Below are 72,089 nucleotides of genomic sequence, written 5' to 3' on the forward strand. Positions count from 1 at the left end.
TGGTGAAGTTGAAAGCATCCCTTCGTAAATTTTACGGACGCCATCACGAGTTGGTTGGAATAACCGTTTCACAAATGATATCGGATATGTTCTTTTCGTCGTTACTACAATCCCCTTCCCTTTCATGAATGTTACCTACCGAATTATAATATTTTCCGGATTTTTCATCAAATGAGCAACAGTACGAGTGCCACAAGTGGAGCAGGATCTGCTTACCCTTCCGGAGCACCTGAGATCACTCCTAGTTTTTGATTGGGTTCGTGTTGATTATTCTGTAGTTTTCTATGTTGTGTCATATGTACTATAATAATTGTTTGTCTTTTTTTATTTTTAGCCATGGCGTTGTCAGTTTATTTTCGATTTATGAGTTTGACTGTCCTTCTGGTATCTTTAGTCCCTCTTTCGTGGTTCTGACATCATTGACTTAGCGGGCTCGCTTTATATTCTTGCTGATGCATAAATGACATTAAAATGAACTGTCATCCAAAAGAAAATATTAACATAACCATTTGCTTAATATGAAAGCAAAACAATAAAATACTTTATCCAGGGTATTAAAATCAAGTGAAAGCTACCCAAATGGGTCTATTAGAATCAATTGTAACAAAAAAGAAAGTTTCCATAAACATATGCTAAATGTTTCATTTCAGGGGCAAATATTTCAGAGGAAAATATGCCAGGGGAAAATATTTCAGAGAATCGATTCTTTCAAGAACACTGTTTGGACTTTGATGACAATTTTACTATAGATAGCTGTCCATTTTTGTATCTCGACACAAGCAAACTTAGATTAGTTTTTGAACCAGCTGTCGAAACTTCAAATATGGAATGCCAAGGAATAGAAAACAAGACTAAGGACAATTTGTTCAGTCGGTGTGAGGAAGGTGCATTTTCAGGATGCGATGTCAATCAATACGCCATTATTAGCTTTGGCATGTCTAAGGAACAGGAATGCATTACATATTATAAGGATATTGTTCTAGAATATTCTTGTACAGGTTAGCGAATACTTTATACAACATTTGTACAATGTTTTTTAACAATTCCTTATACACTTAAAAAGTAAAACCTCAATTGTGTTTGTGTGCTCGCGATATCCTTTAGTTTTGAACCTTATCTATTTTGTTTTGCGTAGTTGTTGGTCACTCGTTTGAAAAAATTGAGCTTTTGATTTTGTCATTTAATTAGGGACTTTAAGTTTTGAATTTGCATCGGAGTCTATTATTTTTGTAATTTTACTTGATGATTATGATTAATTTGTGTGTTTTCATTTTTTTTCCCATTAATTCAATCCCTGAATATCATGATAATATTCATATCTAAAAAAAGGGAACAAACCATAAACACTTTCAAGGTACAGAATACTACATGTATTGCATGTTCATCAGTAAAATAGCATTATTCAACATACATGTATAATTCCTTATACACTTGAATTGTTCTATATAATAAGAATGTTCTTATCCCGGGCATAAAAACAATGCCGTATTTGGCGAAACCTTTTCAACTTTTGATCTTCAGTGTTGTACAACTTTGTACTTTTTTTCACTTTCGATCTTTTATATCTGGGCGTCACTTGTAAGTCTTGTGTGGACAAGGCGCGTTTTTGGCGTATTGAATTTTAAACCTGATGCTTTTTGTTATCTATTAAACATGTTTTTCTTTGTCTAATATGTTCTATTAATTTGTATTGTAGTCCTGTAATATTATGTTGTCATTTCAATGTTATATTTAACTTTGCCATTAAAGTGCGAGGTTTGGCATGCCACAAAACCAGGTTCAACCCACCACTTTTATTCCCCTTTAAAAGTGTCCTGTACCAAGTCAGGAAGATGGCCATTGTTATATTATTGTTCGTTTATGTGTGTGTTGCATTTTAACGTTGAGTCGTTTGTGTTTTCTCTTATTTTTGAGAAATTGAGATAAGACGTGGCACGGTACTTGTCTATCCCAAATTCATGTATTTGGTTTTCATGTTATATTTGTTATTCTCGTGGTGTTTTGTCTGATGCTTGGTCCGTTTCTGTGTGTGTTATGTTTCGGTGTTATGTCGTTGTTCTCCTCTTATATTTAATGCGTTTTCCTCGGTTTTAGTTTGTTACCCCGATTTTGTTTTTTGTCCATGGATTTATGAGTTTTGAACAGCGGTATACTACTGTTGCCTTTATTTAAAAGTTACAGGCAAATTATGAGGTTGACTACCCTTGTGTGTTAACTTTTGGAATTATTTAACAATTCGCTAGAATCCCATTTTGGTTATAATATTTGTCTGGTTATATCTAATATTTAGCTTCTTTATTTTCAGCATATACTAGTATCATTCCTCATTCAAGAAAAAAAAACTAATCATATATACCATGATTTTGTAATTGTGCCGGACGTGCGTTTCGTTTATAAAAGACTCGCCAGTGTTGCTCGAATAAAAACGTTGGAAATTCTAAACAGACATTTAACCATATTGAGTTAAAATGAATAATCATCTAAAAAAAAATGAATGCAAATGCCTAATGTCTCTAACGAAAAATATGATAATATTAATTTTTCTTGTTTTATAATAGCCGTTTATGGACAATCTTCATCAAACTTCTACACGTACTTATCACAATATAAAGATAGAAGAAACAAACGGGTTGCAAGTTTGACGTTCCGGATTCAGCATTCTAGCGACACGAGAACTAATCATATATACTAATCATATATACCATGGTCAAAACATGTGCAAGAAATACCGTAACGATGTTAATTCACATTTCGAATAATTCCAAGACTTATACTTAATGAGTCTATGATATGTAACTCCCAGTAATTTAATAAATTATTTAATATGTTGAACGCCAACAAAACGCGATATCAAGTTATATTAAAGTACACTTAGAGAGTTGGTAGTTACTGACATTGCAGTATTTAGTTCTATTTTAATCTTTAATCAATCGTAATTCTATCTTACTTTTGAGATATAGTTTTTCATTTGTTCAAATGTGACGTAATTTTTAATGTCTTTTCACCATCGTATGTGACGTAATTGTTAATGCCTTTTCACCATGGTATGTGACGTCATTTTCATAATTTACTGCGTTGAGGCCTGGACTGAATCGGGTGTGTCTATTCTGTGTTGGTCATTCATTATGTATTCGTGTTTGTTTTATGTAATGAGTTAATACTTCAGTTTCATTATGTATATCTGTTATATTCATTTGATAAAATGTACTGTTTGCCATAGCATTAATTGTTTTAAATAATAAGGATGTTCTTATCCCAAGCATAAAAACTTAGCCGTATTTGACACAACCTTTTTCAACTTTTGATCTTCAGTGCTGTACAACTTTGTACATTTTTTCGCTTTCGCTCTTTTATATCTGGACGTCACTGGTGAGTCTTGTGTGGACGAGGCGCGTTTTTGGCGTATTAAATTTTAAACCTGATGCTTTTTGTTATTCATTAATCATGTGTTTCTTTGTCTAATACGTTTTCCTATTTATTTGTATTATAGTCCTGTAATACTATGTTGTCATTTCTATGTTATATTTAACATTGCCATTAAAGTGCGAGGTTTGGCATGCCACAAAACCAGGTTCAACCCACCATTTTTTCCTTTAAAAATGTCCTGTACCAAGTCAGGAATATGGCCATTGTTATATTATAGTTCGTTTCTGTGTTACAATTTAACGTTGCGTCGTTTGTTTTCTCTTATTTTTGAGACGTGTCACGGTACTTGTCTATCCCAAATTCATGTATTTGGTTTTGATGTTATATTTGTTATTCTCGTGGGATTTTGTCTGATGCTTGGTCCGTTTCTGTGTGTGTTAGTTACATTGTAGTGTTGTGTCGTTGTTCTCCTCTTATATTTATGCGTTTCCCTCAGTTTTAGTTTGTTACCCCGATTTTGTTTTTTGTCCATGGATTTATGAGTTTGAACAGCGGTATACTACTGTTACCTTTATTGCAGTGGCGCTGAAGTATTCGAGTCGTTGCACCTCTCCCGTTAAACAACTTGACGATATAGCAATAACATATATTTCTTAAATGCAATTGAAGAACGTGTGTGTGTGCACGCTCATGTACCTGAAGTCCAAAAATTATCACTTGGCAAACAAAACTTCACCAGGTTCTTAAGGGGTAACTTAACTCCTACTAAAGTAAAAAAAAATATCTTGTGAATTTGCACATCTTCATAATAAAAATTATGTGTTTAAGATGCCAAGCTCTGAGTACATAATTTAAAAATGCCCAAAATATCAGTTGAAACTATTACAAAAAACAGATTAACCATAATTTCCTATCAATATACACATATACATATTATGTCCTTATTGTCTACATACAATTAGTTTAAATTCAGTTGTGTGGTTTCAGATGATTTTCAATTAAAAACAGCTGCAGTATTATACTGATGCCTAAATGATAAATTCAATTTCCAAAGTTCCATGAAATTGTGTTGCGTGTTTCAGAGTTACCTTGACACGAACAGCAATCCCAGACGGACTAATTGAAAGACCGGTTAACTGATACATGGATGAGTGGACCTGAAACATTATTCCATACGCAAGCTTGTTGCGAGATGTAAAAACAAATTGAACAAAGAACACTTATAGATAAAGACAAAAGAGCAATTGCTCTTCATAATATATTATATTGCAGCGTATAATAATCAGTATTGGATTATTCGCCATCTTTCGACCACTACAAGTCGTTTTACAACCTTAACGATAGATTGAAATACTACTGCTACTGCGATAACAAAGATGATATCGATGGAAGACAGGAAAATGACATAATAAAGTATCTCAACCGTTACATGAAATGAATTAAATGAAGTTATTGCTTAACAAAATTAATCTAGGACAGTTAATATATATTCAATCTGTTTATATTTTGTCTGTCGGCATATACATGCATGTATAAAATGCTGACACTACACTATACATTAATGTCAAACCAACAGTTTTCAAACATTTGTGTTGATTAAAGTCTGATATGGTTTCGTGTTTATTGTAGAACTACCATCAATAAATGAATACAGTACCGTCCCATATGACAAGGAGGAAACAATGGGTGAGTATCAAACAGACATAAATGTCAACTCATTGATTTCTTTGATACAAGGGATTAAATTGTGCATGTCAAACGTTCGTTTTGTTTAGAAAAGATCAATCAGTGACGCAGTAATAGTGACATTGGCAACAGATAATTTAATATAATTAGTTTTTTTAATATTGTACTGACATTCGCCTTCATCCAAATACCACAAAAATGTGTACATGATATTTCTTGGTACCAAAAAATTGTAACCAAATATCATTTATGATCACATTGCATTTTCTGTTCTTCTCAATATTGTATATTCATAAATAAATGAAAATTACACCTTTTAAATTTCTTGCGTCGAAGCGGTTCTCCGGATTTTCTTCTAACCGTAACGCTCAAACCCTAAATCTGTAAGCCAAATATGAAAATATCTTGATCGTTCTATTTTAAATTTTAAGATAAACATATAGGAATAAGTAAGGTAACATATGTTGCATACATGATAAGACAGAATTTTATACATTTACGTTTTTTTACAGACATGACAGGTGTGGCCGTGGCGATTGTTGCTTGTGTTGGATTACTTATTGCCTGTCTAATTATTACTGGTATATGCGTTATTAAACGGTAAACACAATATTTGAAAGCAGCCTTTTCTTTTAAAAATCATTTGATATATTTAAACAATGCTTTGAGTATATAACGATGAAAAAGTTATGGGCAATTAACTTCAAAACACGAGGCTTCACTTGAAGGATTTTCTAAAAGGTTATACTTTTATGCACATGCAATTTAATATAGACATTACAAAATTGAATTTCATGCTGTTTAATCATTCACCAATGTAGAACAAAATTTAAGATACAAGAAACTTAAACAGTTAACACCTGAAACGTGAAACACAAAGACATGGTGAATTCACCATCATAATACATAAAATCACGATTCATGATATCTGAAAGTCTGTAGCAGTCATTTACAATTCCAAGTATAACGATTCATGACTTGCAAAGACTTTTATCTTAGTTTTTAACTTGTACTGCGCATGCATTGTTTTTTTATCCGAGCAAATAGTTATATACAAAAGTCCTCAATAAAATACGAAATTAATTGAGTAGTTTCCTGAAATGTAACAGACATGTACCGCATCCCTTTTTCATATACATTTACCTATAGATGTGCTGGATTAAAATAAACAATGTTTTGAAGTACTTAATCGTCATAACTTTTGACGAAATACAACACTTTTGAACAGTTAATCGTTAGTGTTGTAAATTCAATAAATTACAGAGTAAAAGTTATTTCTTCATGAATGCAACCAAACGTTCATTAACGATTCGGCAATGTCTATGATTTTTTAACTAAACTTTGCCAGCTCTTCAAAATATATATATTCACCCACAAAATAATGGACACAACTGAGTCTAGCAGACAAGACGTCTTATTTAGTCTTACACAACTTTTTAAGACGTAAATCTAATGTATTAGCGAATTTGTATATTCAGCGTCAGTCTTCAATTGATCGTTATGAATATTTGTATTACAAATAATTACGGATTTGTTCCAAATTACATTTCCGCAATTCCATGCTCTTTTTCTCGATTGTCTATTCTTGGAATACGATTTATCAATAACATAAGCATTTCTAATGGAGGATGCAACCTGCGTATCCTCCCTGTGCACGTGATCATTGAAGTCCCTGATAATTCCACTAAGTTAGAATTGTTCACTCGTTTGTTTTCTGAGTAATGTTTTATAGAATTTTTCGACTTTATATAATTTTATTTCTTGACCATATGATGTTGATGCTTTTTCTTCATTTCGTTAGGTATGATTTTTCTGTTTTATTTCTTTTGCTGGCTTTTGTGAAGTTATATGGCGTCACCACCAAAATACGTTAAGCCTTGTGAAATTATTTATTGTTTCTCATTTATTTACAGAAAAACAGAGAAACAGAGAACACTCAACATTGATAAAACAAGTATCAAAACAGGCAGTATGAATATCAATAAAACAAAGGAAGTACAGAGTACATCACAAAGAGATGTTTCATTGCTTGTTCATGAATATATAGACATCGATTTGAGTAAAGAAACTGTATGTTCTGATCAAACGAAACATAAGGAAAACATATTTGAATATGAACTAGCAAAGCCTCTAACGTCTGACACTGGTGGTGCCTTTCAATACGATCTGGCAAAACCACTGAGTACAGTTGTCAAAAATGGTCGCTCTACAGACTTTAGTGAATTTAATACGCCGAAAGATTGTTCTGAGTATGATACAACTAAAATGAACGATTCCACAAAATATAACGGTTACAACGAGACAGAAAACATCGTTGTTTATAGTCGAACATTTGACGGAGTATATGATGTTACAAGCAGCGGAAAACGAAATGTTACAAGCGATAATACATATGAGCATTGCGCAATTCAAGACAAACAATGATAAAAATAAGCAAAGATATGTTAAGTTATCTATATGTAAAAACAATCCAAAACAATGGCATTAATACAAACAATGTGTCTAAGTATTGTTTATGGTCATTGAAGCTAACGTTATATAATAACTGAGCAAAGGACAAAAAAACGACAACATTATTATTGTTATATTTTGTAGATAATTTAAAACTTTAACATGTTTAAGATGTTATACCGATTTTTTGTTTAAAAATACATTTTACCCTACACTCACCATGCTCACAGGGAATACAGTTTACTACAGACTCACAGTAGTAAGATAAAGTAAAAATACTTTGATAATTTATACAACAAGGCAATTAGAAAAGAGAAGAGGGGGCTTATAATATTTTGTTAATAGCATTTCCTGATTCCTTTGTTATTACAGTTATTATAATTTTATATGAAAATAAGGGGATATGATATGATTGCCAATGAGACACTGCCCCTCAGAGTTCAAATGACGTAGATATTAGGAATTAAGGATATCGTACGGCTTTCGAAAGGAAAAAACTTTTTAATTGTAGTAAGAATTTAAACATATAGACATATATCTGTGTTTGTTATATATTATAGTAAAAGGCCAGGGAGTCAAGAAAGGCCTCGAGACAGGGACAGCAGCATAAACAAGACAAATGCAATACAATTCAAAACTTTCAACCAAAGACGAATAGCTGAGGGAAACTTTCCTCCAACTTATTCCAGCCCTGTTTCATTTGGTATTTGCCCCCTTCCCTTGATCCGCCGCTGTATTATTTGTTATAAACTGCATCTTTGATGACAATAATTTTTATCACTTTCAACACATGGTCTTAACTCTTAAAAGAAAGGTATGCCTTCTGTTTTTTATGACCTTTTTGAGCATATAGCTCTTCAACTGTTTCGGTTTAAGTACATCATTGGCTTTAAGATATTCGACTTTGGACTGTTCTGATGAAAATAATCCAGAAAAGCGCTTCGGACGCATGGAAGTTAAAACATGTTGTTTTCTTTTTTTCAAAAGATAAAAAAAAAACCAACAAAATGTGCATACAATATACGTTCACTTCTGTATAGTAAGGAAAATATTTATTACGGATTACAAATGTGTCCAGGTTTGTGATTGGATAACAACACAGAGATGTCATTATATATTCAGGTAACTGCCGGGGTATATACGACTTTTGTATCCCCAATTGGAACCTCAAAAACGTCATCATAACACCGGTTACTATGTGACGTAGTCAATAGCTATACAGAACACTAAGGAATGTCAGAGGCTCACAGAGGGAAAATAATGACGTACATCAGTCCATTATACATTTTCAATACAAAAATCACGCAATTTACACTTCAAATACTTAAATTTAATGTTATTCGGTATATCGAGAAAATATATCGTGAAAGAATGGTGGCCAGGCATTGTGATTGGATCGTAAAAGATTTGATATCGGATCGTGAATGCAAATAAGTGTAATTCGACATCAAAACATGTGAAAAATGTGCTGTTTATTCGAAAAGTGGAACAAATCAGAAAGAAAATATGTCTGTCAAAATAATTCAACTTCCTCAGGAATACTGTGCACTACTTCAATGGGAAAATACAGCACTTAAAACAATAAAACAAAAATATGTTAGTACTTGGAAAAACTCATATTGTTTTTGAAATGTTCAATCTAGAAATTTGTATATAAGAATATGCCTATACCAATTCAGGAGTTCTTTGTCAATCTATAAACCACACACGGATCGGGAATGCTACCGTTGGTGAAAAATTTCCGATTTCCCGATCGTTTCTATTTCCTTTAATTGTAATGGTAATGAGACAAATTTGTTTAGTTGCAACTTGACCTCGGGCGAAAGAACATGTATGACTTCGAAAGTAGCTGTGGCTAAATGTTGTAAAGGTAAATAGTAAATACTGTAGTTGGTGTGTTTTGTGGTTTCTATGATAAATGTCTTTATGTTTAGAAATAATAAGACGTCGTTTGCTTCGATTTGAACGAATACAGAAATATCTATAAAAGCAGTTCCCATTTCAGTTGAAATTTAACACGACTCACAAGTAATAAAACAAAGGATAGGATATATTCATTACCAAAGTTTTTCCACTGAAACTTTATGCTTGTACTTTCATACAGGAAAATAATGCGTGTCACAACCCATTGTTATGTAATACACCATTATGTTTTAGTTTTCATTTCTTTTTGTAAGATGTTAAGTTGAAAATGCATTGTTCTCAATATGTGATTGAGAACAAGAAATATTTTGTTTGTATTGGAAATACGCAATTAAACGGAAATCTCTTTGCAATCTTATTTTTTTTAAATACTTTCAAACAATACTTGGAAACCTTATATTAAAAAAAATCCTTTTCCTAAGATTTTTAATGTCCCGAAAAGTTGTAAACTACGGGTTTATAAGCATTAAACAAAAGTGTAGGTCAAAAATGTTATACACAGATTATTCCAATAACGTAAGAACATTTTGACAATATCTACTAGAGCCAAAATGAATTATCGGATGAAACGAGGAGATACAACATTATTATAATTAATTGTATATTAAGTCGTAAACATAGTACATTGACCTATACTGGTTTACTTTTATAAATTGATATTTGGATGGAGAGTTGTCTCTATGGCACTCACACCACATCTTCCTATATCTAGTTTGGAATATTTGGTAACTAACCTGCTGTTAAATCCCTATCGCTCAACTTTGATGCGCACTCTCTATCGTACCCTACTCAGAATTGTCATTTATGACAATAGTGAATCCAACTTAGTTTACAGGAAGTCTGATGCTTGTTAATTATACTTTTAATTTTGATATTTCAAAAGTGCACATCTTACTCAAATGGGTCTCATTTTTGTTACGGTATATATGTCATTGAATTTTTTTGTGTCTTTGTTATTAGTTTTTTAGACAACAGATTCTATTTAGAATATGTTTTCTTTAGTACAACATTATTGAAAGAGGATAAAAAGAACTCAATGAAATACCGCACAAAATACAAAGGAACAACAAAAAATACAATAAACAAAATGATCCTATGGACAGCAGGAACCAAGTTGTAAGGTTTCCCAAGCACTGAAGATGAATAATCTAGCTGTTCCTTTATCAGATTAAGCTTTTAAACATGACAAACATAAATCTGAAAATAACCCAGGTGTTTTGAATCAATAAGCAGTTCCTGTACACTATCCTGTTTAAATATATTTTATAAAGCGTATAAAACTTTACATGTCTACAATTTAAATATTTAACTAGTTAAATAAGCTGCTGTGGATTCAAAACCATTTGTTGTATACCAACTATGGAGGATTTTATAAGTACATGTTAACACCGAAATAAATTTTCAACTAATACAATTGATATAAGCTTTTATGGTGATTTGGGCAAAACCACAATTATATTAATTATCCACGAGCATGCAATTCCATGAAAATGTGTACCAACGTAAAATAGAAACCTACTATTAGAATTGATTATAAAAAGGCCACACTAAATTGATTTCTAGTTCATTGGACAACTGGTTTGTATTCTTTTCTTTCTTGAAAGTGATGTTTGAACAGGTGAGTGCTCTACGAGAGAAGAGAGTGGTATTTTGTTATTTAAATTATGCAATTGAGAAGTTGTATAATTTAAGTACTATCATAATAAGGAAACCATCGGTAACCAAACAGATGTTCTTGAAAGATATTTGATATTAACTGTGTCCAGTTGGAATTATATAGCCATATTTAAAATGAAAATAATGAATGTTTTGCGTTTTATTTTAAAAAAAAAACATGCTAAACAAGATAGTTTATAAAAGTTATATTGCAATATTTGTAGATCCTAAGGTAAAATAAAATATTCCCTAAAAATGGTTATCATTTAAATCTGTTACATTATTCTGACTAAGCAAATTACTCGTTTTTATACGCATAAAAATAGCTACTACTTTAAAACTGTTGAGATTAATTAGAAGTGGTTGAACCAATTACACGCTCGTGATTATTATTTAAAAGGGAATATAAGTTTTCACAATCTTTTGTGGCTCTTTAAAAGTTTGTGGGAACTCATTTCATCAAAGAAAGATAAGTATATGCGGTTGAAGATTGTAAATGTCGATGCTTGTAACAAATATTAAACATGTTAAAGTGTGTGGTCATGAACTGTAACGAATTATTCCATCCTAAAACATGTCTGCAAAGGTATATTGAGAAGCAAATTGGAATACTATGTGTTCGATATCTACATGTCCACGGTAGGATATTTGATTTCAAAGTAAATCTCTTCAGAGCGGGGAAATCCAATGAACTAGGAATACCATAAGTGTGGCCAATGAACTCATGTGTAATGAATAATAAAATTGCTCTTGAAATTAACTAATATAACGATGTTTATTTTACACAAAATTACGGGCGGACTCAATGAATGTGAAATTACTCTGTCAAGCCACGAAACCTCTGCAGATGTTACGGACTATTCAACAATCGGTAATTATACAATTTAATATATTCAAAACATATAAAGTTTTTCTGTTTAATTATACAATGGTTTTTTGTTGTTGTGAGATGTGTAATGCAAACGATCGGATGTAGATATGTAAATATATGTATAACAAGAATGGCTGTATATAAAAAAATGTCTTTTTAGTGATTTTCTCCACCATTTGTTGTATGCTCTTTTGCGTTTTGGGGTGTTTTATGCACCAAAACTGCCACGCTTGTGGACGATCTTTAATAGTCACCACTTGAAAGTTTCTAGAAATAAAACCTTTTACATTAAAAAGGCAATTTTCAATATGAAATGCATCTTGCATAAACAGTTTTCTATTCATTGGAACAAATTGAGAAAGCTTTTAAAGGAACATTTCAAGTAAAATCCCGAATGATCATGATGATAGAAAGATGTAGACACGATTCGTAAAACTAGCTTTAAAGGAAAGTCATGAAAATGATCATCATAGCGAAATTTGACCTCAGCATTGAATATTTTTACATTATAAGATTTAACAAATAATGTAATGGAGTTCTCGAGACAAGCTTCATATTACTGATTTGATAGTTTTACTCTGAAGTTTGACCACGTCTCCGAAATCAAAACTTCTAAATCAAGTTGCATATTTTCCTAACTGTCTAAAACTAAACATTTTAGTATTTGATTTTAAACACATTTTATTCATTAAGATATGAAAAGGATTGAGCAACATACACATCATATAAAAGCTCTCTCCATATTACATGTTCAAGTTATAATTCAATTATTAACAACAGTTATATAGTATTTAAAATAATTTTTCAATCAAAACGTTGAGTTTCATTGATATATTTCTGAACAGATTTTAAAATAGCAATATTCATATCATATGAAAATAATCTGCTTCAAAAAAGTAATAATTTCATATGTATGTCAACACTATCAGCAGGGGAGTACATGGAATCGAATGGAACATCGTTAATAATAAAATTCCTGCCAAAAATTCTACAATATATTAATAAGAAAAACAAATGCAGTTGAAAAACTGTTTTACTGAATATACGTGACTAAATACCTTGTGTTTGATTATTGGTTCTAATAAAGTTTCGCTGTATTTACAGGTTTATCAATTGGTATACCAGTGGCTATTGTTGCAGTTATCTGCATTCTGGTAATCGTTGTGTTTATCCGACGAAGGTAATGTATAATTATGAAAAATAAGATGTGGTATGATTGTCAATACCAAATGACACAGAAATAAACAACTGTAGCGCACCTTTCGGCCTTCAACAATGAACTAAGCTCATACCGCTTAGTCAGCTATAAAAGGCCCCGAAATGACAAATGTATAACAATTCAAACGTGAAAACTAACGGCCTAATTCATGTACAAAAAATGAACAAAAAAAATGATATGTACCACATCAATGAACGACATCCACTGAATTACAGGTTATTTAATTGTTATATGTTTGTTTGTATCCCAAGGACATAATTACAGACAGCAGGATTTCGAAATATCAAACATAAACGAATAAAAAAAAAATACTGACAATAGAAGGTTGTTGTTTACCAAACTTATATTTTGATTCGAGTACAAAAGAAATCTCGAAATGATTCGTAGGAATCTCTGTGGTATCGGTTAAAGCATTTACAATGAAGTTGCAAACTAAATAAAAAAATCGTTTTTCATATCTCGTTTTCGTTGCAGATTTTAATCTTTATTACGCATCAATGCAAAATAGAGGTTCCATAAGACATCTCAAAAATCCCTGATACTCGAAAATTTGGAAGTCCATGTATCATAAACATGTTATTGTGTGTGAAATATCATTTTAGATTATGCAATTGTTCATTATTTTATCCCAAATACTATACGTAAAATGGCATTTTTAGACTATAGTATAAACCTATGTTGACATTAAGCAAACATCAATCAATCAATCAATCAAGCAAATAATGTACGCCGTAATCATATTTCAAGAGGAAGCTAAAAAATGATTTCATGATCATAAAAAAACAAATGGTCTTATATGAAACAACCAGATTGTCTGGTACATGTATTTCTTAGTTAAATGTGTTTAGTTTGAATTCAATACTGATCCTGGAAACTTCATACAAACCATATTCCAGTACATGCACAATGGCATAATATTAAGGACAGCAGAGTTAGTACTATCTAGTTTGGTTAATAAGTGCCCATAAAAGGCCGTATCGTCTAAACGGATATTATCATCCGAGAACAAGTCTTTTTTTCCATTTCTTGATGATTCTAGCAGTAAATAGTATTTGCAAATGCCAATTATCAACAAGATAAAGGCCCTGGATAATGATTGATGACCCACTATCTTCCTCACTCTTCCAAAAACACATAAACGCTGTGAAGAATATTTGGACATTTCATTCAAGATAATATTTAACCTTAAAATGTATTCAGGATCCAACCTATCGAAGAACACCAACAGCTAAATATTTGAAAGCCATACATGATAACATGTATTACAGTATAAGTACATACACAGATGAATAGCTGAATCGACTGCTTGATGCATTACAAAAGTAAAAAAAAACAAAAATACCGAACTCAAAAAGAAATTCAAAACGAAAAGTCCTTTATATAATGGCAAAATTTATCAAATACATTCAACGAATTGAAAACAACTGTCATATTTTTGGTTGATACAAGCATTTCCTCCGTAGAAAATGGTGCATCAAACCCCAGTTTATACCTATCGTCGCATACAATGTTAATATACTTGTTACATTGAAAACAAGATGTACATTTTTATAAAGTAATGATATACGCGGGAATGAGTCCTCCTTTTAAAAGACAGAAATATATCAAAATATAAATGGAATCATTGTAATATCTTCCTTTTATTTCGACAAAACGTCAAACAATGAACAAACTTGATATCTCATTTTTATGGTTGTTGAATATTTACTTAAATGTGCATCAGCAAATATTTTTTTCAAACTTTTTAACAATTTTACAGATATGTTCGTGATAGATCGGATAGGAAATTCCAACATTTCATGGAAAGAGACAAAAATGAAATAGAATCGCCTTATGCCCTATCGGCGGAAGGGATATATGACAAGACAAATGAAAGAAGGCATGTTGTTAAGGACACAGACGTTTATAGCCGTACTGTCGATACCGTGTATGATTCTGCTGAACAACACACCAGGCAAGATAGGAAAGAGGAGACGTACGATCATGTTTTCGGTCAGAAAACAGAAAACGATTACGATCAAACAACAACAATATGAAACTGGATTTATTAGAACATCTTTGACTAGGTCACTGTAAATATTTATTGCATGACAAACCAAATCGTACAACAGTAAATACTACATGTATGTCCATAAATCATTGTTTTTGATTCAGTTAGATAGACAACATACACTGTTTTTAGAATCAAAGATGTCATAGATAAATTGAAAAATACAGTCAGAACCAACATGTAAAAAACCATTATGAATCCGATTGTTAATTTAATTTTGAGTTTTAATTACCAATCATATGGCTATGAACTAAGTATTAGATACTATACAAAGGTAAAAAAAGAAACAGGCTGGAAACAACCGTTGCCGGATAGTTTTTCTGCACGAGTAGTCATGTCAGAACCTTGACCTGACTACTAGTGCAGAAAAACTATACGGCAGGTTGTTTACGGCCTGTTTAGTAATATATTAAAGAAATATTTGAGTGGTAAGTAAGCTTATGTTTGATTTTTATGGATGAAACGGATAGCGGGAGGGGGGCCTAATCTAATTTAAAATAAACAGGCTGTGATCTTTATTTTGATGAAAAAATGCAGGAAGTGCCATTCCATCCTCCAATCCCGCCTTAAAAAAAAATTGTAAAAATCGCACGTTTGTTGCCAAATACATGAATTCAATATTCAGTGGTGGGGTTCCCGGGGGTTGGAACTTCCCTTTTTTGGACGACCATTGCATTTAAATTGGGACATATATGTATAGTTGGAACCCCTCCCCCTGTTTTGTCCTGGATTGGGAACCCCCCTTTGTAAAATGGCTGGATCCGCCACTGATATATATGAATATATAACATGTATAAATTCAATAACAATTTATGTGTATCAAAAAACGAATTTCCTACTTCATTAGTGAATAAAATGGACTTTGACTTAATATTATATATATTCAGGCATATACTTTGATTTTTTTTAAAATTCATGCTCGTCTCTAGATCTGCAAGTGTTGAACGGGATTAAACACGTGTTACTATATGATCCAATCGCAGCTTACCGTCCAAAATCGATGACATAAGTTGAATGATTTTCTTCTAGATTTGCTGCTTATTTGGACGCGTATTACACGAACACTTTTTTTTACAGGATCAATCGTGCATTGGTGAGTTGATAGGGATTTTATCTTTTGATAAGATTTGATTTTTTACTTATTTCCTGTCTTTTTTATTAAAATATAAACGTCGGTATCATCATTTACTTTCAGCATTGTTCAAAATACTATGCATGTCCATATATTGAGGAAAACATTTATTAGAGCTTTCTTACAAATTGACGAAAGGTACGAACGAACGTAAAGGGAGCACGTATTTCATTTCTACAATAACAGTAATAAGAGTCTTTGTTTTATCCAGTAAAACAGCATTCTTTTCTAAATCAAGTTTATTTAAAAAAAAAAATATAGCAAATAATTCACGATTTTAAAAAAATCAAACAGAGAACAATAGTGTCAAATACACTTACGTCCGATACGTTACTTACGTAAACCACAAGTACACACATTTCCGCGGGAATTTTTTAAGCACGAGTTTCACGATTAACATTTCAATGACATTATTGAAGTACGTTAGTCTAAATTTAACGACAAGATTCACATTTATTTTTATTTGTTACAGTACACTTTCAGCAAATTGTCAAAGTGAAATATTGAGATTTGCTTAAAAATGATGCTACAATGTTTTTAAAAAGTAATGTTGAATAAATCTAGAAAAAAAAAACTTTATATATCAAGAAAAATAAATCTACAATTTTGTACCATATAAATTGTGGATTTTATAACGACGATTTAACAGTACACATGTTTGGAAGATAGAAGCGAAGTTGTTACTTATCGTCCAGTGGCTAATATTTCATGAATGTTCTGGAATATAGGCAAAACACAGTTATACGCTTAAATAACCGTTCCATTGCTCCAGTGTATCATATATACTCATTTAGGGGGGGGGGGGAATGAATATTACCAGGGGAGAGGCGATGATTCATAAGTTATGAAACGAGCACCAGCATATAGCATAGTATGAAAATCATCTTTTTTTTTTATTCATTTTCATTTTATTATTTTGAGCGTTGAATCAAGGAAGTATTTGTGTTTTTTGTTAGGGAAGAAGACAATGTATTTGCTTTGACATTTTCTTAGGTTAAACAGTGCAACATTTTAATATTGAAAAGTGGGGGAGGGCCGGTTTTTAGTCTTCTAGGGGCATTTTTTTCGTCTAACTACTCTATATTTAGAATATTTTATTGTTTTCTCCTCCGACCTGGTGATATCAATAATCATATTCTAACCTATCGTAAGTCCCGAAATCCTAAATATATCTCAAGAAAAATCCAATTTAATAAGTGTCGTTGCATGCACGATAATTATCCAAAGTCCACGGCTATTATTTAAATATGTCAAAATAAAGGATCCCTAAAACGAGTCTTACGTATGATTCGTCAATCATACGTACCTATCGTCAATTTGTAAGAAAGCTCTATTGACCGATTATTTTGCTTCATAAAGGGGGCGGTATGTTCTCTACTGTGTATATCAATTAACTACTTACTTTTCAACACCATCACCAACATATTTTTGTTTAAATAAGCACTATTAAATATACGGTGTTCGGAAAATTAGGAAGCATGCAGAGCTTTAATTTGTCATCTGCTTGACCATAGTAATTTTTTTCTCATAAAAATTGGGATCAAAATATCTTTTTTTAAGGAGAAAACCATACCCCCCTTTTTTTAAGTTAAAGGTCTCATCCCTAAGTGTACTGATATGAATAGTATTTTACCGGAAATGTTTACCGGAAAAGATATTGATGCTAACCTGAATATTGTGTTTAATAAAAAGACAGGAAATATGTCGGTGAACCAAAAATTGTTAATCTAATTGAAAGTTAAAGTGCTCATGAACTCACTGATCATGCACGAGTGATTCTATTCATAAAAAGTGTCCGTGTAACAACTAAAAAATGTCCGTGTATCATCTAAAAAAAAGTCCGTGTAATACCCGCTAATGTACTGTTTTTCTATAGATCTGCGGGGGGAAAAGTCGTACAACTTTTAAATAAATAGCTTGAATGTGTTTTTTGTATTGTACATTTTTAAAAAGTTGGTGTATCAGTGATCGGGTTCATTTTGTCGTTCATGCGTTTAAGTTATGTATCCGAAACTGTTCCAGACAACCAGCAAAAAGATTGGACACTTATACAAAATCGTAATTACATCATCTGCTAATGCACCTCATCAACAAGATATTTGGGTTTTACTTTGACAACTTATAGACTTTATCATATCAACCCAACAACCATTTATATCCGCTTTTTAACATATTAATATAAACCTGTCATAAACCTGTTATCACAATTTTACGAAAGACCCTTCACCATTTTAGGCAATTGATCACTTCTTGTATTGTTCTTGGCCCCGATTTCGTTTGAGGTTTCACCTAACAAAACATCGGCTAAATAAATATAGTTGTACGATTTTGTGATCTCTATTAAGGCTTGCAGCACATCTATTTTAATGTCGTTCTTGTGTTTAATATGACCATGCACATCTGGGATCTCAGCCAATACCGTTAATGTTAATTTTTAGAATCTATATTTTACAGAGCTTGTACAGAAAGGAGAAAAGAAATAAGACCAGTCTTTTAATTTCATCTTTCGGTACTACCGACACAGATAAATCTGCTTCATATTTAGACTTTTTCTCGAAATGACTACTGATGGTAGGTTGAATGCCAAAAGTTATGACAAACGCGATGATTTTAATTTTCCTATAGTCAACTTTCCATTTCTGTGTAGCAACATCCCAGCAGCACCAGTATATAGAGTATATGTGTCTCAATTGATAGGTTACTCTAGAGCTAGCTCAAAGTACGTTGATTTTGTTGAACGAGGAATACTGCTCTCTCAAAAATGCTAAGACAGGGCTATGAATCAATAAAACTAAGGTCATCACTCAAGAAATTTTACGGTCGCCATTATGAGCTGATTGGCCATTATGACAAAAGTGTGTCAGAAATCATATCTGATATTCTTCCTCAGTCATAATAACCTTCCATCATTACCGAACTGAACAAAGAAGTAACACGACAGGTGCCGTATACGGTGCAGGAAATGCTTACCCTTCCGAAGCACCTGGTTTCCCTCCCGGTTTTTAGTTGAGTTCGTGTTGTTTCTTAATTATTATTTATAACTGTTGATGTAAATGTCCTTTGGTTTTGTGAGTCTTTGTTTACTCCTTGGTTTTAATTGTTATTGTCTTTAACGGATAATTAAAGAGAACGCTTTTGTTAAATACATTGTGTTTTGCAATGAATATTTGCATGTGTAAAAAGTTGAAAACGTCTTTGTGATTGACAGGATTGACAGACAAAATCTTGGAAAATTATTTACCATTTTTATTTCGCTTGAGACAACAAATCAGGAGCGTTATTAAAAAAAAGACAATGTAAATTTATTGCACGACACCTTTGCAGAATCGTTCTAATCAAGTTGATGTAAGCAATACATTCTATAATAAATCAATACTAATAAAATGTCTAACAGTAATTCGGGGTTCACACATTGCCGATTGTTGCTCCCGTTTGATATCAGACAGCGATACGACAACAAAAGTGAAAAAGTATATATATATTTGTGGATTGAGTCCCTTGTGTTTTTTAAACATTACCGAAACGCATAAAAAACTTTTATGAAACGATCACTGCGAACAAAGTGCGAATCGGACACATGATCTGTTTGTTTGACAGATAAAATGCCAAAATGTCTTCCTTTATTCATCGTCGTTCATAATCAAAGTGTTGCATTATATTCATTTTTATGCAATAATATCAGAAAACAACTTATAAATCAACACCGAAACCAGAAATTTTTTAAAATATTATAGTCTCTTAGTTCATGCAGAAAGTTCTAGATTCGCAATTTGTATACGGGATAAATAATGACTATAGGGCACCCTTCAGACTTGAACATTGAGCTACATTGTAAGCTCGTACCGCATAGTCAGCTATAAAAGGCCCCAAAATGAAAATGTTAAACAATTCAAACAAGAAAACTAACGGCATAATTCATGTACTTTTAATGCATGTATTTAGTAAGACACACTTTACAGGGGCGGATCCAAAACCTCGGTGTCTACGGGGGGAGGGGGGAGGGGGTACATGTAGGAGGTTCAAATTGGGCTGTTCCGTGGTGGTCAGTTTAAATTTATAGATGAATGATGGGGTAGGAAAAAGAGGGCATTCATTTCAATCTGTCGCTAATCATGTCTATTTTCAGTTATTACCAGGCGACTATATTGATATATGAAATCCTTCTGTCCACCACCCGAACAAGTAAATAGATATCAAATGGTTTTCCTCTTATTCAACACAAGTTTAAATTGATTGATTGAGTGTTGCTAGTTTTAACGTCCAGTGACAAATAGGTCATGCTTGTTCAGGAAAACACGAGTTTAAGAGGTTAGGTATATAATATAAAAGCGTAGAAATAGAATAAGATTACTAATAAGGTAACTATATCCACTGGAGTTCAAATGTAAAGTGGATGTAATTAATTATAGACCATCGTAAGACCTTCAACAAAGACAAAATCTTAATACTGTAAAGTCGTCTATAAAAGGACCAACATTAAAAGTGTAAACAATTAATTCAGACGAAAGAACTAACAGCCTAATTATACATAACAAAACAATTAACAAAATATCAAATATGAGTCGAGACAGGAACCAACAGCAACCAATAACCTACAAGCTCCTGACCTGGGACAGGCAAATAACGAATATGGCAGGGTTGATATAAAAACAAAGATGTGGTATGATTGCAAATGAGACAACTCTACACAAAAGACCAAGTGGCATAGAAATCAACAGTTATAAGTCACCCTACGGCCTTTGACAAAGCCTACACCGCGTAGTCAGTTATAAAAGGCCCTGAAATCACAAATCTAAAATAATTCAAACGAGAAAACTAACGGCCGAATAGATGAACAATTAAATGAAAGAAACAAAAATATGCATAACAAAGCAAAAAACGGCAACCACTGAATCACAGGCTCCTGACTTGAGACAAGAACATACATATAGAATGTGGCGGGGTTAAACATGTTAGCGGGATCTCAATCTTCTCCCTAATATGGGACAGCGATGTATCAGGCAAAGGATTTATTAAGCAAAAGAACGCAGTCTGAGAAACGTCTGGTTTACCTTGTATATAGATGTAAGAAGATGTAGTATGAGTGCCGATGAGACATATCTCCATCCAAGTCGTAATTTGTAAATGTAAACCATTATAGGTCAAAGTACGATCTTCAACACGGAGCCTTTGCTCACACCGAACAGCAAGCTATAAAGGGCCCCCCAAAATGACTGGTGTAAAACCATTCAAACGGGAAAACCAACGGTATAATCTACATAAAATTAAAAAAAACCAGAAACCAGAAACACATATAAATTACATAAACATACGACAACTACTGTACATCAGATTCCTGACTTAGGACAGGTGCAAACATTTGCAGCGGGATTAAACGTTTTATTGGATCCAACCGTTTCCCGTTTTCTGAAACAATAGCATAACATCACAACATAGAAAAACACACGGTAAAATATCAATTGGCAGGCTTGTCTATAACAGTATTGATTTGTCTTACGATACAAAATTTAAGTCAGCCTGGAACATTTAAATGTATCATACTATCAATCCGTAATCGCTATATGTTTTGTGATTAAAGTCGCCAGTACAACACAATTTGCTACAAAAAAATCTACTATTTCACGAAGGCCAAGCTTCAGAGTGTTCAGGTGCAATACGCTTACCCACATTGTATTGCAAGATAAACAAATCATTATAATGTAATCTATAATTTTGAAAACAAATAATGTTTTAGAAAGAAGCATCTTAATGAATTACTTAAAAAAAAATAAGAACAAAAAATTAAAATGGCATTACCAGTATCTTTAACGTTGGTCTTCAATAGTGTGCATTGTTACAGAAAATTAAAAAAAAATATTAATCTAACTACAACAATCACTTTTTTTCACTATTAAAACTTGAAATATTAAAACGGATGGACCTAGTCATAGGTTCATACTCAAAAGTGTATTCATTTCCTATTGATGCAAACATATATATATATTTATATGCGCTATAAAAACTTCCTTGTTGGAACTAGGACAATAAGATACGCCTACTGCTAAAATGGTCAAAATACTGATATATATTGTATGTAACATGTTGTTTTTAGCTGAAGCCATAGGTGAGTCCTACACATTTTTTTACTGTAAATGTTAAATTATTGATACATATAATAATATAAATGGGTAATATTATGTCAACGTTTGATTATTTACTAACATTTGTCAGTACTATTGTCAATTGTCAATGACGTCGTGACTAGCGCAACAAGTAACCATGTTTATTGAATTCAAATGTATGAACAACTGTCATCATTCGTACACATAATGTTGTTTTCTTTTTGTAATTTATGTATTGTGTGTACTTTAAAAAAAAAGCTAACAAAAAGACCTAAAAAGATGTCAACTCAGTTTTGTGTGGTAACACGTAAGATAACATAATACGGAGTTCAAAACGGAAAGTCTCTTATCAAGTGGCAAAATCTATAGGTCAAACTCACCAAACGAATTGAAAACAACTGTACTATTCCTTATTCCTGACTTGGTACACGAATTTCCTTGTGAAGCAAAAGAAATAGTGGATTAAAACTTGATTTTTAGCTAGCTAATTTTCTCACGTGTATGATTTTTACAATATATATATATCATTCCTGTATATTGACAACAAGGTATTAGCAAACCTAACAGACATAAAATGCAAAAATGTAAAAACTAGGGTACATCAGTCGTATTTGTGTTTTAAATTTAATCACTATACAGACAAATAACTATTTTAACAAAATAAAAACAAAATGTCTGATAATAGATACTCAATAGACATATTAAGCAAAAATGAAAGACAAGAATACAAAAATGACCACAGCACAAGAATACAAAAATGACCACAGCACAAGAATACAAAAATGACCACAGCACAAGAATACAAAAATGACCACAGCACAAGAACACAACAACGAGATGAATAAATACAGAGCCACACCAACAGTATCTACGTCAAATGAAATAAACCGTAAAGATTAAAGTATACAAACAAGTAAAATATAATTATATGATGTGCACATATCCGTATACGATGTGCAGTTACCCTTATATTAAGAAACATCTTTATCGGATGTTGTTGTGTCATTATATTGCGTGCTTGAAATCATGAATGCGATTATACAACGTTAGATCATGAACATCTCGCATATTTTTTTTTTCCTTCTTTCGGAATCAACTGTACGGCGTTTGTATCCTGTAGTTATTACATTTAGGTGGTATAAATATTACATAGGGATAACCCTATAAAAATCAGCTGAAATGTTTATTCACATCCGATTTTTAAAGAAATATAAAGCTTCGAATTCTAAATTATAAATATTAGTGTTTGTCAAACTGCTATATATCCATTGAAGTGTTTGGTTCAAGTAGTCTTGGAATGGTGTATCATCTTTAGCTTACGTTGTATACTATAATTTATTATAATATGCAAAAAAAACTTAAGTATAGGTTCCCGTGTCTAAATTTTCGAACCTTTTGCTCAGGATGTTGCATAATGATTTCGGTAGTCATATTTATTGTCGTATTTTGGCAATTTTAAAATTTAGTTTGATTATTACAAATAATTTAATTTATGTCCACCAAAGAGCGTTATAATGGAAAACTTAAATTAAAAAAATATAAAATCTGTATTGTTGCAATTTCCAATGTTGCTTATTTTTTCCGCTTTATGAGAAAATAGAGTATTTCAGACGGTGGGCAGACAAAGACAAAATTAATTCATAGTAGAAGAACATGTTGGCTGCTTTTCATGAATACTGAATTGCAGAATGAAATTAAAATGCATTCATTTTATTACCTTATGTTACAGTTTAAATTCACGTTTATTTTACTCACTAAAAGGACTAGGATATATGTGTAAAATGTATGTCAAAATTAGAAACAAAATGAACAAACAAACATCTGTGCAAGATTTTAAGTATACTTTGTATCAACGTCGTTAATTTCTGTGTCATTTTGGTCTTTTGAGTGGAGAGTTGTCCCATACTCAACCATACCACATCTTCTTATTTATAATAAACGCATTGAACAAAATGACTAAAACCACAATACTCCTATCATTTTCCGGATTGCCCAAAGATAGATATGTTTTTATTTTATTTTTTCATGATATATTCATCTTTTGTCTTAGATTAAAAATAAAACCGTAAAAGAACCCAAAGTCATCGCCCCTATCCTCTCGGCCCCAGTTGAAAAATATCAATATGTAGATCAATTTAACAATCACAGTGTACAGTATGCACCAATTTACTCAATGTTCTAAATAATAATATGAATGGTACTACTTTCTACTGCATAAAATTTATTTTACAACTGAAAGGTTTAAAAAAAAAATGGACGTTTATGTAAATTTTGAAAGTCAGCAGGCAAGTTTACACATCAATAATTTCTACTCTTATAATTCTCAACTATTTTTTTTTTTTGTGCTCCACGTATGTAGTAAAAAGCATGCATACGTCCTCTCAGTACCGCGGCGAGCATTAAGTTGTTCCCTTGTCCGTCTATAAATACGTACATACATACATTGTAGGTCCGTCCGTCTGTACGTTCCATAATTGGTTTCCGATCTCTGAGTTTAGTTTGCCTCAACCAAATGTTAAGAAACTTATGCACAATGCTTATCACCACAAAGCACAGGTCAAGTTCGATATCGCTGGCGTCACTTGATACTAGAGTTATGCTCCTTAACTTTAGTTTGTCTCTACCAAATGATATGAAACTTATACACACTGTTCATTATCACAAACACAGATGGAGTTTGAATGTTGATGGCGCCACTTTTCCAGTTCAAGAGTTACGTTTCTGTACTAAAAGCAAAATTGCTAAATTGTTCGTTTCCGTTCTTTAACTTTAGTCAACCAAATGTTATGAAACTTATAAACAATGCTTATTACCACAAAACACAGACCCAGTTCATGTCACAAGGCTGTTGTTAGCAGCAAAGAATATTAGATTATTATACAGTATGCAAAACTAAAAAAAAATATGTATCTGCTGTCTCTCTTTTATATGAAAATACATACTTAGATATGCATGAAAATTATTTTATCTGATTTGCGATGGTAGCTAGGCAAGATATTATATTAGAATAAAATTCAAAACAGTGTGGCTGTGGCCATTGATTGACACATTAAATTCATCCATTGACTGGGACAATTTAGGGGAACGTTTATGGCAAGCCGTTCTCGTCAAAACTATGTTTAAACCCTTTTTTCGAAAAAAATACACACTGAGATTTAAAAACCTAAAATAACACACTGAGAAATCGAAACTACACACTGAGATTTAAAAAAATAAAAAAACACACACTGAGAATTCAAAATTACACACTGAGATTTTAAAAAGACACACTGAGATGAAATAAATTGAAAAACACACACTGAGAAGTGTTAATTACACACTGAGATTTCAAAAATACACACTGAGATTAATATGCAAATTACTAATGAATATTCATGAGATGAATAATTCAACAGATTAATATCTTGATCTCAAGAACTCTTGTCATTATAATGAAATGCGATTCCTTCAACCAACATTCGTAATAAATTTCAAGACTTAACATCGCTTATATTCATAAGTTTGTTGCCTATAATTCAGATCATTACTACCAGTAATTAAACATGTGTCCCTTTTCAAAAGTCTTCCAACTGTTTCCCTGATTTCGCTAGTTAATCTTTTATATGTTTGTTACGTTTATATGCTATAATAGACACTTGAGTAAAAATTTCACTGCATTCTTTTGCAGATTGTTCCAATGTTTTACTTATAATTTTAATAAAGTTTTTCACCATTTGGTTATATTTTGTAATAAGAGTAAGTGGGTATTTTTCTTGTTCTTGTATTTTTAAAGGTTTTTTGGAACCAAATCGAAGGACTAACGAGTTATGTCCCCTTGTTGTTTTAAGCTTGTAATAGATTCAGATTAAGTATGCTAATTAGATATGTGCGCATAAAAAGTGCGCACAAATCTCAGTGTGTAATTTTAAATTCTCATTGTGTAATTTCAAATTCTCAGTGTGTGTTTTCAGTTTATTTATTCTCAGTGTGTCTTTTTGAAATCTCAGTGTGTAATTTTCAATTCTCAGTGTGTAATTTTCAATTCTCAGTGTGCGTTTTTCATTTTTGTAATCTCAGTGCGTCTTTATGAAATCTCAGTGTGTAATTTTTAATTCTCAGTGTGTAATTTTCAATTCTCAGTGTGTAATTTTCAATTCTCAGTGTGCGTTTTGAAGTTTTTAAATCTCAGTGTGCTTTGTTGTAATTCTCAGTGTGTAAATTTTTCGAAAAATGGTTTAAACATAGTTTTGACGAGAACGGCTTGCCATAAACGTTTGTATGTAACAATCACTGCTCACTATGTACTTTTTAAAGACACATAAACTATGGGGTCACCAAAGGTTCTCAACACCTTAATAAAGTAATTTGAAAAATTAATCAGAAATAACACGATGTTTTGATTTATATCAACTATATAAATCAAAACATAAAGGTTATTCCTGATTAATTTTTCGAATTATTTTTTAATTAAAGGCGTTAAGAAACCTTTGGTGACCCCACAGTTTAAATGTCTATCGTAGGTACGTCGTTAACAGTGGTCGTTACAGACAAACGTTCACGTAAATTGTCCCAGTCAATGGATGAATTTAATGAGTCAATCAATGGCCACAGCCACACTGTTTTGAATTTCATTCTATGGATACGTTCCTGTGTAAACTGTTACCATAGAAACACTGAATTAAGAATTATATTAGAATTGCACATCTGCACTAAAGGTACTCATAAATATCTTTTAGTTCCACATTTCAAGCTGAAAGCTTTCACTCAGTGATACTAAACATTTTTTTAAATGTTCTTCAACTGTTAACTTAAAACTAACTATGCGTTGCTAAGGAAAACTCGGGTTGATTTGACGGATTATATAGATACAAAATCAAATTGTTTTGACTTAATATGAGTTGTATGAAAACATTTTAATTTTTCATTTTTTTTATGAATAACTTTGGATAAAAAAGTACTTTTGTGTGGTCACTAGGCAACATTATGGTTGCTAGGTTACTATTAAAAACTTTTTAAAATGATAGACCCAACAATAGTAAATATTCAAGTGTTTAGTAACACATTATCATTCATTTTAATAGATTCAGAAGTCTTTTCCTTGGGCAATGCAATAAAGATGGATATTATAGTTCGTTTTATAAACTCGTTGCTAGGCAACTAAATAATCACATAAACACAAAATGTTCAACATTTTTTTAAGTAACTATGCATAAACTAATGATGGATTGAATATGAAGTCATTTGAAGAGGGGGCCAAAAATGCCCCTTATCATACCTTGTCCTTTGATAAGTAGGGATAAGAAAAATTTCATGCAAAAATTAAATATATTTGCTGTACTTCACGGAAGTGAGAAGGGAGCAACAAATAATTTACATGACAAATGTATACGTGATTATAATAATGAATATACCTACTTATAGAGTTGTACTTTAATTAATATGTTTTATTGTAGATACTTTTAAACTGACTTTATGTGAAGACTCTGGTCAAGAATATAAAAGTGTTGTCTGTCCTCAAAACCAAACTATAAGTTGGAAATCGATTGTGTATGGTGAATCATCATGTCAGGATAACAACAACCAAGATATATGTCTATCAAACGTGAATGCATACTTCAATGACCATTGCCTTGGAAAAAATAATTGTACCCTTCCAATCGACATTTTGTCTAAGAATAGCTGCCAAAGACCACCTAAACGTTTGAAAGTACTCTTTGATTGTAGCAGTGAGTATTATTAAATTTCAAATATGAAAAAGAAGATGTGGTATGATTACCAATGAGACAACTATCTACAAGAGACCAAAATGACACAGACATTAACACCTATAGGTCACCGTACGGCCTTCAACAATGAGGAAAGCTCATACCCCAAACCATACCTTGCCAAAAAATGCTGTATTTTAACAGTCATAATTATATTGTAGAATGTATATATATATATCAACGTAAACAATAAACTTTCAATCTTTCAAACAGTTTAAGTGAGGTCTGGAGCCGGCATCGTACTAACTGCAAGTAGTCCTGTTTGTTGCGAATAGTACGAAATTATAAATACAATAGACTTTTTGTTGACATTGTAAATTTAATTTACATTGTTATTCTAATTATATTGAATGAATTAAACTAGAATATTATAGATGAAAAGTGAAAGCGATTGTGTATATTTATATTTAGGAAAGTGTCAGCAAATTCCGGAATTTACCTTGTTACTTGAAACACATTTTGTCGATTTATGTATAATTGTCATTTTGCTAAGTTTCTTTTGTGACCTATGTAGTCTGACATCGAACTTGGAATTCTTTTAAACTGAGATGATCGCAGGTCCTCCCGAAAGAAGAGCAGATCCAGCTCCACTGCAACGAAACCAAAAGCCCATTAATTGTTCAAAACACGGCTAGCAATTTAAGGCGGCTACTATGTTGTTAATATAAAAAAAAAAAATACAAGGGTCTTGATGAATGCAGTTTCAGATAATGTTTTTATAAGTCAATCTCGAACTATGCGAAATATACATGAACCATTTGAAGCATATGTATGTTCGAAAATCGCATTTTCGGTTGATATCGTAGTTCTTATATACATGCTATAACATGTAGTGTAACTGTGTGATTGCATGTTCTATTCTGAAAATACGAATGAAATAAGATATCACGTAACTACATACATGCCATATGGGTATATATTTCCAGATATGAAAACTAACTTAAATGTTTTAAATCAACACTTTATCATGTTTCTCAATACATCGATCAGTTTTGAAATGTTGAATTCTAAATTATTTTATAACATTTTCATCGTCCGTAAATAAAGAAATATACATGTAACCCAATCGATTCAAATTATGCATACTTATCTTTTGAATACAAATTAACGTTTTCACATTATGCAGAGTATTTTTCAAAATTCCCAAACGTTTTTATTTTAACCTGTTGCAATAAGTTTAATCTATATCACAATTTACGATCGATATATCAGAAATAAGGTAATAACACTGGACACTTTAAATTTGCAAAACACTCATTTGCAAATCCGCCGCCGCCTCAAATAAGAGCTACAATGTCATGAATATAACCAAAATGTGCGGAATTACATGGGATTCAATAATTTCATTGGTTTTCTACTGTTACTATTATATTTATTTTTCTATTTGATTTATAAAAACATGGGATTTTCAATATCCCATGGGACAGGGCAAAATCCCATGGGATTTACCATTATCCCATGGGATTTTGGTTAAATCCCATGGGATTTTTTTTGGTCCCATGGGATAATTGTAGTCCCATGGGATATTTGTTGTCCCATGGGACAAAAAAAATCCCATGGGATTATTATTATCCCATGGGATTTTTAATATCCCATGGGACAAAATAAAATCCTATGGGATTCAAATTATAAATATATAGATATAAATATACAGTAATGTGTATGTTACAATGTATTCTATTTGGTAGTAAATTGTTATAAGATGAATCTTTTTAATTGAATATCTTTTTTCTTTGGAAATGTTAATTCAACATATTGTTCTATAACTGTTCAAAACTAAACTTTTAAACAACAAAGTAGATAATGTAAGTATCAATATATGTTTATTTATGAATTATAGAATACTTTCTTGAAACACTATTATTTACCATTTGAAATCAATGAAAAACTCTAATATAAGGCTGAACATACTAGTACTGTAAATTCAGAAATTATTACGTGCATTTATTATTGGATTTTTGTCATTTAAGACTAATATGAGATTTTAATTTTTTACGATTTTGTGATCAGTTTAATTCATATAAAATATTTCTACATGGGAGTTTAAATTATTGCGTTTACATCTGTGTTGCAATTTTTGCAAATATAAACCCTCACAACAATTCTTGAATTTACAGTAGCTAATTAAGTAAATCTATTTTTTTCACAATATCTCTCCACACAAAACATTAATAGTTTCTTATCATCCAGCATTGTGTGATCTTATAGTTCACTTTTTGGTCATTCAGCGCACAGAACATTGACATTATTGTGGTTTCAATATCTTTGGTATTTAAAAGAACTTCAAATCATTGACTGAGTGAGTGATGAAAATAATAGCTGATCCAACTTTTGTCTTTGAATTTATTCTGGTCTTGTTTCTATGTTTTCTCCATTTATTCTAGATGATGAATTTCAATCCTTCTGAAAAAGAACCAATAAAATCTGAAGTATTATATAAAATTTTTTGCATACATGTAGCAATAATATGATTTTTAATAAAAATAGCTATGCGGTATGGATTTTACTGATTGTTAAAGGTTGTCCAATGTCATCAGTTGCTAACCTCTTACATCCTTTGGTCTCTGATGGAGAGTTGTCAAATTAGCAATATATACCACATCTTCCTATTCTAATACTACCGGTATATAATAATCAATTAATTTATTCTTCTTTATAACGTTTGGGTATTTTCCCAAGTTATTTATATCATATATAAAGATCAATGTTAAAACTTTAGGCAATTATAATAACATATTCCATTATTCACTAGAATTTCAATATATTATACAAAATGCAGACAACAGAAACAATATATCTTTAAGCTTTTGAAGTTCTGACAGAGTTCAATTTGTGTTTTATTTCAATGTAAAAATACCTTGAAATCTTCGGACATATTGGAAATTATCATGACTATAACATTGATACAAAAAAAATATATTGTTTCATACTTATTTTTTGTGTTGTTGGCTTGATGTCTCATTTTACAGTTATACATACATCAATAATCTTCTTCTTTATTAAAAGTAAATATGGGATATTTTTATTTTTATAATCTGAAAAAATTATATTTCTATCGAATAACTTATTACCAAGTTCACAAACACCAATGTGTTTGTCAGATACTAATTTTAAGACATGTATAAATGTTTCAGACCATATAAGTATTTGGACCGTACGTTTATGGTCCGAAACATATAAGTATACTCTTACAGTCCGACCATATGCATACAATCAGACCATTTGAGTATACCTGGTACTTGTACTGTCTAATACCAGAGCTCAACCAAGCATGTATTTTTATTTCTACTGCAATTAAACTTTTTGTATTAATCTATTAAAGATTTCAGTTATGTTGATCTGTAATGTATATTTGTTTCTAATAAACTTGACAAACTTCTTAAAATTGGGCAGACTGTACGCGTAGTCTAAATACTCATATGTCATGTATGTTCTGGAACATAAACATGATTAACAAGCATTCGACAGGATGTCATGCTAAAATCCCTTAATATTAGTACTAAATTTTGAGTATATATATGTAAATCCACAGGCTACTTACTGAAATTAAAGAGGATACAATTTAGAGGAAGGACTGGACAGATGAATGCACAAACACTATCATGACTATTAAAACAGAGCATAAAACTTACCAAAAACAAGATGTTTTACATTTATCCTTCAGAAGCAGGAAAATTGAAAGTTTTTCTTTCTTTCTCTGCTGTCCATTGTATAAACTTTAAATTGATTCATGCAAAATATGAAAATCTGCAAAAGTAGGACCTTGAACCTCAGCTTATCCACATTTTGACTTTAAAGCTGCATATTTTTTTTTCTTTTCATCTTGCTGACAATCTACATGATCTAAACATAAAAAAATGATAAAAACATAATTCTAGATTAACTTTGTGTTTTTATTTTTGTTGATACAAATGTACAAACAATTTTTCCCAGCTTAAAAGGAAAACATCATCACAAAAAAGGAGGTCATACTAACCTCCTAAATATTTAAACAAACCAAAATAATTACTTGATTAAGATCTTGTCATAAATTAATAGCATTGATACTCTTATTTTTGAAGACCATATATATATATATATATATATATATATGTCTTTTGCATACTTATATTCCTTTGTACAACAGTATGCATATTAAGATTGATTCCGAGGACTTAAATGTTAAATTAGCATGATTAATTTTACAGTTTCTCAGCTCCATGTGTACAATATGAGAGTATCTTGCAATACTGTATATTCTGATATTCAGAACATATTGTGAGGTTTTTATTAATGCAAATGAGAGCTGTATATCATTCTCATTTCTGAGACATATTTATGAGCTGAAGACCAGTGCCAAAATTTCCTCACTGCATTGAAGACCCATAGGTGACCTTCGGTCGTTGTCTGCTCTTTGGTTGTCACTTGTGTTGTTGTCTCTTTGACAAATTCCCAGTTTCTACTTCCCATTTTATAACATGTATGCAGATTTTTCGTAAATTACAATAATCAATCACGCAATTCTGTCCATTATTTATTTGTTATTGAAAATAAGCAAAAATAAATGCACACAAAATTTAACATTGTTAATAAAGGCTTTTTTTAAAATTCAAAACAGTTGCCTACACCGTTAATTTCCTTGTTTGATTTATTTCATATTTTTAAAGCCTTAATAGCTAGCTAGATGGTATGCCTGGATGGATCCAGCCATTTTATAAAGGGGGGTTCCCTGTTCCCAACCCAAAATTTAGGAGGGGTGGTTCCAACTATATGTTCCCATTCAAATGCATTGAGTGTCCAAAAAAAAAAGGAGGGGTTCCAAGTTGAACTACCAACCCCTAGAATCCTCCCCCTGTGATCTGGATTTTTTTTCACTTAACCACTGGGGATCTCAACCATTTAAAAGTTTTTCAAACATGTGAGGGTGGGGGTGACCCCCCATGGACTCTCCCTATATTTCATTTGATGTGTTTTATTGTTCCATACAAGAATATGTATGGTTTAGGGGTGGGGATCTTGACCGTTTACAAGATAATAGCACATTCTCAAATTGAACGGGACGGGGTGACCCCCAGGGACTTCCTTTTAATTTTAATTGATTTGTTTTATCGTCCCATTCAAGAATATATATGGTTTAAGGGTGGGGATCTGGACCGTTTACAAGATAATAGCACATTCTCAAATTGAACGGGGATGAATGACCCCCAGGGACTAACCTTTAATTTTAATTGACTTGTTTTATAGTCCCATTCAAGAATATATATTGTTTAGGGGTGGGGATCTAAACCGTTTACAAGATAATAGCACATTCTCAAATTGAATGGGGTGGGGTGACCCCCCAGGGACTTCCCTTTAATTTTAATTGATTCATTTTATTGTCCCATTCAAGAATATATATGGTTTAGGGGTGGGGATCTAAACCGTTTACAAGATAATAGCATATTCTCAAATTGAAGGGGGTGGGGATTACCCCCGAGGGACTCACCCTCCCTTCTTTCTTCCCCAAAAATACCTGATACCCCCCCCTTTTCCTCATTTCAATCACCCTGAAATGAGGGGGAGGACAGGGGGGTACCCTTCTCCCTTCTCCCACCCCTCTTCTCCTTTCTCCTACCCCCGTTCTCCTTTCTCCCTTTAGAATAAAACATCTCCTTTTGAGATATTTTTTCTTGAAATATTCGAAAATTTTTTTAAAAGGAGACATATTTAATTTTTTCTCCTTTCTCCAACTTTTTCTCCTTTCTCCCAGCCTTCCTCTCCTTTCTCCTACCCCCTTTCTCCTTTCTCCCACACCCTTTCTCCTTTCTCCTACCCCCTTTCTCCCTGTCTCCCTTACCCCTGTCCTCCCCCTCTGAGACTGATATGATCTGATAGTTTTATCACTTACAATAGGAATTGGTTTAAATTCCCCAATTAATTCTAGTCGGTCAAATATATGAATAAATTGATTTAAATTTCATTTTTGATAAAGAAGGACAAAAGTTTTCTATGGTTAATAGAACTTGATAGTTACTAATTGGGGAAGCTTTCAAATTCATAGCATGCCGGTGGCTGTGTTCAAAGTGCTGGGTTTTTTATCACCCTCGTTGTTTGCGGACTAACGATTTAGGCCTGTGGTGGATAATAGTGTGCGTGCATTAATTTTCTATACCTTCTTAATTAATATTTTCAAATACTGACGGCAAGTGTTGTAATGTATCAGTGTCTTATTTGAGACCAACGTGCTATTTACATGTGCGATCGAAAATGCAGGGGAAAGAAACTTGTCAATTGTGTTTATTTTTAATCCAAAATAAAATAAGCCGCCGTAAAATTAATCTTGGGTAAATTCCTCAAATTGATGCAAGAGGCTTCTTTTTTTTAAGCTATATTTTTAATGACTTACACTTTTTACCATTTTTCTCTTTCTTTCACTATTCTTTATTCCTTTTTTTCTTTGCCCGTTATTCTCTATACCCTCTTATGATCTCTTATGTGGACTTTCGGTGGTTTATTTTTTTAGTTCTGTGATAAGTCAATATTTCATGCAGGTTCATGAAATAAAGGTTTTATGCATATCAGCCAAGATTGTGCGTGGAATTTTAATAAACAATTCAACACCACATGTTATGTGAATTTGATTAAAATCGATGAACATGAATTTGACAGCTAGTGACCCTTTTACAGGTAAAATTCAATTAACAAATTCTGACCTACTGGCATTCAACACCAAATTACCTACTTGCTGTATATTGATAAATGTGATTGTAGGTCAATACCTCAACATCGTGAATACGCCATGTGAGGTGTTGGTTATGTGTGCTACGGGGTCACTGGTGGCGCCTTCAAAACAGAAAAAAAAATCCCAGTAAAAAAGTGTGGAATTTTGTTGTTGAAAATTTAAGTTGTAAATTCCCGAAAAATGTACTTAATTCCGTTCAACTGCTAACATGTAAGTTCAATAAGAAAATATGATAAAAAGCATCCGAAAAATTTGTGATCAGTAATTGAAGAGCAATGGGTAAAAAAAACTGAAGAAGAAAAGTAAAATGTAAAAGAAAGTCGTTGAATTAATTATTTTACAATTGTTTAAATATATGAGAGAATGTTTTAGGCAAATTGTCTTTATTTACAAATAAATGTATTTAAGTTCAGGAAATGATTTATTCTTCTGGCGGCTTCAAATATTTTTTTATCAATAACTTATACACAAGGAGACATTTTTTACTTTTGACAGCATGAACCGCAGTTAATTAGCAAACACAAATTAAGACACAAAATCGTTTACAAATAAATTTTATAGAAGGAAAAAAAAAGGGGGGGGTAATACGCTCACATACTTCTAAAAAGATTTGCATATGAAAGCTGTCTAAAGATAATTTTAAATTATTTCAGGAGTTTTGAAAAAAGAATATATATATATAGTTTAATTTTCGACGTCTATACTGTTCCAAAAAAAGGTGATTCTTTTTAAAGATTTGGTACTTCAGTTTCGACTCAAAATTTCTTTTTGAATTGTTAGATGGCAAACTATTTAGGATAAGATTGTATCTGTTCTTTAAGTATTTATGGTGATATTGGCGACAAGTTTCATTATATTATAGCAAGGGCTTGTATAATGATGGAAAATTGTATGTTGCAAAAGGAAAATAATATAAAGTAAACTTAGAGAAATAAACTTATAAATAAAATAAAATTGAATTATATTGCATTGCTTAAGCTCTAAGACAAAGTAGGTGACGTAAGATTAAGTTATAAATAGTTTCGTCTTTTTGTAAATAACATATAGTTAATCTCAATTCTAGAGGTCTTTTGATCATAGCTATTAATCTGACGTTGAGAAATAAATTAAATAAACTGTCATCTTTTAAAAGAATAAAAATGTTTGTAATTTGCCGTAGGAAAATAACCCTAAAGTGTTTCTATTGTTCACTTAATAATTCTGTTAAGTAAGTAAAGATTTTGATAATCCTTTAATTGATTTTACATAACTAAATACAATATATGTCAATCAAATAAATCTATAACATAAAAAGAGAATAGTTGACCAATAAAAAGTAACTTTAGAAAATTCAAAATTGACGCTAAAATTTCATAGGTGAATAAAATAATTCCAATCAGCACGTGATGTTGGGGTTAAAAAGGGAAGACCGCAATCTCCCAACATCACATATCACACTTAAATGTAGATAGCTGTTTGGAATAAATAATTGAAACATCATTGTATTTTATTCACCAGGTATGTAAATTGTTAAAGTATAAACTATTTCAAATAAATTTTAAAGTAAGAATTTATCTTCTGATCTAATAACTTAGTTTCGTATTTAAAACTTAACTTAAATTCATAAAAGATTTTCATTAACATAAATAAGTTAAAACAAAGTTTACTATTTAGATCACATATCACACTTAAATGTAGATAGCTGTTTGGAATAAATAATTGAAACATCATTGTATTTTATTCACCAGCGCCAGGCCTCGAAAGGAGAAAGTGTCCGGGATGAGGGACACGCCAGTAGAAGGTATTACATAGACCTGAATATGAGCGAGCTAGTATTCCCCAGATTCTCCGAAAGAAGTTAGAATCCCCGTATAGATAAAAGCGAGCGAGAATAGTCCCCAAGTGAAAGATGCCAGTCCCCCGATATATAACTTTATAATCGTTTTGGAGGGAAAGGGGAGACAACCCGACAGAGAAGCAATTCTTCCCCCTTTTCCTGCATTACACTTGTATAAGTTTTTTTATTAAAGAATTTCAGCAATATAAATAGACGAAAGTAGGCAAACAATTATTAAGATCTCCAAGCGGGCCAAATTGCACATCGAAAAAGATCTATATTTCGAAACGTTTTTAAATGATATAACTTGAATAGAAAATTTCCCAACTATGTGAAGATTCTTTATATTTCTAAACGTCTTCGATTATTACATACCAAAGAAAAATTTATTTAGCATATTCATATAATTTTATATTTTTTTCCAAGTAAACTTTTTTTTGTAAAGTTTACTTCTATGTGTTTTTAACCATCAACAGAGACACATTCTTTGTCATCACCAATCAGCCCTTATCATTAAAGATCAATTGACAAAATTCAAATGATGATTGGTATTGAAAATGATCATCGGTCATCCGTGACGTATTCTAAAATCCTAAATAACGGCGCATGTCGATAGATAGATAGTTTATTAATTATCGTCTCGCCATTTAAATTTCACTAAGGGGTTGAAGCAATGAAGGACTTTATAAAACCAAGGATGTGTATAGTTACTATTCAAATCCTTGATAAAACCAGAGACATATAATACAATTATATTATATGTCTCTGATAAAACTATGTACATGTACTTATTAATATTTCTATAACAAATTATAAAAACGTTTAGTGTAAAAATCATCGATTTATAAATGTCGCTTTTTGCCTAAAATATATTTGCAGGTTTTGGCATTTTTGTAAATAATATTAATGTTTTGGCATCCCAATGCAAAACACAGGTGACAGCCGATTCAAACTTAAATAACTTCTTTAAAGTTGGTTTTATTTTATCAGAGACATATAATACATGTATTATATGTCTCAATACATGTATTTATGTCTCAAATTTTATCAAAACAAAAATTACAAGATTATGAAATAAGTTATGAATCGAATGAATACCCTGAACACTAAAATACATGTCCTAAGTGACTTTTTATGTCTTGCGTGCACCGAGGAGATCCTTAACGGTTTTTAGACGTACCATTATTATTTATGCATATATTTGAAGCATTTTGTACATTATAGGTATTTATATGTGTGTATCAGACAAAATGACTTCCCAATTAGCAGAGGCAGATTTAGGTTTTTTTCCAGCCCCACCCTCGCACACTAATCTTGGAAAATGGGAGATTATATAGGGAATCACTGAAGCATGACTGGCAGGGACCCCCTCTTAGGCAGTTAATGGGTCCCCACTTATGAAAATTTCTGGATCAACCACTGCTTAGTTCTAGTTATCTAAGGTCCTAGTGTGAAATATAACCAATAGGAATTGGTCTTTTTAAACACTTTTACATAGGCCTACATGTATACGTTTTGTCAAGGGTTGGTTCATTACCGACCGTGCAAGGGCTGTATAGCCAGTTAAGGTCGTTAAAAACTTCCATTTGTTGATTCATGCAATATTGAAGTTACTATTTACTGAAGTTGATATTAGCTACTTTTCTTCTTTATTTCATATAATTGATTTTTTGATTTTTTTTCTTCGAAAAATTTGTGGTGTTGAAATAGGGAATAGACACAGATACCTAAGCACATTTAACAAAAGAAATTTTGTGTAATGTCATCAATCTGTATTACACGTAGACAGGATGTTCTCTATAGAAACTTTACGTTATACACACCGGAGAGTACACGCACTGTCGTAATGGAAAATTGCTGTATGTTATAATTACCTGTAATCAGCTTTGCAAAAAATCAGTTGACTGACCATGTCATTACAGTTCAAACAGATTTCCCTCAAATCAAAATGGAATATATATATATATATATATATATATATATTCATTTTTATATCTTTAAATTTAAAACTTTAAAAGGTACACTTTGACAAAATTATGAAATATAACGAATTGAACAATTTAAAATAGTATTTTAACAAAGTTCAAGATATATTTTACAACGATCCTAAAAATATCCAAACAAACGATAAATCTAATGATATGAACCTACGCAGTTTTATATTATAAGACTGACACACACCAGTTTGCTAACTCAGTGTGCTGGGCCAGGGTGCTGGGTGAGGTGTTGGAACTTGATATACATGTATCATTAAGTTACAGTTCTGTTAAGATTTGACTGCCTTTTTACAGGGAATTTCTATTCTTACAGTTTGCATATACTGTTCCTGGCTTAAAATAATTCTCTGCTCAGCAACTGGTGCGTAATTAGCATTTTTTTCACGTGATTTTATTCAAATATCTTGTAGCAGTAAAAAACACAAATTAATGTATTTTTCAAATAGCTTTATTCAGCTTTAAATAATTATAGCGAAAAACAGTGAACATGGGAAAATGAAATGTTTTTAGTAGCCTCATTATTAAATCTCCCGATGAGTGTGATCAAATAAAGAGGTTCTCCGACTCCGTAATACTTGGAAAATCTTATCTGATTCAGGATCAATTCATCGGTTACACTCCCCTATCACCAGTGATTCTTTGTTTTTAGATGACATTCTGAACAAAGGTGTGTAAGTGTTGACTCGCAATTTGCATGATTAATAACAGATATCGACTCGTTACCCGGACTACTGCAAAAACAATTATTCAGTTTACTGATTTAAATGGAAGGTAAACGGACAGAAAGTCGCAGGACAAAAAGTCACAGGACATGAAGTCACAAATTTGATAGGAAAAAAAGTCACAAACAAATTGTTGACAATTGGTTTGAATATATATGAAAAAGATCTTGAAATATTTTCTTTTTATTACATATATTCATTTTTAATTTACGGAAATTGCTCATAGAGCTTGATAAACACGATAAATGGAAATGTATTAGATTTTAATCTTGCAAAGGATATATTTATGGGGCCATATTTATTGGCAAATTGAAGCCATGCATTTAAGAGGGGGGATAGGACCTTTATCGGGACTCCGGGATCGGGTGTTTTTAAGCTCGGGATTTCGGGATTGACCCTTTCGGGATCCGGGAATTTTATTTTTCGAATTTCGGGACCTCGGGATTTCGTGTTTTTTAGCCCGGGATTTCGGGATATCGTGTTTTTAAGCCCGGGATTTCGGGATGAGGACCCCTCCTAACCCCCCTAATTTAAGTACCAAGCCACTTTGAAATTTTGTTTTCATAACAATTATTTGATTATTATTGATATTTATTGAATAAATTTTAATTACTAAGTTGCTTCTTAAATAAAACTTCAAGAAAAATACAAAAAAAGTGTTTTCTTGTTCAAAGAAAAATAATCTCTAAACTGAATTGTGACTTTTTGTCTGTGACTTGTTGACCGTGACTTTTTGTCCTGTGACTTTTTGTCCTGTGACTTTCTGTCCTACATTCAGATTGAATAGGGTTTGGTTGACCCTGTCTCCCTCTATCTGAGACTACTATCTCAGTGATGAACTTAATGTTTTATGTATTGTGCTTGTCATATATATATATGTTGGATAAAAGCTCTAGAGCTTATGTTGTATTTTATGTATAAGGGAGCTACCATTTGATTTTTATGGGGGGGCTAGGATGAAAAATTTTGTCCTGCATTTTTTTTTTAGTCAGTGTTAGTTGTAATCTCTGTCCTGCCTTTTTATTTTTCACTCTATTCGGTCCTGCCTTTTTTTTTATTAGTTTATCCTGACTTTTTTTACCTAAATTGTCATCCTGCCTTTTTTTTTTGGCAAAGTGTCTCATCCTGCCTTTTTTTTTTACTCAAAACTCCTGTCCTGCCTATTTTTTTCAAATTTCATCCTAGCCCCCCCCCCCATAAAAATCAAATGGTAGCTCCCTAACCAACTTTAAATAAATCTTTTTTGTTAGCCCATAACAACTAACAAGTAAGATTTAGGTTTCTTCTTTTTGTAATACAAACAATTATTACACCTTGAAAGGATTTTTTTTTACTATGACGGCGTCCAAGAAAAAAATTGAAATAGCTAGACACTAACTTTATATTGGACCCTAGTAGCTTTATATGTGCTTGTGGTTGCAAATGTAAATGCATGGATGCCTGCTACACTGTAGAATACATAACAAGGAAGCTTTGCTTTGCCTTCATGGAGTACGAACTCGTCTTTCATAATTAAAAACCTTCCGCCAAGCAAGCGTAAGGGTCTTTGACAGTAACCAACACTTATCTCACGAGGCGTACCTAGTATGTCTTTTTAGGTATATATATATATATATATATATATATATATAAACATTTATTCGTCATTGTGCAAAGTGCTCCTTTGAAGGAGGGATTTTCTAAACCAGAACAGAACAGAATAGCCATGCAAGACTTTATTATCATTTGGACTAATATTATGGCACATTTTGTCTTACCACAGGGTTTTTTCTTGGTTTTGTCATTTTATCAGATATTATAAGCATAGGTCTACTTGTTGTACGAAATGAATGTAAGGTGTCATATAAAAAAAGAAGATATCTGTTTGCCAAGGTTAATTTTACTAAGACCTCATTTTCATAAAACAATGATAATATTAAACAGCAAGAATGAGAATCAAGTCAAAGTTATATACAAATGAGGCAAAATTTTCAGTTGCCTACTTTTTGTCGAGCCTGCAACTTTTGTTGCAGAAAGCTCGACATAGGGATAGTGATCCGGCGGCGGCGGCGGCGGTGTTAGCTCGCTTCTTAAAAGCTTTATATTTTAGAAGGTGGAAGACCTGGATGCTTCATACTTTGTATATAGATGCTTCATGTTACGAAGTTTCCGTCAGTCACATGTCCAATGTCCTTGACCTCATTTTCATGGTTCAGTGACCACTTGAAAAAAAAGTTCAAATTTTTTGTAATGTTGAATTCTCTCTTATTATAAGTAATAGGATAACTATATTTGATATGTGCGTACCTTGCAAGGTCCTCATGTCTGTCAGACAGTTTTCACTTGACCTCGACCTCATTTCATGGATCAGTGAACAAGGTTAAGTTTTGGTGGTCAAGTCCATATCTCAGATACTATAAGCAATAGGGCTAGTATATTCAGTGTATGGAAGGACTGTAAGGTGTACATGTCCAACTGGCAGGTGTCATCTGACCTTGACCTCATTTTCATGGTTCAGTGGTTTTAGTTAAATTTTTGTGTTTTGGTCTGTTTTTCTCATACTATATGCAATAGGTCTACTATATTTGTTGTTTGGAATGATTGTAATGTGTACATGTCTAGCGTGCAGATGTCATGTGACCTTGACCTCATATTCATGGTTCAGTGGTCAAAGTTAAGTTTTTGAGTTTTGGTCTTTTTATCTAATACTATATGCCATAGGTCAACTATATTTGGTGTATGGAAATATTTTATGATCTTTATGTCAGTAGCGCAGGTTTTATTTGACCGTGACCTCATTTTCACGGTTCATTGCACAGTGTTAAGTTTTTGTGTTTTGGTCTATTTTTCTTTAACTTTAAGTAATGGGTCAACTATATATGTTTTATAGAAGCATTGTTAGCTGTACATGTCTGCCTGGCATGGTTTATCTGACCTTGACCTAATTTTCAAGGTTCATTGGTATTTGTTTAGTTATCTTGGTTAATGTTAAGTTTATGTGACAGTTGTAATAAAGCTTAGCTTTATACTTTGGACTATCAACATAATATTAATGATTAGTAAAGAAGGCGAGACATTTCAGTGTGTGCACTCTTGTTATGTATTAATAGTTATTTTTGTCATTAAATGATATTGTTTACCCTTTTATGTGTAGGGCAAGAATATTAAAGATATAAAAGGGAAACTATAAACAGAAGAAATTATCAACAAAAATAGATTTACAAAGGTCAACAAAGCCTACATGGTAAGTCCACTGTTGAAAAAAGTTTTAGCCCTTGAGTAATGATTAAATATTTATTAAAATAAGATGTGGTACGATAAATGAGAAAACTATCCATCAGAGTTCAATTAAGTGGATGTAAGCATTGTAATTACTTATTAGAGGCCAATGATGACCTGTTAGTAATGAAAAAACTCATACCCTATACATGATATAGTAATCTATAGAAGACAACGCTAACAAAATTTGAAACAAAGCATCAATTCAAACTTCAAATATACCAGACTAATTTATAAAAAAACAAAATATTATGAAAAACAAAAATGACGGATATGAACCAACATCAACCACTGAACTATGTACAAGCTCCTGATATTGGACAGGCATTATATGGCTGGGTTGATATAAAAATAAGAAGCAGTATGATTTCAAATAAGACTTTTCTCCAATAGAGATAAAATGACATTTAACAATGTTTAAGGAGGCTCGAGGGTATAAAAATTTCAGAAAAATATTAAATATTTTTTTTTCATAACTAATTTTATTTATAACTTTATTAGTTTTTACTTTTTCATATGGTACAGAAATCATTCTAAAAAATCAATTCGTTTTGGCCCCATACAACTTTTAAAATGTATATGTCATTGAAAAAGCTCCAAATTATCTGCCTTTGGTGCAGAAATGCCATTTTTGGGCATGAAAATTGTAATATTTTTTTTAGCTCATCAGTGACCTATATTTTTTATTATCATTTTCAACTAACTTTACTTAAACTAAACTATTGTAAAATTTAAGCGATTTCTGTAATTAAGTTCTTTTTTCATTTCAAAATTACCTCTATTTATCCTATTAGTTAAACAGAAAAAAAAGTACATTTACAAAAATGTATATATATACTTCTTTCAAAGGCGAATTGTGAGTGTGATTGAATGGTGTCCCCATTTTTAGCTCACCTGGCCCAAAGGGCCAAGTGAGCTTTTCTCATCACTTGGCGTCCGGCGTCGTCCGGCGTCGTTAACTTTTACAAAAATCTTCTCCTCTGAAACTACTGGGCCAAATTGAACCAAACTTGACCACAATCATCATTGGGGTATCTAGTTTAAAAAATGTGTGGCGTGACCCGGTCAACCAACCAAGATGGCCGCCTCGGCTAAAAATAGAACATAGGGGTAAAATGCAGTTTTTGGCTTATAACTCAAAAACCAAAGCATTTAGAGCAAATCTGACAGGGGTAAAAATGTTTATCAGGTCAAGATCTATCTGCCCTGAAATTTTCAGATGAATCGGCCAATCGGTTGTTGGGTTGCTGCCCCTGAATTGGTAATTTTGAGGAAATTTTGCTGTTTTTGGTTATTATCTTGAATATTATTATAGATAGAGATAAACTGTAAACAGCAATAATGTTCAGCAAAGTAAGATCTATAAATAAGTCAACATGACAAAAATGGTCAGTTGACCTGTTTAGGAGTTATTGCCCTTTATACTCAATTTTTAACCATTTTTCGTAAATTAAAGTAATCTTTAAAAAAATCTTCTCCTCTGAAACAACTGGGCCAAATTAATCCAAACTTGGCCACAATCATCTTTGGGGTATCTTGTTTAAAAAATGTGTGGCGTGACCTGGTTAACCAACCAAGATGGCCGCCACGGCTAAAAATAGAACATAGGGGTAAAATGCAGTTTTTGGCTTATAACTATGAAACCAAAGCATTTAGAGCAAATCTGACAGGAAGTTAAATTGTTAATCAAGTCAATATCTATCTGCCCTGAATTTTTCAGATGAATTGGACAACTGGTTGTTGGGTTGCTGTCCTCCAATTGGTAATTTTTAAAGAAATTTTGCCGTTTTTGGTTATCTTGAATACTATTATAGATAGCGATAAACTGTAAACAGCAATAATGTTCAGCAAAGTAAGATCTACAAATAAGTCAACATGACCTAAATGGTCAATTGACCCCTTAAGGAGTTATTGCCCTTTATAGTCAATTTTTACCAAATATAGTTCTCTGTTACTAATGGGCAAAGTTCATTATAGATATAATTGTAAGAAGCAAAATTGTTCAGTAAAGTAAGAACTTCAAACACATCACCATCACCAAAATACAATTTTGTCATGAATCCATTTGTGTCCTTTGTTTAATATGCACATAGACCAAGGTGAGCGACACAGGCTCTTTAGAGCCTCTAGTTTTAATTTAATTTTTCTATTTTTCTATAAAGTATAAGATAAAGTTCATTTATAGAAAAATATAGCGTAACCTATATTACATGTATTAAGAAAAAAATTGATTGAAACCTGTGAGCCCCCTTAATTTAACAAAAATAGTTCACTGTACAGCCTTTGACAATGAGCAAACGCTATACCAGACAGTGGTTTTAATAACAGCACAACATTTGAACAAATTGTAAAAATTTGTTGCAATGGGCTTAACTCAAAAGACTGCAACAAGGAACCAAACAATAACCAGTAATATGTAAATCATAGACACAAAGCACTGAAATAAGAGTACTAACAATAGATATTTAAATGAAAGTTTATTAAAATGTTCATAAACATGATAAAATAGTCATTTTATTGCTGTATTTCTCTTCACTGATAATTTTTGAGTTTTGTGTATTTGTAGGTCAGACATCTCGGTTTTCATGGTCATCATTCAACAGATCAATACTGAACAGAAAACTTGGAAGATGATATTTTTCTCAACAGTGCGACTTTTTTTATTAATTTGAAATGGAATGTTTTTTTCTACATTTAATAGAAAAAGGAAATTTCAACATAATGACTATAAACAAAAAGGAGTAATATCATCACGATCATAGATGCTCAAGAACTTGATCTTGTAAATGCATCAATGTAATTATCAATTGAAAGAAGGAACGAATGAAAAAAATATTAGTATGTTGTTGTCCAAATAAACCTGCTTTGTCTTCTCATTTGAATCGCTCCATCCAATAAAGATGTACCGAGGAGGATCTTTGAAGAACAGATTGAAAAATGTTTTGTCTAAGAATTGCAGGAATATTCTAGTGGATGAAATAATTTATTGGCTTGACTCTTATATAGTGGACTGAATAATTGTACATAGCAAGCAGCGAAAAAGAAAACTAAAACTTTAACACAAAAAGTGTTTAAATTATAAATTTGCAAATATAAGCATAATATTATGTACACCACAAAGGTATATAATTCAAATTGTTTGCATATTCAATCATGTATTGCAATGAAACTATAACAAAGAAAACCTTACTTCATGAAAAGAGTAAACTATTCAGTCAGAATATGAAATATTTTTTTCAGTTCTATTTTTCATTATAAAATAAACAAGACAAAGATTTCAAAACAATATTTTTTCATTTATTTAAACATGTCATCATTTTGTTTCAGTGAAAGAACTTTACTCTCTGACCTTAAATTTTATTATACATTCCAAAATCAGAATTATAATCTTTATTGTCATATTAACAAATAAAAAACATGTTTGTGACAAAATGAAAAAAAATTTAATAAAATATAAAAAAACTTGTATACATTTAAAACTTTTTACTACCAAACAGCATTCATTGCAACATACACATACTGTATATTTATATCTATATATTTATAATTTGAATCCCATAGGATTTTATTTTGTCCCATGGGATATTAAAAATCCCATGGGATAATAATAATCCCATGGGATTTTTTTTGTCCCATGGGACAACAAATATCCCATGGGACTACAATTATCCCATGGGACCAAAAAAAATCCCATGGGATTTAACCAAAATCCCATGGGATAATGGTAAATCCCATGGGATTTTGCCCTGTCCCATGGGATATTGAAAATCCCATGTTTTTATAAATCAAATAGCAAAATAAATATAATAGTAACAGTAGAAAACTAATGAAATTATTGAATCCCATGTAATTCCGCACATTTTGGTTATATACATGACACTGTAGCTCTTATTTGAGGCGGCGGCGGATTTGCAAATGAGTGTTTTGCAAATTTAAAGTGTCCAGTGTTTAATCTGTGTTATCAGTTAAAAGCAAATATTACACTTTTTCGGAATTATTTTTCAAATGAGACGAGGTATTTTCGAACGAATGCAGGTATATCTTACACAATGAAATATGAAAATATTTACGTATGTTAATTGTCAGACTTTGATTTCAACAGGATACTAGTACATCATAAATGTTAGTGCAATTTCAATTACATTCATGTCTTTATGATCCTTTTTTTTTGTCTAAGTAGATGTTATGAAATTAGCTGATCACATTTTTGTCTGTCTCTAGGAGGTTTTTGGTGGCGAGAGAAACACCCTGCACCTGTTAATACATGTGCGAATTCGTTACGAGAGGTGATGTGTCCTTCAAGATACCACATTCATATTAGAAATATATGGTCACAAAGTGAGGGGACCCAGAGTGACTGTGATAGCATGGACACTAACTGTTCTACAAATACTCTTAAAAGATTATGCAATGAGAATCGCAGATGCATGCCCGACACAACTAAAACATCATGCCTTTTTCATCAAAGATTCGCCAACATTCAGTTTTCGTGTCGCAGTAAGCATTTTACTATCCTTTTATATTGACTAAGCATGTTAATTCGCCAACCCACTTTTACAATTTAGTCTAGGATAAAACATTTGAAAAAGAAAGAACCGTGTTTTAAACATTGTGTATTAACGAATTACAACCAAGAAATCATACTATTATATCTTCAACACAAAACCATATTCATATTCATATAAATCCATTACACCAATGGTCAGTTTGGAGAACATACCTGTATTTTTGTTTATGTCCTTAAAATCTAATTGATGATACTATTTGATCGTAGTCATACAGTTCTTTGTTCAATTAAACCTTTATAAATTTGATTATGATACGTTGTGTGTTTTTTTAAGCTGCAATGTATATATTGTTTTAGTTGGTGTAACGTCCGATCAATTCATCTGTGTCATTTCTGCTTAATAGTTCTTTGATGAAGAAAAGAAAAAGTTAATTGTTTAACTTTTCCTTTTAGGACAAACAGATCCTCTAGTCACAACAAGCATACCAAGCACGTCATCAGGTTTGTAATGTGTATGATGCAGTTTGCGATTGTTGTTTTTTATTTGATTCTTTAAACTCGAGTTATTATATCCGCAAGTGTTCGGAAAGATGGAGGAAAGATATAAACTTAATTTCGTAATTTTGCTTGAACCACATGTATAGGTTATCTTTCCTAACCTTTTTATTCTAAACATGTGTGGTATAAAATGATTATAGACTTATTTTAGGAATGGATTCCATTCTTAAGTTTAACTGCATAAAGTCCGATGGACCAATGTGTGAAATCAATTATTATATATCAGTGCATTTGCTTTTCAATTAAAAGCTTCACCATACTATTAAACATGATAAACACATTCTGGTATGTCATTTTTGAGTCTCTTTGATACGTAATGAAACAAAATAAAAATGATGAATTTTAAAATTAAGAAAAAACAAACAACAAAAACAATACACTATGCTCATTTATTCAACAATAGAATCGTTTGATACAGCCTTTTATATGAAAGGGCCACTAATAGTTGTCTTAATTTTCTAACGGTATACGGTAAAAGCTAAAGAAAAAGTAAGAACAAAGAAAATACAATATCTCTTTCAGATTTTCACAAACCATATTATTAGAAATGACGAAATACAAACACACACAATTGATAAGCTCACACCTTTCAGAGTATAAGCATGTGCTGAATCCTTTTATATGATAATAACCTAATTTGGACCAGAGGAAGTCAGAAACACACACAGAATATTGTAAATATATGCACAACCTAAAATATTGTTTCGCTAACAATCTCTTTCCTTACTTCCAAAGAGTGCTTATCAGCCCAATAATATGTGATTCAATAATCGTGATAATATCAGTTTAAAAAATAAAACACAAACATCAAGTAACCTTGCTTAAAATATCAACATATTTGAAAATAATAATTGATTTTTTTTTGGAAATGTTTTATTTTTGTAATACGATATACCATATTTTCTGTACATTTGATATACAAACATCTTTTTGGAAAATATGAACTGTGTCAATTAACTGAACTAAATTAGAAGTGATCTTTAGTTTTATAAGCGAGCAAATGTATTTTGAGAATTCACAACCTAACACAAACAATGATAGATCTTAAAAAAACACCTAACAATAACTTAAAAATTGCCAGGATTGGAGCTATCCAAGAGGAGACCTATACTTATATCCTAAAAGATTTGCAAATTATAACATTGTGAGTCAAAGCTTCGTGTTGAAGGCCGTTCTTTGACCAATAGGCTTACTCTAAAAATGTGTGCCTTAGATGGAGAGTTAATTGTCCCATTGGCACTCATACCACATTTTCCTATGTATATTAAAGACAAACTGGAATAAAACAATATCTTTTATTTAATCCATTATTATATATTTCATTTAGTTTCAAAATTTGGATGAAGTAGGGTTAAATATTAAAAATTAAGTGCAATTTTGTTTCTTTTGACATTACAAATGGTGGCCTATCTTTTTTTCAAAATTACCGGTAAAATGCCCAAAATACTGAACTACATGGAGAATTAGAAACGGAAAGCCTTTACCAACTGGTAAATTCAATGGCTGAAACACATTAAATGAATAAAAAAACAACTCATCATATTCTTCATTTGGTACAGATTCTATATAGACAATGTAAGAGTAGATGATCCTATAAAGTAGGTGGCACCAGTACAGCAGGGTCTGCTAACCTTTTCACGGTCACCCATATACTGTTTTTGGGTTCATGTTCCTAAGTCTTTAGTTTAATTTATCTTTACTTCTCCAACCGACTAGCTTGACATGTTGCATTTACAATTACGGCCTATCAAAATGACCGAGGTTTAATTATTAAAAAATAATTGCATGTGTGATACATTGTTTGATGCCCATAATATTTGTCAATATGAGGATCTTTTTGAAAGCCCTATATCCATAGCATGAAATACTACTCATATATGTAATATACAAATTCTACCCTCACATAACCACCTTTTCTAAATAACATAATTTGTGTGTTACGATTGTTAAATCGTATTACGAATGTACTATAAAATTGTGTCGAATATAATTGAAATAAGAAACGGGGAATATGAAAAAGAGACCACAACCCGTCCAATGAGTAAAAAGAAATTGACAGCCGATGGCCACCGATGGGTCTTCTTTATTATACTTGAACCTTTAAAAGAATCAGAAAACAATCATACCATCTGCATAAAGACTTCATACATCGAATAACCATTTCTTATAAATTCCGTTTCAAACAGATTCATATACAATGAAACATGTATTGGAGAAAATACGTCCTTGTGCATTTAGCAAACTGTAGTGAACTGCTCTGGGAAACACAAATGATAGTCTTATTTTGTATTTTGTCTCTCGTGACTAAATAATTTGATGTGATCGAGAATTCCTATAGTTTCAAAAATCACAAAACAGCTATTTTCCGGTTTCTAAACACAAAGTGTACAAAAGAGAATGCAAGTTAAAAGGACCTTTGAAATCTTAACACTCAAGTCAGACCTTTACTTTCAACTCCTTTAGGCAAAGGTAGCCTTAGAAGGTTTTGCTATTCTATTTAGTTCCTTTTTGTTTACAGCTCTTCAACATTTTGGTCCTTATACATCCTTGGCTTCATTTCGGCATTGAGCGTTCCTAATGAAAGTTAACCCATGAAAGTTCTTCGAACGTATAACATTTATAACGTTTTTGATTTTTTATAAGGGTGCTTGAATTATGTCCAAAAATCAAAACCGAAATATCAAGTTAGCAAAAAGCTGTTTAAATTACAAGAAAAATCACTAATTATCTGTATTCACTGAAACAATCAGTTAATACGTATTATAACTAAATTAACTAGTAATTACAGGTATTTCCGGAATTAATAGGAATTACATTTAATTCCTAATTTTATATATTTACTGTAACAGATATATTACATGTATATATCCATATAGGAGACTAAGGGGTACCGTAGATAACATGGTAAGGGACCGGTGATTTCTCATTCAATGAAGAGGTTTTTTTTCTCATCAGGAAATGAGGAATCACTCGTCTAGATACCAGTATGTCTTTGGAAATATATTTGTAATATAGACGCAACCGTTATGGAAACGGAAAAGCTACAAAATACAAATCCTTACTTCACATATACATGACATACATTAGTAAAAGGTCAAGTATGATGTTCATTACAACTTGATAAAATATTGTTATGAAAAAATAAACCGAATGAAATGTTTTTTTTTTTCAACTGGTTGATTGAAATAAATGATCTGCTATTTTGAATTTGAAAGAAATCATATTTATAATCGATATTATCAAATTATTCCACAAAAATGGTCCGGAATACAGAAAACAGTTCTTTAACGATTCTATTTTTGATAAAGGGGTATGAGGTTTCCTTGAACAACAATTGTCAATGGGTATGAGTGTCTGTCTGAACTATATTGAAACTAGCTGATATAACGGGTCTTTCTTGTGTGTGTCTAAGAACTATGTCATTATTTCGGATCTGCGTATCCGGGATCGTAATCCATGTTGCCCGTTAACATAGGGAACTAGTTATTGTAAAGTTTCTCCGTAAGCTCACTTAGTACTGTCTATATAACGAAGTCCATGTAATGTTCACATGTTTAATCATATATATATAATCTTTATATAAGAGTACATGTATAATAAATATTCTTAATCATAATTTCCAATTAACGTTCGTACATACAACTTGGTACTTCAAGCTACTACTCTCATATCTGACCAATACATAAAGTTTCTCACAAGATTCAGCTATAAACATGTTCTTAATTTATGTAAGGCATTGATTAATGGTCTTAGATTATTTGGATAAACTATTGCAGTTCAACTGTGCAACTAATGTATCGTATAAAGTGTCACATTAAACAAGATGAAAGATCATTAAACTGATTAAGAACTGACCATCAAATCTTAGATGGAATTGATTACGCCACATCAGTAAGATAATGATTGGGCATCATTTCTGATGCACTTGAACAATATCATCACAAATATATGATATTTTTTTCAATGTTCAACTGTCATCCAGTTTAAGTTTTTGAATAAGGTCTCGGAAGGAACGAAGGGTGTTGCTTTTAGTATTTTTCTAGCTGATCTGTTTTTGTAATTTGATATCCTATTTAAACCATCACTGCTATAACTACTCCACAATATTCAACAATAATCTATTAATGGTAAGACATAACCATTATAGAATAATTTTAGGCAGTCTAGATTTGTTATTTCTTAATTTTTAAAAGTCATATATAAAGATGTAATTTTGTATTTGGAATAACTGTATTTTACACTTTTCCTGTATTTTTTCCCCCTTTTACACACCACCTGTATTACGGTATATCAAATAAACAACGATAAACATAATTTTTTATTCGTGTACCTTTGTTTTATTTTTCAGATAATGAGCTTGTAACAACTGCTCTCGCTGTTTACGAAATAACGTCTGACAGTAAGTATATATATATATAAAATTTTTCGTGCAATCTGTATGAGTAAACAATATACAGTTAGATGAAAGAAGATTAAAATATTTCATGCTAATCATGTTAATATATGACTATCATGTACAGAGAGAAAGGAACAACATTATATCATGTTTAACAGATAATACATGTAACTATCCGTGCACTAAAAGTGCTAATAAAACCGTAGTGGACTAGTGTAGGCATTGATTGAATAGTATGCATGCCCATAATTGTTTTATCAAAAGTAAAATACTGTACGGATTGTCAAAACGAAAGTCTTGTATGGTCTTAATTCTTCGTCACTTGGTGGACTTCTAACCTGGCTGTTTCCATATTTGTTTTGTTTGATTGTCGTTAAGTGACTTCATACTTTAAAGGCAGTCAACTCGTGATCGAAGCGTACCACAAGGGTTATTAACCGGGGAATACTAGGGTTGTTCGATTAAGGCTTCAATTTATTAGTGTTATTCATTGCTAATGTCAAATTTAGGGAAAAACATCGAAACTAAACTATGACACGTGATTCCGTATGAGCCAATCAAGTAACTACTATATAATTTAAAGTGTAATAATGGTATTTGATTACCATTAAAAGGGTTAATAGAGCTTAGTTGTAAGAGCGACATCAATGGCTAACCGGTTAACAAAAAGAATTCACGTCATTTTGGGATTTTTTTTTATTAAATTGTTGAAAACCGTATGATACTAACACTAACCGAATAAAAGAATGCATAATAATAAATATTATCTGTTAATTTGAGAATATGTACATTTTCATGGGAAATTATACAGGGAATCTGCATGAATGGCTGACCCGCGTTAAGAGACAGGCTTATCTCTTGCACGTAAAAGACAGCCCTGTAGATTTCGAAAAAAGAGTAGGCTAATGCCACTACAAGGCAGCACTCGCACCTGAAAAGTGGAGAATGATAAATATAAGTCGCAACAAAGTGTTTTCCAATCCACTATAAATAAATATCTTTAAACTTAAAGGAAATCCGTGCACGGTGGAAACATTGCATGCTTAACAAACACTGTCTGTAATGATGAAATGTCTTAATTCAGCCTCGCATTTAATCACTGAGTAGTTATCTTTCAGACCCCTTAAATAAAAACTGTGTCTACTTCGCCATGCTGAATAAGATGAAAATGATACTGCAGTGGTGTGTCTTGCAATAAACATGATAAAGTGAATGCATTTCAATCACAATTACATTTTTTATCCATATGATATTAGTCTCTGTGTGTTGATCAGTTATATTTTGTTATACTTATCTTGAGATAGTCCTTAGTATTTAAATTAACTGTACATAGTGTTATCCATTTTATTTAACAGACACAGACACGCATGGAAAATATGCAACGAATGTTCCTACTGATGATGTTGACAAGGTTAAGTCAAAATCCTCAAATTTAGGTGTGTAATACGTTATATCAATTAGTGTTGCCTATAGCTAAGAACAAGACTATTGTCAAGTTTAAGATGAACTTCGAATTCGAGTTTTTTTTATTTATTTTAATATCAAGGATCTTTCTACTTTTCTATCATCACGGTGTACTCTTTCTACGTAAGAATAACAATATGTTAGATTCGAAGTTAAATTTTAGCTATGTTTCAGGCACTTATCAGTTGGCTGTATGCAGTTTAAATTAATTTTTGTAGATACAAGAAATATGTGTATATACAAATGGGATTTATTGTACATTTCTAGTATTCTTCTAGATAAAAATCCATATCCAGTTTGTTTTTCATTCAATTTAACTTTAAACTAGACTTGTTTTCTGTATGTGCCTGTCCAAAATCAAGAGCATGCATGCAGAGTAACAATGGTTGTAATTTGTACAAGTTTGACATATGTGTCTTTCCCTAAATTGTTTGTTACAGTCTATGCAGGTATTTATTATTTTGTATTTTTTCACGTTTTAATGTCTTAGTATTTTATAGCCGACAATACTGTATGGGTTTTTCTTAAACGTCATCAATATATCTGAAAGTGAAATTAAACAATCTGGCGTCTTTGATCTTCTTGTTTTGACAAGTGTCTGAAGAAACTCCGATTCATATGAAAATAAGAAGAGGTGTGCAAAGAGTTCGTTCCCATAGAAATGCCGATAATTCGTTGTAAAAGTCTACCTCGAAATTCAACAAATATATTACCGATAAGAAACTCCAGCATACTGATCACATGTTCCTCTATGTGGCAAGTTTTAACCTTTTGATCACTATTTATAAAATATGCCTTGTGACGAAATGGTACGGTACGAGATGATTATAGTAATAAAGGGTTTTTATTATGGCATAAATATTGTTGGTACGAACTTGTTATGGTATGAAATGACTATGGCTTTATATAGTGTAGGTTTTTTTCGGAATATACATCAAGTGAAAACTGAAAAAAGTGTCAAAGTTAATGTGAAAAAAGTAAAATCACAAAAATTCTGAACTCCGAGGAAAATTCAAAACGAAAAGTCCCTAATGAAATGGCAAAACAAAAAGCCCAAACACATCAAATATATGAATAACAACTGTCACATTCCTGAACTGGTACAGACATATTCTTATGCAGAAAATGTTGCATCAAACCTGGCTTAAAAGCTAGCTAAACCTCTCGCTTGTATGACAGTCGCATACATTTCCATTATATTGACATTGATGTGTGAACAAAACAAAAATACGCATTTATTTGTTCATTGATTTTAATGCATTGCTTGCAATTATCTTAATAACATATGCAACCGACATACATATTTTCTTTTTTGTTCTTCTCAAGGAGTGATTGTAGGTATACCTGCAGCTATTGTAGTAGTGATTTGTGTCATCGTTGTCATGATTGTATTTATCCGCCGGAGGTATGGAAAGAGAACATATCATAGTTTGATAAAATTCTTTGTTCTTTAAATCTTAATTTTATTACTAGAACACATTCTCGAAATCGCAGGCATTTGGGGAGTTATTGAAAGTTTATACACTGTTGTAGTAGGAGTTTTTGTAAAACAGTTTTTGACTGGAGAATTTATTGAAAGATGGTTCAAGTCGTATGTCCTTGGGGAAAGAACACAATTTTATTTCAATCCTCCCCCTTTTTGGCCCAAATCTGTAATTATTTTGGTATTAAATTCAATTATTTTCGTGTTTTCTGTGAACTATTAACATATACATATACTATAAATAACGTGTACTTGCTATTTACTACCAATTCCAAGTTTGCTATGCGCGGTGGCTACTGATACATATTATATACAGAGTAATGTACCCCAAAAAGCTATGCAAATTATGCGTATAAATTTTAAACATTCTTAGACGTAAGTCTTGTCTATGACATACACAATCATATCCGACGACAGAAACAATATCCGAAAGTCTTTATTGATGTGTTTCTCCTTAAAAAAAACCCGGAGTAATCAAAAGTGAAGATGACAAATGCAACTATGCATAGGACACTGAGGCATTACAATCATTTTATCGTGGAAGGAAGAGAAGCGACACACACAATTAGGTTTTCTCATTTAATAATATAGATAAAACATAAAATTTCGATCGGGATGCAATATAGGTACCATAAGAAAATAAAAGTTCACTTATTACGACTTTAAAAAGGAGGTGTGAAATTCAATCTCTAGCGACAGGAATAAAAAAAAAAAAACAAAAAAAAAAACACATTACAAAATCATTTATGAAGACGTGATTGAGTATTAAACGATAAAAAAAGTGTCTTAACAATAAGTCAAGATTTAAAAAATTCAAACATATGTCATAAACATATATATATCATCGAATTATTGAACACCGATTTCAGAGGATTGAAAATTTGTATAGTCACGTTAATTTTTCTGGCGTGTTACACATGTATTTTTTATTATCTTTATCCATCTTCATTTAATTGATGAATGTTAGTTATTTTATTAACAGATGTTTCCCTTGACATCATTGAAAAAGGTTGCACAAATGCATTATTATTTAAGAAAAACACCTGTATCTGTTTTCAAAATAAATTCTTTTTTTTCCTGAAATTTGTTTTAAATATATTGTACCTCGAAAGGAACGAATAAATACTTTGGGACACTTTATATTTCATTAGTAACATAATCCCAACTAAACTTTTACTTTATTAAAACGGCAACAGATGTACCATACACAATTTTTTTTATAAAGTATCGGTTCTGCAAGGATCAACGTTCAAAGGAGTAGGTCCGGTAATGGCCGATTTTGGCCTCCATTTCAGAATCATCTGAGGAAAGATTTTGAATCCTCTGTAATCACTTATAAAAAGTGTCTACTTCAGTTGATCCAATTAGTTTATGCGAAATATTTGTATTGATTTAGTCATTTAATACGCTCAAATTCAAGCTTTATTATATATATTTTTTTAAATATTCCATAGTATGCCTCTTTTCAGATGGCTTTTGTCAAAAACGAAAATGGCCGCATCATACAACTTTCATTTAAATATTAAGAATGAACGCAAAAGCGGTCACTTCCATTTAAGACAGAAACCGTTTCAAATATAGCTAAATGCTAAAATTGTGAACATTTCAGAAATTTAGCATGAATTAATGACGCTAGCTCCCGATATGTGTGCATTGTATTGTCAAAAATAGCCCATATAAATGGCTTAATGTTTTCATTTTAACAATTTTGTAAAACTGCTGTATTTATTGGCACAAAAAGGGGTCTTGCTGGACCTACTCCACATATTCTTCGATCGAATATTACGAAAGGCAATCGAAGTTCGATTTGTTAGCAATCACAAACGAACTTCTAAGAAAGTGTGAGTCTACCTACTCCAGGGACGATGTAACTCATATTTGTATAATATGTTTATAATCAAGGGTTTCATATATCTAATAATATACCTTTTTTTTGCAATATTACGAACGTGTATGGCTTAAATGTCATTTGCACTGATATGCATCAAATATGCTAATCAAAATACATACTGTATAAACTGTCCTGTTGTAGGCCTATAAGCAAAAATTGTCACAAGGAAAATACAACATCTATCACCCAAAAAGAAGAAAAGGTTATAATTCAAGAAACGGGTTCATATGAATTCACAAATGTTGCTTTGAGATTGTCTGACCACTCTAACGACCCGCTTGAATCTACAGAATTGAGTTGCGGGTCTGTATACATTAATTTGCAGAGGAAGGAAAACAATTCTCTCACAAGAAATGGAGTAACGTGTAGATTTCAAAGGACTGGTTTCTATGAACGTACTCATGTTTTGTCGAGATTATCTGACCACACTTACGACCAGATTGAATCACAAGAATACTACAACATGGCAACAGTAGCTGTTCCTCCGGCAAAATGAAAAGAACGCTTGACACAAAAAGTTTATTGTTTTTATTTTATATGTAAAAAGTAATTACGAGAAGTATATGGTTTTACTAAAATGTTATATATTTCTGAAGTCTTTAAACTGCATATGAATATTGAAAAAAATATTTGTCAAGCATTACCCCTTTCTAAGATGCAGACACTTGAGTGTATGTGGAAGAAGATTTACAAATGTATAGATTGAACTAATGGAGAAGCATACCCTATACAATATTCAACAACAATTAAGATTTCTATAGTTATTTCATCATTTTGAAGTCTTTAATTGCTCTTCAAATCGAACTTTTCATTCATGACATTGCTTCATCTTATATTTTATCATTGTGCCATACATTAATTTTGCAATAGTCTTAGTGACTTAACTAACGGGCTGTTTTTGATTTTTCGACAAGAAGTAAATATCAAACATTTACCATATATGCCAACTACCATCAATGTTGGTTTAGGTACGTGTATCTATACATTTCTTTCGTTACAATGTTTAATTTTGATTTTTCATTTCAAAAATACTGAAACTGATTTTTTTCTAAACTTGAGTTATATGCTATAATAATGCATGTCTTTTCCAAAACCATACTCTTTGGATCATTATGTGTTTTTTTTTTCTCTTTGTTTTTGTCGATCTTAACATGTTAAAATCATAAAAAAATATCCATTTAACAAATACAGAAGAAAAAAACTCATTTATTTATATTCCTACATATCAAACATTAACGTTATGACTTCATTAAAACGGTTTTATTCAACATTTTGACGTACCAAATTATACAATAAAATACATGTATGTGAAGTTAATTTCTTTTATAATGACATGGATGAAGCAAACAAAAACCTAACTAAGACATTTATGTACATATAAAACATAACATACTATTGCCAATGAGACAACTCTCAACAAGAGACAAAATGACACAGAAATCAACAACTGAAGGTCACCGTACAGCCTTCAACAATAAGCAAATCCAAATCGCATAGTCAGCTATAACAGTCCCCGAACTGACAAATGTACAACAATTCAAACGAGATAACTAATGGCTTACTGTATGTACAAAAAATGTACGAACATTATATATGTAATACATCAACAAACAACAACCACTGAATTACAGGCTTGGGACAGGCACATATATTCAGAATGTAGCGGTCTAAACATGTTAGCGGGATTCAAACCCTCTCCTTACCTTGGATAGTGGTGTACCAGTACAACATAAGAACGAACCATAAACACCAATTGAAATAGGTTTAACTCATTAGAATGATAAAAATACAAATACTACAAATACATGTGATGCATACATTGTACAGGTTATGCCCACACTATTAAATATCAATGAGGGAATATCAATTTTGAACTCGAAGTGAATTTACTAAATGATAAACGGTCGAATTTTTACAAACCTTGATGACAAAAGCTCGCGTTAAATCCTCATACAATGCAGACATTGCATAACTTGACAATAGTCATTTGTGGAGCCTTTTATAGCTTGTAGTTCGCATTGAGCATAGGCTCCGTATTGAAGGCAAAAAAAAAACCAATTGTAGATAGAAAGTACATAAGCAAATGGTAAAATCAGATGCTCAAGCATGTCAAACAAATTGATAACATATTCCCGACTTGGTGCATGCAAAAATGGTGGTAAAACATGGCTTGATAGCTAGCTAAATCTCTCACACATATACCAGTCCAATAATAGTCTAGTGTGTTGAAAACGATGTGTGAGCAAACAGAAACAGAAATACAAGACAAAATGTAAATAAAAATTACTGTCAAAGAATAATAAATAAGAAGAAAAACAAAAAAATGCATATGTAGAAAAACAACATAAGCAAAAACGAAGAAGAAGAATACAAAAATTACCATAACACGTATGAGTACCGAACCATAACATATGTTTATAACCAAAACTAGACTAAACAGTAAAAGCAACAATTTACAAAATAAAGACAAATAAATAAAAGAATACAAAAAACACGCTATGAACATGATGAACAACGTCAGTATCTAGAACATAATCTTCAACACCATCGTGTATTATTTGTGAATATGATACAGACTATTTGTCAACAACATGAACAAGGTTTTTTAAAATATCTTCCGATGCACATCCTTAATAAACAGTTCGAGACCACTGTTTCATCAACTTTCTTCTGATACACTCATGGCGTTTTACAAATTCTGAAAAGCATCAGCAAACTCTTGAATACCGAATGATTTGGGGAAAATTTCCTAAATGCAGATGAAGTTATTTGATATTGCTACAAAGGTGGGGAAGTCTTAAAATGATTATGCATCGGAAGTGTCTGTTGTTTCTTTGATTTCTTATTCGAAAATATAAGTCTAACCATCTAGTTTTGTTTATCTTAAGGTTAATGTCACACAAAGGTATGAATTGGCAGTAAACATGAATTAAATTACGAATTAAATTCAGTGTTGATATGAATCTCAATTATATGGTCATTTTATAAATTTACTGTACTAAAACGTTAAAATTTTCAAAAACTAAGGATGTATTATCCCAGAAATAGATAACCTTGGCCGTATTTGGCACAACTTTTTGGAATTTTGGATCGTCAATCCTCTTCAACTTTGTACTTGTTTGGCTTTATAACTATTTTGATCTGAGCGTCACTGATGAGTAGACGAAACGCGCGTCTGGCGTATTAAATAAAATCCTGATACCTTTGATAACTATAAATATAGTGGACTTGTTTGCACCTGTCCTAAGTCAGGAATCTGATGTACAGTAGTTGTCGTTTGTTTATGTAATTTATACGTGTTTCTCGTTTCTCTTTTTTTTTTTATTTCATATAGATTAGACCGTTGGTTTTCCCGTTTGAATGGTTTTACACTAGTAATTTTGGGGCCTTTTATAGCTTGTTGTTCGGTGTGAGCCAAGGCTCCGTGTTGAAGGTCGTACATTAACCTATAATGGTTTACTTTTTAAAAATTGTTATTTGGATGGAGAGTTGTCTCATTGGCACTCACATCACATCTTCCTATATCTATTAACCTCAATATCAACAAACTGAACCAAAAGCTGATTACAATTTCTGTTAAAAATATATTTTTTTTTGAAATTAAAAGGTTGCTGATGTTTTTAAATTGTTTTAAATCTCTCTAACAAGCATCACGAGTTTATTGAAATATAAAGGAAAATTTTGGATCATCAAAACTTAGAAATGAGCTCTCTTATACAAAAAAAAAAAAAAATGCAATGCTAAAGCAAACCATTATGTTTTGTTGGAAGATGGTTCTTTCGTATTAAGGATGAGTAGTCGACTCCTTTTAGGTGTTTTTTTTATTCATTATATTTCAATATAAAATTACATCTATCAACTGTAAACTGACAAGAAAAAAAATCTTGTCAAATGCTTGATATTGTCAATCGCCTTCAATGAAATTCTTCTACCCATTTCTTGTATTTCTGCTAAAATAATAAAGTTAAAATAACAACATAAAAAAGTCAGTAAAAATATATCTTTAGATATAAAAACGTGTTTTTTTTTATATAAAACATTTAGAGTTAACATATAGTCTGGTTATTTTTTGCAAGATGTTTTATACAAAGGTGTCCTTATGGCTAAAATATATTTTGGAATGATGCTATGATAAACTTAATTTCATCAAACAAATGCGCTAATAACAAATGCTGGTTTAACCATATCAATTTCGAATTGTATTAAATTTATCTTAATTTGCCTTCGAAAACTTTATTTTTTGTCTGGACTTTCCATTGTCTTACATCCTATAGGATGTACAATGCATAAGAACAAAAGAGTCGAAGGCTTTTATGATTAAAAAAGATTTAATGATACTAATCTAATTTATCTAAAGTTAATGTTGCCTTACTTCCTCACTTGTTATAATATCTATCATCAAACAATTTCAGAATTGTTTTTATATTTCGTGTAAATAGCAATATGAAAAAGATTCCACTTATATTTTTGTCCATCTGATGAGTTAAGCCTTTTTCAACTGATTTTTATAGTTCGTTCTTATATTGTACTGTTATACCACTGTCCCAGGTTAGGGGGAGGGTGGGATCCCGCTAACATGTTTAACCCCGCCACATTATTTATGTATGTGCCTGTCCCAAGTCAGGAGCCTGTATATTCAGTGGTTGTCGTTTGTTTATGTGTTACATATTTGTTTTTCGTTCATTTTTTTACATAAATAAGGCCGTTAGTTTTCTCGTTTGAATTGTTTTACATTGTCTTATCGGGGCCTTTTATAGCTGACTATGCGGTATGGGCTTTGCTCATTGTTGAAGGCCGTACGGTGACCTATAGTTGTTAATGTCTGTGTCATTTTGGTCTTTTGTGGATAGTTGTCTCATTGGCAATCATACCACATCTTCTTTTTTATATATTGGTATGATTGCCAATGAGAAAACTCTCCACAAGACACCAAAATGACACAGAAATTAACAATTATGGTAACCGTACGGTCTTCGACAATGAGCAAAACCCATACCGCATTGTAAGCTATAAAAGGCCCCGAAATTACAATGTAAAACAACACAAACGAGAAAACTTACAGCTTTATTTAAGTATAAAAAATGAATGAAATACAAATATGTAACACATAAACAAACGACAGCCACTGACTTACAGGCTCCTGACTTGAGACAGGTTCATACATAGAAAATGTGGCGGGGTTAAACATGTTACCTGGATGCTAACCCTCCCCTAACCTAACTTTAAAAATCAGTTGAAAAAGGCTTTACTCATCAGGTAGAAAAAAATACAAGTGGACGTAGACGGGTCCTTGTACATCCCAACAACACAAAGACACTATGTACAGATCTGAAAGTACTCGCAGTTAACTCACAGCTAGTTCAAAGCCCTAACAACTAATTAAAAAATCATGCGTAGACTAAACATCCAACAATGGATTTCGTGTAAAAACGTCATCAACAAAGAAAAAATGACTTATGCAATACCATGATATATGTATCGACAGATTGCAGATCCATGAATGTTTATATGTATGTAACATACAAGAAATATCTACTTAGCTTTTAATTAACTGATAACAAAATCAATATTTATAAGAATAAAAACAATATGTAATGATCTTATTACAGTGTTGAATTGGTCACCTTTTAGAATAACTTTATTTAAAGGATCGACAAGTTTACAAGGATTGTTTCTAAATTTTCGGGCTTGGTTAACAACATTTCCGAAAAGGATGTGCTATCCCGTTAAAAATAAGTTTTTTACAGGTACAACTAAAAATCAAAACTAAATCTTTATATATATGGAAAGATTAGTAAACGTTTAAAGTAATTTATGGTATCGAAATCCCTAGCTTAATAATTAATCAGTAATACATAGATTACGTTCGTTAAAAAAAAAAAAAAAAAAAAAAAAACGTTACAGAAGATACGGGCATAGCGAACGAGCTGTGAAATATAAACACCGTAAGATGGTGCCAAAAGAACATCACAAATTACTAAAAAAAATATGGAAAATTAACAATAGGGAACGACAGTTATTACCGTTTAATTTGATTTATTTTTGGGAAGTTCCTTTCGGTAAACTTCAGCATTATATTGAGAAAATTCTTGATTGTTTAAAGAAAAAATTTCATCAAGATAATAGTAAGACTTAGTGTTGTTGCATTTATCAATTAAATGCAATTTCGACAGGTCTTTACTGAGTTTGGTCATAAACTGTGGTTCATAACTGTACAAAAACAAGTTTGCTATTTAAAGGACACAATAAGTGCCCATAGGGATACCTACAACCTGTCGATACACATTATTGCCCTCACGTAAATAAATATTATCAAGGAGAAAATTAAAAGCTTCAATCATCTCATCACAGCTATAGTAAGTATATCTAGCATATTTGCCTTTCTCATTAGAGAAGAAGGCTTTAAATGAGTTGCAGCAAATATATTTGCTTTCAGATTTACCAAACGATCATTCAATTAGATAGGAAAACTTTTGTTTGATAAGATAGTGTGAAAGTGTAGTGTAAAAAGTAGAAACATAAAAACTGTCAACAGAATCAAAAAAACTCCAAAAAAAGCACTTTATTTATCTAAAACATCGTAAGAATATTTTACACTCCAAAAATAGTTAATTTCACTATGTTCATATATTTTATAACAATAGTTTATTATAAGCTCTTTGGTAGTAGTTGAAAGCACTGAAGGATTAGTTGTAGAAACTTACTAGAGGCCGCGATGAAACGATATTTAAATGTTTTTTTTTGTGTAGTCGAAGTAACCAATACATAGACGGGACTTCAAATGTTAAGAAGAAGCCTTAAGCCTTGACGTGATTATGACATGTTTGTTGACTATATGACTCTCAGTGAAGCGCATGGACTTGAATGTAGATGGATTGAAAACATTCATTCCTAAGAACGTCCGTGTAGTATTTATGGCATACCACCACCACATTGTTTTCTGTTTTGTCGGCCGGGACAAACACAAACCGTATTATGTATTCTTTTATTTACTTCTAAATTATTTTCAAAATGTGATATTCTATAATCTATAACATTCTTGCATTTTTTTAAATAAGAATCAAGAGATTTTTTTTATCAGATTTTTCCATTTACACCTATTTTACAAACCGAGGAAAGAGCATATTTGGTGACTTGACGACACTCTTATCAAGCTATTTTAGATGGAGGACGATAATTTGGTCCTTTTTCAAAACTTTTGTAACCTCTCTGTCCTGGACGATATTGAGGTTCCCTGTAATAACATGGCCATAGGGAATATATCTAAACTTCGACGAGTCGTTATTTCAAGTTAAGGGAGTATTATGTTCTACATTCACGTCTGATGTAATCGACGTATAAATACAAATTAAACCTCTGCTATTTTTTTTTGTAGGTGTATGAAATAATAGATGGTTATATGTTATCAAAATAGGGAGGTATACAGATTTGAACAGTACAGTTATTCAATGTACCAGATAGGTTGATAATATAAACGTCCTAAATTCACAGTAAGAAGCAATTTTTGTCGCACGGCTCTTACACATTTTGCCAAATATTCTGGCATTTGATACCACAATTTAATTGTAGGTAATTACAATTGCAACTGGTTTGTTCCATAACTAAGGAAATCGGTTCCTCTATTGGACTTTAGGTGTATGTATTTCAAGATATTACTTCCACAGCATATATTTTATCTCAGGAAAACTATTATATATTTTCTCTATGTTAATTTATGGATTCGTATGTGCCGTACGTCAAGTGGCACATTCCTGATTGTCATATGTTGAAACTGTGTTGGTTCGTATGCTGGGTTATGCAATCACAGTCGGGTATCAATCTCGTTAATAATATTTCCCCATTACGACAGCTAATTTTTAAAATCGTAAAAAATGAAAGCCGTTGTAGGGATGACAAGGTACCAATTTACCTATTGAAAACCGTTAAATGTATCAACACTGCATCAATTCAATATTCTTTTTTGCATTGAGGCAACTTAAAACTTTTTTCGAATAGTTGTCAGAGTGAAAAATATTCAAAAAAAAAAACTAATCAAACATTTCATAGAAGTTCAACTTAAACATTATAATGGATTGAAGACTATCAAAACAGATAACTTACATATTCAATGCTCTTCAACTTTGTACTTTATTTGGCCTTTTTAACTTTTTTGGATTCCAGCGTCACTGAGTCTTGTAGACGATCGCGCGTCTGGCGTATATACTAAATTTAGTCCTGGTATCTATGATGAGTTTATTTATATCTAAAGTTTATATTATACTTTTAAAATCCGCTTTTAAAGTCAGTAATCAAAACTTTTGGTGAACATAATTAGTTATCCGAACACTACTACTCTGTTATTATGACTCATTAGGAAGGTATCTATAATACTAAAATTACGAGGTCCAATTTGTCAGCCGTCATCACGTAAAAACGACGAATCAAAGAATTCAACTTTATATACAACTAATATAGTACAAAGGTGTAGATTAAAAATTACACCACTCCAGGCCCTTTTGTTTTCTACGTAATTAATATTGCCAATAATTAGGAAGTTCCGGGTCGAGTCCGATACCGATACCAATAGTATAATCCCCTGTTACCTATTACCTTATCTGTACGTTCCACATCTGACAGGCGCACCACCAAACGGTGTATTCAGGATTAATATGCTATATACACGGGTCATAATCACAGGGTTGACACTACTAAATTGTCAAAATGTTACCTATTGTAGTATTTTAACCCGTAAGACTTTCTAAGATAACAATACGAATACTAAAAATCTGGACTAAAAATAAGTTTCAATTTGTTAGCGGGCATGACATAAAACAGCGAATCAAAGAATTCAACATTATTTATAACTAATATAGGACAATGCTGTTGATTAAAAAATACTCCATTCCAGGACCTTTTGTTTTCCAAATAATTAATATTACCAATAATTGATAAGTTCCAGTTCGACGGGTTCAAACAGAAAGATTTGAAAGCAGAGAAAATTGTGTATCTTATAATCGGTATGACTTTATCAGATGACAGTACTAATACTAAAATAAGGCTTGCGCATAGTTATATACTTTAATTCAGTCACGGACCCGCGATATCACGGGTGTGTTCTAGTATTTACTATTTTAGACCGGTGAATTTTTGATGTAATGAAGTCAACTTATAGTTTTAATTTATAAAATTTATAGAATCTTAGCCACGATGATGTACCGAATATGTTTGCTTTATACGTTTACCAGACAGAATAGTAAACTAAAACTCACATGAACATAAAAAGGGGCTCTCTACTACTTTTGATGAACCTTGTTGCCCTTTCTATGATTTCGTCCAAAAAGTACATGTCGCCATGGGCAGAGATACAAAATAATGCTTTGAAAAGATCCATCTATTTCTTTCTGTTAAATTTTTGACGAGTGAATTAATGACAAGGAGCAGCGGTCTACTACTGTTGTCTTGATTAAATGTCTATGCACAAACACGATCCACTTGTATTGTCAACTGTGTGATGCCAATTCTAGAGCAGGATCTGCTTACCCTTCCGGAGCACCTGAGATCACCACAAGTTTTTGGTGAGGTTCTTGTTGCTCTGTCGTTATAGTCCGGCCGATTGGTGCAGATATAGAGCAGAATTGCTCACTTGATGAGGAGAGCACGAAACTTTGCATAGTAGTTCTTGGTTATACATCCTTTGATGTCAGCTATGGACCCACTCTGAAAAATCCAATATGGCTACCATTTTCAAGATGGCGGAAAAATGGTATAAATGTCGAGGTAATCTATATAATTTCGGAAATTAAAGTAATGATTCTTTAAAAATGGACTTCATGTTCTTGAATTTGTTATCAATTAATTTTAAAATATAAACAAAATAAATTGGTTATTTCTATAACACATACATTTGCAAATATGGCAGCATATATATACAAAAACAAATAGTTAAATTCAAAATGTTAATCAATATGTTACATGTTATTGTAATTGTTCTTTGAACGCTTTCAGTTTTAATGGTTGGAATAAAATAGGTTGAAACGAGTCGATAGGTCGGTTAAATGAGGTGGAATAGTAGGTAACTCATTTGAACTTTGAGGCAGTGCCGAGGGCACCTTGTTTCGTGTCTCTTCAATGCCACGCCTTACGTCACTTATCGCGTTTTCATCTGCCGTACCCACTACATCGTCAAATTATTCTATGTAATCAATAGGTGTACCAGTCTTCATGCGGATTAGACGATTGCCATCATTTAAAATGGTTATGGGCAACTATTTCCTTTTCCAACTACGTACGAAACCAATTCGCAACTATTCAGCGAGCATGGTCCTAAAATGCACTCCTGGTCAGTATTTTTATTAGTTTTAATGGTAACAGTCATGCCTGAGTTTGTCGGAACTGTGATGATTCATTTTATGCAAACTTGTTTAGTTGAAATCTCGTTTCCACTGTTAACAAATGCCGCATTTATCACTCTATTGTTGATGGTATGTGTGGGAGTACTCTGGTGTATTGCTGCGCTCAGTGTGTCCAGAATATCTAGCCTAAGTATAACATCTTCTGTTAATGGCTCTTTGCACACATCCCATTGTATGTTTCTCTGTTAATGTCGAGAGTCGTTCTTTATAATCTTCCCAATAACAAGCTCTTAACCCAAACCACGTAGCGTTACGGTCTTAAAATCTCCATTTTCTGCCGGAATTAATTTCTCATTGATCATTGCAGCAGTGTCCACAATCATGCTCACTTTCTGGTCATGTATAGTACCTCGTACTGATAAGCTCTTTCAAATGGTACGTCTGATGACAATATCGATTTTGTGACGAGGTGATGTTTCATGGCCAATAGACTTTGGAATCGTGTGTTGGCCTATTGGCCCGACCCTTTGTGTTTTAAGACTCTATTGTTGGGGTTGCACTTTGATTTGTTCCGTATCCTGGTGAAGGTGACCCTTGTCTGAAATAATCGGGATTTCTGGAGTTTGTCCGTGGAGATGTTAACCGTTGTCTTTAGGGACTATATGATCTCAAGCTAAGTTGGGGTGTTGCTGATCGATATGCATTAAGCTTGGGTGTATTTCTATCTGGCGATCTACCGCGATTGTATTGCTCAGGAGATCTCCCACATGTATATTGATCAGATGATCTTCCATTGAACTGGTGATCTTCCATGATTATTTGATCAGAAGAACCGAGGTTATATTGATCAGCCAATCCACGGTTATGCTGATTAGTTGAAAACATAACATCAGCTAGTTTTGTGACAATTTGTGTGAGGTTATGCATCTCATTATCCAAAGGACTGCTCATATTTCCTTTATCGGTCGGTGATACTGTGCCATCAGCAAAGTAGACTTGTCGATGATCATAATTGGCACTTTTTGATTCATATATCGCCATCTTTTTTGCTGTTGAGGTTTTCAATTGTTTTAACGACTTGTTGAATGTTTCTGGGTTCCCCTCTATTATGATTACTGCTGTACCCATATGTTGACTATTTTATTTAGTATGTCTGTTTAGTTCACGCATTATTGTAAATACAACGGAATTTGATTAGACTGTCGTACAAAGTGAGAGGTTTAGCGCTATGAAACCAGGATTAATCCACCATTTTCTACATTTGAAAATGCCTGTACCAAGTCAGGTATATGACAGTTGTTGTCCATTCTTTTTTATGTGTTTTGTCATTTGAATTTGCCAAGATTAGGGTTGATTTTCCTCCGAGTTCAGTATTTTTTGTGATCTTACTTTTACATGCCATGAAGAATCTTTGTCTTTACATCCTCGGTGGAATGCTTCGGTTCCAATCTGGGTTGGTCGTCTTTCTTGCTGAAGCGCTTCTCCATTGTTTTTTTATGGCCTTGGAATCATCATCTGTGTTTACCTTGCGAGCGTACTCAAAGCCAACATCGGCCTGGCTTTTTTCCTGTTTCCCATTGTCATCTATCGGCAGTTCGTTCAAATTGTTAAATGAACGCCTCCCAATTCAAGGATCCTCTTCTATTGAGTTTTTGCATTTTTGGGAGCTGTGGGCTTCGGCTCCCTTGCACCAAGATTTTCTTGCCATCGGGTATATTCTCTCTCCAATGAGGAGTCTGAAGAAGAGCTGTTGCCACACTCTTTTGGTTTCCTCTGCCCTTTCTTTGATCGGTCAGTGGAGTCAGCTTGTTGTTATGGGAAGCCTGTTAGAACTCAAGGAGCTGACGAGGTTGTCATAATTTGGAGTGATAAATGTGGGATTTGCCATTGACTCGACGGGGATGATACCGTAAGTAGGCACTGTATTCAGCATTGGAGAAACTTGAAAGAATCCACTTGCAGTCGATTGTCTCTGTAATGGTGTGCTGCTCTGAACCAAACATTATTGTCTCATAGTAGATGGTAAATGTGCGTAAGAAGACACATAAGCCTTTTGCTGGTATCCTTGATTAGTACCAGAGGTTTACAGTATGTTCTTAAAAGGAGATTGTCGTTGAACAGTTTGAACTGTCTCATGCAGGGCCAAGGGTCCTGAGATAGGAGTTTTGACTTAAGGTGAAGACACCTTCAACAGAGTTGGCACAGTTGATGGTTCATGCGAACTACAATTGGGGAAAGACCCAAGGGATGGACTTTGTTGTGTACTTTTGGCAAGTGTTGTACTGGCTAAGGTTTAGATGATGTGTCCATTGCAGGAATTTTAATTTCTTTATTTTGATTGTCCACTAATTCATTTAGAACAGATGCCAGTTGTTGGAAGGTACCCTGCGGTTCAAATACACTTTTAAATTGAACTGTGTCTCCTTTCATTTTGCCATTTTGAAAACTGCCGCCATTTTATATTCAAAGATAGATCAAAACAAAATCTTGCTTAGTACACCAAGTCATTAAAATATGTTGATTTTTGGGCTTTCAAAATCAAATCCACTGTGGTTTGTACAATACTGGAAAATATCGTAGAACGTACGGCAGCCATCTTGAAATAAGCCGCCATATTGAATTTTGACGGTGGGTCCATAGCTAATATTGCTCAGTACACGGAAATGTACCATCATGCAAAATTGATGCTTTCCTCATTATTTGAGCAATTTTTTTCACCGATCGGCCGGACTATTAGTTTTCTATGTTGTGTCTTCTGTACTATTATTTGTCTTTTTGTCTTTCTATTTTTAGCCATGGAGTTGTCAGTTTATTTTCGATCTATGAGTTTGACTGTTCCTCTGGTATCTTTCGTCCCTATTTTGTACTATGATTTAAAAGTTTACAAAAATCATGAAGCTCCAAACTATGATTTAAGTTAAAACAGGTATATAACATGTATAGCATGTATAAGATGCATAAACTCCTAGATTACGAACCTTTATTGAACGTCCATAGAAATAGATATAAACAATTGGAATATACAAATTAGGCTTTTTAACTCCTCTTACAAAAATAAATTAGGTTCCTTCATTCAATTTAAACTGAGTCAGCTTGTTAAGGGCAGAAAAAAGCTGCTTCGTGGCAGTCTAAGCTCCGTTTAGAAAAATGTCATTAATGCAGGTAATTTACGTATTGTACTAGTAGCTCAGTTAAAACATACTCCATGTCAGTATGTGCCCTTTTGAAACATCTTTCTACATGTATCAGATTCGATAGTCATACAATCCATTAACAGGTCCCTTTACAGTAATTTGTCTTCTTCAAATATGTGTTGTCTCACAAACAATTTATGACTTTTGAACCCAGGTATACTAATGTTGCTTTCATTTTATACAGACGACAAGTAGTTCTTCTATGTGAACCTTTGTGCTCTTGTAATGATGAGGGATTTAGGGGACGGCTGCTTCATTATCTATCATTTCTTTTAAGTACTGTTTCGAGCTTCACTGATGAGTTTTTTGAAGATAAAATTAACGCACATCTGACGCAAATATAAAACGTCAATCCTGATATCTAGGATAAGTTTGTTTTCAACCACTGGAACGATGCCACTGTTGGTGGGTTTTTATTCCCCGAGGGTATCAGCAGCCTAGTAATCAACACTTCTGTGTTGGCATGAATTATCATTTCTATGGTAATAATTACAAGGCAAAATGGCACAAATTATGTGAAACAAATTTTCAAACCTCAAAATATTATATCAACAAAAAGGAAAACATACGCCTGATGTTGAAGATAAGTTGCAAATTGAAAGGAAACAATAAGTAACCAGACACTGTAAAGTGGAACTGGATCAAAAAGAACAATGACTGCAATGTATTTTTTTCTGTGGTGATGTATCTGAAGATCTCCATGATACATCGACATTTTCAAATCGACAAAAATAGGGCATGACTGTGCACTTGTACTAGAAGACATATACCCTTAGCCAAAGTAAGAGCTGGTGATGTCAAATCACTAGTAGCATGCTTGATAATTGATGAAACTTGACAACATAGCAAATAGGCAGAATAAAAGACACAAAAAGAAAGCCAGGAATCCTAAGTTGTGCTTTCCTAAATTATAAAATACATTGATGGCACACGGTCTGGAAGAGGTATTGTACCAATCTCCAAGCTTGCAGATCACGCTAAATTGTACAGTAAACGCCTGGAACATCTTAGAGTTTTCATGGAAGGAAGAACTGATACAAAGCATCTAACAAAATTGGAATGTAGCTGCCATAGGATATCTATAAGCATACAAGCAAGATAAATTAGTGCTCTTGATTTTCAACAAATGTAATGGTGAAGCTCTGAAACAGACCTTATAATAAAAGGGTAAAAATGAAGACATCACCATAGCCATAGCAGGCAAAATATATATGCTTGATACTAAGAATAACTTTACAGGGACACTCAATAACAGCTGTTGACATGAATCAGTTCAACAGACATAAGTATCCTTAGTAAGAATGATACAGGATATCCAAACATCCAGAAATATCGTGGAGTGGCAGACAAGACTTACCATTTCTCACCTATAATAGTTCAATGGTGCAACTCGTTGTTGAAAGAATACAATTACAACTTATCAGTCCTCAGATAGAGAGTAAGATGTTTCAAAGATTGTGGAACTGATTCATTTGAAAAGCCTACATTGAATGTCCCTGTAAACCTTTTTATAGTAACAAGCTTAACTCTTCAAACTATTCTTGTTACTTTGACTATGAAGAGGCCTTCATAA

At 32.1% G+C, this 72,089-nt stretch overlaps 1 protein-coding gene and 1 long non-coding RNA gene across 2 annotated transcripts; both read left to right on the forward strand.

Annotated features, from left to right (window-relative positions):
* Positions 1–22,372: 22,372 nt before the first annotated feature.
* Positions 22,373–58,262, forward strand: LOC143046801 (uncharacterized). The gene is made up of 8 exons (XM_076219867.1): positions 22,373–22,457; positions 27,888–28,160; positions 46,914–47,189; positions 47,653–47,700; positions 52,106–52,156; positions 53,509–53,589; positions 54,944–55,022; positions 57,133–58,262. The coding sequence occupies exons 1-8, from the start codon at positions 22,400–22,402 to the stop codon at positions 57,485–57,487; spliced, it is 1,221 nt and encodes a 406-aa protein (XP_076075982.1). The 5' UTR covers positions 22,373–22,399; the 3' UTR covers positions 57,488–58,262.
* Positions 35,824–46,160, forward strand: LOC143044992 (uncharacterized). Its single transcript, XR_012968833.1, has 3 exons — positions 35,824–36,396; positions 42,568–42,657; positions 45,259–46,160. It is a non-coding gene; the product is annotated as an uncharacterized LOC143044992 (long non-coding RNA).
* Positions 58,263–72,089: the final 13,827 nt, after the last annotated feature.

This window comes from Mytilus galloprovincialis, chromosome 9 (assembly GCF_965363235.1).
Source record: "Mytilus galloprovincialis chromosome 9, xbMytGall1.hap1.1, whole genome shotgun sequence".
Classification (NCBI taxonomy): Eukaryota; Metazoa; Mollusca; class Bivalvia; order Mytilida; family Mytilidae; genus Mytilus; species Mytilus galloprovincialis.

What these genes read in the sequence shown, in the direction of transcription:
- LOC143046801 (XM_076219867.1), top strand. Translation starts at nt 22,400, where the DNA reads ATGGTCAAAATACTGATATATATTGTATGTAACATGTTGTTTTTAGCT. An exon ending in CATTCAGTTTTCGTGTCGCA is followed by an intron (nt 47,190 to 47,652) that starts GTAAGCATTTTA and finishes TTTTCCTTTTAG; the next exon opens with GACAAACAGATCCTCTAGTC. An exon ending in CATACCAAGCACGTCATCAG is followed by an intron (nt 47,701 to 52,105) that starts GTTTGTAATGTG and finishes TTTATTTTTCAG; the next exon opens with ATAATGAGCTTGTAACAACT.